This window comes from Magnolia sinica, chromosome 3, assembly GCF_029962835.1.
Source record: "Magnolia sinica isolate HGM2019 chromosome 3, MsV1, whole genome shotgun sequence".
NCBI classification, from domain to species: Eukaryota; Viridiplantae; Streptophyta; class Magnoliopsida; order Magnoliales; family Magnoliaceae; genus Magnolia; species Magnolia sinica.
The window spans coordinates 16623460-16695548 of record NC_080575.1 but is presented as its reverse complement, the minus strand read 5'-3'; the positions used below and the strand labels follow the sequence as shown (position 1 = coordinate 16695548).

Sequence of the window (72089 nt, the reverse complement as noted above, 5' to 3'; positions counted from 1 at the left end):
TCTACTTCATATTTTGACCCATGGGCTTATACTTTATTAAGAAAATAATGAGCGGAGTAGATCTTCGAAAATACCATCAGAAGTGGGCTTCACCTATTTTTTGCAAACTTTCCAAATATAGCCATGCGAAACGTCCAGTGACGGACGTGCCATCCATTGGGTTTTTACAGTGGGCCCTGCCCATCAGTATGATCACTAATCCAGACCGTCCATGTGACTCACGTGGTTTATCTTCACCAAGAACTAGGTGACGGAATTTCAAAAGGGAGCGAGTATGGGTTCTCGGCTGTTCAAACGCAGGTTGGATGGTGGCGTAAAATATCCCACGGGCCACGTGAATGCAAGTCCAAACCGACCATTTCAAGGAGAATCTGGTGAACGGAGTGAATCTCCTGTCTGAATTCAAGAATGGGCCCCACCGGAAAAACAGCGTAAGAAATCTATTCCTGCTACGATTCAGACTGTGAAGAAAGGACGGTTCCAACTCTAGCAACGTGCGTAAGGAGCTTCCGCTCTCTCCGAGCCGACATCCTTTTGGCTTATAAAAGAAAGACGTGAGAGAGGGAAAGGAGAGCTGGGAGCTTGGGCGTGAAGCACAGGACATAGTTTGTTTTTTTTTGTTTTTGTTTTTTTCCTTTTCTTTTCTTTTGAGATTTAGTTAATCAAAATTATGCTGGGCTAAACCTCTTAGCTAGGGCTAAGAGGTGAAGCTTGTAGCGTGATGGGAGAACTATTTGCTTGTGCCTTTTGTTTAGATTGAATGAATTTTTGATTTAATTTTATTATGAGAATATTTTCAGTTTTTAATGGCCTGTTGTGACTGAAATTACAATGGGTTTGCAATGGCCTTGAGTGTTTCTTTTTCCTTATTTTGATTATGACGTCAGGAAGCCCTGTTGTTCGCCATCGTCTCCTGGGCATGGTCGGATGTCGGTATCCTTCCTAACCTTCATAATCATCTGATTGGTTGGTAATTAGTTTAATTCTGTTGTTGACTTTGTCTCCTGGGCATGGTTTGGTGATGGAATCCACTCTAATTCATATACCTTTCATCTCCTTAAAATTATATCAGAGGAAGTTCAGTTTAATTTTCATGATTTTTAAAGCAGGCATAAGATCTCCCTGATCTTTACAAGTGGATCCTCTGAATCCCTAGTTTCTTATCTTCGATTTCTCTTAAGTTTTAGATTAATCTCTCACCATTATTCATCACTTTATATTAGATTTAGATTTCATCTTAGGCTAGTTCTATTTCTACCTAGTTTCAGGAAACGTACAAGTATCAGTCCCTTGGGATTCGACCTCGGTCTCACCGAGTTTATTACTACATCACAACCCTATACTTGGGGAGTGAACATAGAGTGATCCCAATCCAGGTATAAACCAACACTATGATGTTTATATTTGAAATTCCTCTCAACTTAGTTACAAGTTGACTCACCCAAAACCCCTAACTAGGTAGAAACTAAAACCCTCTTTGAATTGGTGTTAAAGATCATCACAGGCAGCTTGGAAAACCTCATCAAAACCAGGGAATCAGACTCTTGAATCCATCTTGGGAGAACGTCTGGGTTAGAAACAACATTCAACTAAGGTGAGGGATATCCCACATGGCTTCCTCATTTCGTTGAATTCTAAGATAGTGGTATAAAGATATTTTAATTGTGCAAATAGTAGTTGTGTTCCTTTAATTTTTAATTGGCACGAATAATCATGTGGAAATATCCTAAAATTGTGTTACTTTAATCCACCTCATGAGAGTTATAATACATACATGATGCCACATTTGAAATTACTTACTAGTTGCATTAAATTTAAGAATTCTTGCTTCCATTCCAATGTTAAGTTTGCTCCATAGATTAGAATTGTTAGTAAGTAGCCCTCGAGTTTCCCATATGGATGAGATGAACATGAGTTAGTATATTAAATTCCATTACTCAAGCCCCATAGTTGATAACTATGTAGTTGAAATTTAACATTACATTCTCCATGATATTTTAGTAATGGCTTGATTTTTGGGCACTGTCCTACTGGTAATGACAAGGGTCACGATATTCCATTTCATCCTATTTTACAAACTAAAGTTATGTATGGAATGCTAGCTTTCATGAGAAATGTTGAATAGACTTGTAAACAAATTAATATACTTGAAATGTAATAATTGTGGGCCTTCCTTTGGACCTTGGGAAAGTGAATGAATTTATATTGAGCTCATATTTGAATGCTAGATATTCTATTAAAGGACTACAAGTCTTGATCATGCTTATGAGAGTAATCTTGTTAATCCTATGGAATGTGCATGAGCATCATGGTACATGACATTCACGCATGATATATGAGCTTTTTCGAGTGCTCGATGCTCTGATTGAATTCCTGAAGGCTCTAGCACTTCAGTTAAACTCATAGAGTATGTGCATTTGTGTCACTTTGGGTGCTTTTTCTTTGCATGAGGTTTTTCCACGATTAGACACTCCTTGGGCGTACCCCGTGTATTTTTCTAGGAGATATCCTTGGGCGCACTCACTTACATGGCCTTTTCCAAATAGATAATCTATCGTGAGCGGTCTGCATGGTCTTTTCCGGGTGGCTAGTTCGCCTTGGGGCGACTCTTTATTTTGACAGTTGGATATACATCCCTAGATCTGTGACTTGAGCATACATTTATACATCCATACATTTACATTTAAATTCACATTATCCTCATTATGATTGAATATGTTTAGTTTAAACTGTTTTGGAATGATATGGTATACATGAATCCTTGCGGGAAATTTCCATTTAGTGTTCACTCACCCAATAGTGCGGTTGCACCAAATAGATGCAGGAATGAGGACATGTGGAGACCTCTACGAGGGGTTGCCAGGGATGGCTGAGGTGGAGTTAGGTAAGGAGGGCCTCTATGCTGTTGCAGTTGAGCCGTTGGAGCTCGACTGATAATTCAGAATTTACTTACTTTCATATTTCAGATTTTGTGTTTTGTTTGAATTGTAATAAAATATTTTTCCTGTTGTGGGATTTCATTTTGCTCCCATTTACATGTATTAAACTTCCTTGTAATTACTCTTGATATCTCTAGTTTGTATGGTAGTTGTCTTGTTATTACTATTAATATTCTTGGTTTATGCAATAGTTATCATACTTAATGATTTTGAGAATTACTGTTAATTAGATGCATGCTAGTCCATTTTATAACGTAATACTCGGGTTCTCAATAAGGAGCGACTATCCGCGGGTTTTGAGAACTAGGGTGTTACAGCCCACCATTGAAACCTTCCTAGGGCCAACAGTAGTGTCTATTTTCCTTCCAACCTATTCAAAAGGTCACACATACTTGGATGAAGGAAAAACGCAAATATCAACTTCATCCAAAACTTTTGTGGCCCCCAGGATGTTTTCAGTTGTAGGCGTTCAATTCTCATTGCTTTTTCTGGTGTAGTCCACTTGAGCTTTGGATCGGCCTATTTTTGAGTTAATACCATAAAATAATCTCAAAAAATAAATGGATAGTGTTGATATGACCTATACATCATGGTGGGACCCACAGAACTAGTTATTGTCAAAAATCCATTCGAATCTAGCAAAACCCAGGATGTAGATGGAGACAGTGCGCCTCGAATCCCATACAGCATAGGAAGATTTCTTGTGGGAGTCTCTGATACCGTGGTCTAAGAGTAGTTTTACAAAGCATGCTAAGCTAATAGCCAACGAAGGAACCAAACAATATATCATGCTAAGTCGGTGGTATTTTTAATTCAATTTCACCTAACATAGGAAGATTTCTTGTGGGAGTCTCTGATACCGTGGCCTAAGAGTACTTTTACAAAGCATGCTAAGCTAATAGCCAACGAAGGAACCAAACAAGATATCATGCTACGTCGGTGGTATTTTCCATTCAATTTCACCTAACACCAGCTAATACAGGGAACCAAACAGGCTGTGCATATATCATGTGGGAATTGTTTGACAGGTAACATCCATTGGTTGAGAGAAATAAGTAGAAAAGTTAAAAAGTTAAAAAGTTAAAAATAAAAAATTATGACGATATTTGTAACTTTTATTGCACAGGTTACTTTTGTAGCATGCTTTTGCCAAACAAACTCATGAAAAAAAATTTAAAAAAAATTGTTACCATATGTGAGTTAAAGAAAATAAAAAAATAAAAAATAAAATAAAAAAAGTTACTCAGTCTTATCCAAACGGGCCCTAGATAACTGATTACGAAGTCTTAATAACACAACACTCATGTGGACACAATTTTCAGACGCCTACCACGATAAGGCCGCTCGAATGATGGTACACGCATCAAATGAGTGGACGGGGGTGCCCGGCGCAATAACTTCCTACGAAAGGCTTTCACAGCAAATCCACATACGCAAGACTTAGCTACTGAAGCGAGGTCACCAAGTTTCGTAGGCCTCACCATGTTGTATGTTTTATATGTACGCTGCCTGTATATTTGGAGAGATCATTTTAGGGCAAGATCCAAAGAATGAGTTAAATCCAAAGCTCTGGTAGACCCTGCATAGAAAACAGTAGGACAGTGTCGCCCACCATTAAAAACTTCCAAAGTTTTAGATCAAGCTAGTATTTGTGTTTTCTCTTCTTTCATATATTAAAAATAAAAAAATAAAAAAATAATAAAAAAAAAACTTTTGAACAGGTTGAATTTCAAATAAACATCAGGGTGGGCCTTAGGATGGTTTCAATAGTGGGAATCACTCCCACCATTTTCTGTGGTGGGGTCCACTATAGCTTTTTATCTGCTTCATTCTTTGGATCATGTCCTAAAATGATATCTCAGAGTAGATGGACAGTGCAGATACACTACATACATTATATTGTGGCCCACCGAACTTGGTGACGTCACTTTAGTAGCCTGGCTGGGAAGCGGTTTGGCTGGTGTACATAACACCAACTGTATAGATGCTATATTGACGACAGCAAGTTTGGGTCTAATCATAAAGTATGTGTTATATCCAAACGGTCCATCCATTTGGCGAGCTTATCTTAAGGCTTGAGATAAAAAATAAGATAAATCTAACTATCAAGTTGACCACACTGCAAGATGCAGTGAGGGATTAAGCGTCTATCATTGAAATCCTCTTTGGGGATGCGGAAGTTTTGGACCAATATGAAATTTGTTTTCCCTCTTCATAGAGCTATTTGTGACCTTATAAATAAATTGGATGAAAAAAAAAAACATTATGGTGAGCCTGCCAATTGTTTAATGGTAAAAATCAAATCATTATCTTCCCTGCTATTTGTGGGGGTGGTTCATATGATCTCTGGATATGATTAAATTTTTTAGATAATGCTTTAAAATTGGATGAACTTACATCAATGTGGGGCATGTAACTTTGATCTCCTTTGTAACAATCATACAACTCGAAGCTCGAGGAGCACTCGGGCTCGTCTTGGCATGACACGTACATGCAACAGCTAACACCAGCCAATCCGCTTCCGTCTCATCCACGTTCCAGGGACGCGGATTTCCGCCGGGAACCCAGGTGGGGCCATTGTGATGTTTATGAGAAATCAACCCGGTCCATCCATTTTTTGAGTTCATTTTAGCATGTTATGGCAAAAATGAACCCGATCCAATGCTCAAGTGAGCCGAAAAAATGATAATTTAACATCTACAGTTGAAATATTCGTGGGGCTACAAAAGTTTTGAATCATTCTAATATTTTTGTTTTAAGTTAATCTCAGTAGGAACGACGTTATGAACAATATGAATTAAATGTAAACATCACTGTTGATCCTAGGGAGGTTTCAACGGTGGGAATATCTCCACGCACCTTTTCCTTTAGCACGGCTTACTTGAGTCTTGGATCCTACTCACATTTGGTCTCATATTATAATATAAGTTCAAAACACGGATGGACGGAGTGGATTCCACACAAATATCACTGTGGGCCCCACTTTGGTTTACAGCGCAGGAACTTCCGCGAAAGGCTGGAACCCAGGTGGGCGCCATTGTGATGTTTATGAGAAATCCACCCCGTCTATCTGTTTTTTGAGTTCATTTTAGTATATCCTGGCAAAAATGAACTGGATCCAATGCTCAAGTGGGTCGAAAAAATAATAATTTAACATCTACAGTTGAAATATTCGTGGTGCTACAAAAGTTTTGAATCATTCTAATATTTTTGTTTTAAGTTAATCCCAGTAGGAATGACGTTATGAACGGTATGGATTAAATGTAAACATCACTGTTGATCCCAGGGAGGTTTTAACAGTGGGAATATCTCCAAGCACCTTTTCCTTTAGCACGGCTTACTTGAGTCTTGGATCCTACTCACATTTGGTCTCATATTATAATATGAGATCACAAAATGGATGGACGGAGTGGATTCCACACAAACATCACTGTGGGCCCCACTTTGGTTTACAGCCCAGGAACTTCACGGGAAAGGCTTTGGCAAGAAATCTGCATCCAAGTCTGGCTGGTATACCACGCACTACCGACTTCAGTAATACGTTGGTGCCACCAAGTTCTGAGAGCCCATCGTAAGGTATGTGTTACATCCAAACTGTCCGTACATTTGGCAAGATAGTTTTAATGCTTTAGCCCGAAAATAGGACGGAAATATCAAGTAGACCACACTGCAAATGGCAGGGAGATTGAACGTATACCATTAGAGCGTTCGTGACGTCATGGAAGCATTGGATCAATCTGACATTGAACTTTTTTCCTTCATCTCTATCTACATCTGCATGACCTTACGAACAAATTAGATGGATGTTAAACAGCGTGTTGGGCCACATGAAGTGTGAATTGACAGTGGGGTGTACCAACAAGCTAACGAAAAAAATAAGAGAGATTTATGACTGTACGACCCTTTTATGGCCCATTTAGGGGACTAAGCCCACCTCATTTTCCCTTGCGAGAATACGCCCGAGCTGTACGGATGACTTGCCAAAGGTCGAAAATGCCCCTGCTTGTTCCGTCAAGCGGATCGGTGGTGCTCGAAGACGAGCGCTGACACTCCTCGAACTCCGAGTTGTACGAACGGTTCAAAAGATATCAAAGTTACATGGGCCCCACAGTCACGTATTTATTATATCCACAACGTTCATCCATATTTCGAGATCATTTGGGAGCATTATCAAAAAAAAAAAAAAAATCATATCCAAAGATCAACTGGGCCACACCACAAAGAGCAATGGGAAAATTGATTTTCACCGTTAAAAATTTTGTAGGCCCACCATAACATTTATTTTCCATCCAATCTATTCATAAGGCCACAAAAGCCTGGATGAAGAGGGAAAAAAAAAATTCATAATGATCCAAAACTTCCGTGACCCCTAAAAGGTTTTCAATGGTAGACGTTTAATCCTCCACGGCCTTTTATAGTGTGGTCCACTTGATAGCTAGATCTTTCTCATTTTCGTCTCAAGCCTTAATACGAGTTCGTCCAATATATGGGCGGTTTGGATATAACACATACCTCATCATAGGACCCACAAAAAGCAGTGGTGATTACAAAAGTAAAAAATAAAATAATAATAAATAAATAGGCCAGGAACTTATGGCTACAGTGTTTTCTATAGTTACGGATTATAACCGTAGCCGTAGCCATAGCCGTAGCCCTTGCAGCTTCGATATGTCCTTTTATATGTATCGAAGGTCTTTCGATTAATCGAAAAAGGTCCAGAACTGTCCAGCGAGTTTGCCTCAAAAATCCTGGAATTTTCGATACATATCGAAGAGTATTTGATATGTATCGAAGATGATACGACCAATAGCTACGGATTATAACCGTAGCCATAACTGTAGTATGTGCCGGTTTATGAATTTTTTTTTATTTTTTTACATAGATAAATTTATTCAACCTACAATTTTCTCTAATACGTATTTATATAAATATGTATATATAAGCATATAAAAAAAAATTCTCTCTTTTTTTCATTTATTTCTTTATTCATTTAACAAGAATATCTCCTAAACCAAAATTAGTTACTTGACGTACCCTATATGATTTTGGGGTAGGAGAAGCTACTTTAGCCAACCAACTTGGTTATTTTTCAAGATTCCATTAGATCTATGGTCGAAAATCCATTTCATTCACTTCGCGGTCAATTTCAATCAGTTCGCGGTCAATTTCATTTACTTCGCGATCAATTCCATGCATTTCACGGTCAATCCCAGCATTCCGTTTTGATTCACGGTCACTTCCATGCATTTCACAGTCAATTCCCTTCACTTCACGGTCATTTGCATGCATTTCGCGGTCAAATCGCTTCAAACCATAATCATTCCCATGCATTTCACGGTCAATTCCCTTCACTTCACGGTCATTTACATGCATTTCGCGGTCAAATCGCTTCAAACCATAATCATTCCCATGCATTTCACGGTCATCCCAAACAATTCCGTGTTGATTCATGGTCGTTTCGAGGCATTTTGCGGTCAATTCCCTTCACTTCACGGTCATTTGCATGTATTTCCCGGTCAAATCGCTTCAAACCATGATCATTCCCATGCATTTCGCGGTTATCCAAAACAATTTCGTGTTGATTCACGGTCGTTTCAAGGCATTTCGCGATCAATTCCCTTCACTTCACGGTCATTTGCATGCATTTCGCGGTCAAATCGCTTCAAACCATGATCATTCCCATGCATTTCGCGGTCATCCAAAACAATTCCGTGTTGATTCACGGTCGTTTCAAGGCATTTCACGGTCAATTCCCTTCACTTCACGGTCATTTGCATGCATTTCGCGGTCAAATCGCTTCAAACCATGATCATTCCCATGCATTTCACGGTCATCCCAAACAATTTCGTGTTGATTCACGGTCGTTTCGAGGCATGTCGCGGTCAATTCCCCTCACTTCACGGTCATTTGCATGCATTTCTCGGTCAAATCGCTTCAAACCATGATCATTCCCATGCATTTTGGGGTCATCCAAAACAATTCCGTGTTGATTCACGGTCGTTTCGAGGCATTTCGCAGTCAATTTCCTTCACTTCACGGTCATTTGCATGCATTTCGCGGTCAAATCGCTTCAAACCATGATCATTCCCATGCATTTCACGGTCATCCCAAACAATTCCATGTTGATTCATGGTCGTTTCGAAGCATTTCGCGGTCAATTCCCCTCACTTCACGGTCATTTGCATGCATTTCGCGGTCAAATCGCTTCAAACCATGATCATTCCCATGCATTTCACGGTCATCCCAAACAATTCTGTGTTGATTCACGGTCGTTTTGAGGCATTTCGCGGTCAATTCCCTGCACTTCACGGTCATTTGTATGCATTTCGCGGTCATCCCAAACAATTCCGTATTGATTCACGGTCGTTTTGAGGCATTTCGCGGTTAATTTCCTTCACTTCACAATCATTTGCATGCATTTTGCGGTCAAATCGCTTCAAACCATGATCATTCCCATGCATTTCATGGTCATCCCAAACAATTCCGTGTTGATTTACGGTCGTTTCAAGGCATTTTGCGGTCAATTCCCCTCACTTCACGGTCATTTGCATGCATTTCGCGGTCAAATCGCTTCAAACCATGATCATTCTAATGCATTTCGTGGTCATCCCAAACAATTTCATGTTGATTCACGGTCGTTTCGAGGCATTTCGCGGTCAATTCCCCTCACTTCACGGTCATTTGCATGCATTTCGCGATCAATTCCCTTTATTTTTGGAGGATTGATCACCTGCAACCGAGATACATATGCACATACAAATTTCTGAAGGCAGAAACTAGTATGTGGCGTACCACTGGTTGTAGGTGGTGATCGTTCCCCCTATTCTCTTAAGATTATAGAATAATTGTATAGATATCGATATTGGTTTCAACGACATCACCCTAGCAAACGCTTAGTCTGACCTGAGAGAATATATACTGGACACTTCTCTTTCAAGTATTTCAATCAATTATTATATCATTTCACGCTCATTTCCATGCAATGTATGGTCAATTCTGACGATTCCACTTCACTTCATGGTCATTTCTATATATTTCACGGTCAATTCCCTTCACTTCACGGTCATTTCCATGCATTTCACCATCAATTCCCTTCACTTCACGATCATTTCCATGCATTTCACCGTCAATTCCCTCCACTTCATGGACAATTCCATGCATTTCACGGTCAATTCCGATAATTTCGTGCATTCGAGTGTCCAACCTTCCCATACTTGAAAGAAATTGAAATTGTCTATGATCGACTACCTCCTGTCATCCAATGCCTTTGTTGGTCAGATTGGGAACATTTCCTTGGCTGTGCTACCACACCGTTTGTGGTTGCTAAATGTGACCCAAGTTCTTCGATCTGCTGATGATGGCCCACCTTGTCAACTTCACTTCCTGTACTAGGCAACGGTTGGGATCCTTTCCCATTTGAAGTATTGAATGATACACTCTCTCGCCCATTGACATCTCATGTACCCCCATTTGTATGTAAACCGGGTTCCTTGCTAGGCAGATGGTAGGGAACCTCCACCACTTGGAATCCTTCACCAGAAGATGATGGCGGCCCTTTATCTATGAATCCATGGAGTAACATACCCTTCAGTGCATTACCATTTCCTTCTGGCCCTTCATGCAAATCAAGACTCTTGATTGGTGGATGGTGGCTTCCCTCCGCTTCAAATACTTTTTGAGATGATGATAGTGGTTCGTTCTCTATCGACCCATGGAATAACACACCCTCTAAATCACTACAATCTCCTTCTCCCCCTTCATGCAAATAGATATTCTCAATTTTAAGATGGTGGCCCACCTCCTTCACTTCAGATCCTCCACCAGATGATGAAACTGGCCCTCTCTCTATTGACTCATCAAATGATATATCCTCGCATTTGTCATCATCTCATACCCTTTGTTCATGCAAATTAATCCTTTCGATCGGTGGATGGTGGTCCACTTCCACTTCAAATCCTTCACCTTATGATTTCTCTATTGACCGATACAATATCACATCCTCCAATCCATTATCATATCCTTCTTTGAGCACTTCGATCAATAGAGATTCTTTACTAGATGATGATGGACAATCATTCTCAATTGACCCATACAACAACATACCCTCGATTCCATCACCATCTCCTCCCCCTTCTTCATTTAAATCGAGCTTCTCGATCAGTGAATGGTGGCCCACCTCCTCCACTTGAAACCCTTCCCCAGTCAATAACATTCTAATTGCTGGACCATTGAGGTACATTTTCGATATATCGATATTTACTCGATATATACTTACTTCGATATATCGAAATATTGGAGATATAATCGATAATTGGACATTTTCTGACAATTTTCGATATATCGAAATCTAGTCGATATATCGATACCCCGATATATCGACATCTACTCGATTATATCGATAATACAATTTAAAAAGCATTTTGTCGCTGGACAGTGTTTGACCATTTTCGATCAATCAAATAATAGTCGATATATCGGTCGGTTGTAAGGATGACTTACTACTATTATATCGACTAGATTTCGATATAATTGACAACTTACTCTACCATTAATCGATTAGGTTTCGATTATATCGAAGAGTTTCGATATATCGTGTTCTATTCGATATATCGAAGTGTAATTTTTTCATTTTTTTTTCTAATGTGTTTTTTTTTAAATTTTTTTTTATATATTTTTTTGTTTTGCTTTTTTAGGTTAGCTTGTTAGTACACACCCATGTTGGTACACACTCCATGTTATCCAAGTTGTGTTCATAGTGTGCTTCTTCTAGTCTCTTAAGTTGTACGGTCATTTGCATGCATTTTGCGGTCAAATCGCTTCAAACCATGATCATTCCCATGCATTTCACGGTCATCCCAAACAATTCTGTGTTGATTCACGGTCGTTTCGAGACATTTCGCGGTCAATTCTCTTCACTTCACAGTCATTTGCATGCATTTCGCGGTTAAATCGCTTCAAACCATGATCATTCCCATGCATTTCGCGGTCATCCCAAACAATTCCGTGTTGATTCACGATCGTTTCGAGGCATTTCGCGGTCAATTCCCTTCACTTCACGGTCATTTGCATGCATTTCGCGGTCAAATCGCTTCAAACCATGATCATTCCCATGCATTTCCCAGTCATCCCAAACAATTCCGTGTTGATTCACGGTCGTTTCGAGGCATTTCGAGGTCAATTCCCTTCACTTCACGATCATTTGCATGCTTTTCGCGGTCAAATCGCTTCAAACCATGATCATTCCCATGCATTTCATGGTCATCCCAAACAATTCCGTGTTGATTCACGGTCGTTTCGAGACATTTCGCGATCAATTCGCTTCACTTCACGGTCAGTTGCATGCATTTCGTGGTCAATTCGCTTCAAACCATGATCATTCCCATGCACTTCACGGTCGTCCCAAGCAATTCCGTGTTGATTCACAGTCGTTTCGAGGCATTTCGCGGTCAATTCGCTTCACTTCACGGTCATTTGCATGCATTTCGCGGTCAATTCGCTTCAAACCATGATCATTCCCATGCACTTCACGGTCGTCCCAAACAATTTCGTGTTGATTCACGGTCGTTTCGAGGCATTTTGCGGTCAATTCCCTTCACTTCATGGTCAGTTGCATGCATTTTGCGGTCAATTCGCTTCAAACCATGATCATTCCCATGCATTTCACGGTCGTCCCAAACAATTCCGTGTTGATTCACGGTCGTTTCGAGGCATTTCGCGGTCAATTCCCTTCACTTCACGGTCATTTGCATGCATTTCGCGGTCAATTCGCTTCAAACCATGATCATTCCCATGCATTTCACGGTCGTCCCAAACAATTCCGTGTTGATTCACGGTCATTTCGAGGCATTTCACGGTCAATTCCCTTCACTTCACGGTCATTTGCTTGCATTTCGCGGTCAATTCGCTTCAAACCATGATTATTCCCATGCATTTCACGGTCGTCCCAAACAATTCCGTGTTGATTTACGGTCGTTTCGAGGCATTTCGCGGTCAGTTCCCCTCACTTCACAGTCATTTGCATGCATTTCGCGGTCAAATCGCTTCAAACCATGATCATTCCCATGCATTTCACGGTCGTCCCAAACAATTCTGTGTTGATTCACGGTCATTTCGAGGCATTTCGCGGTCAATTCCCTTCACTTCATGGTCTGTTGCATGCATTTCGCGGTCAATTCGCTTCAAACCATGATCATTACCATGCACTTCACGGTCGTCCCAAACAATTCCGTGTTGATTCACGGTCGTTTTGAGGCATTTCGCGGTCAATTCCCTTCACTTCACGGTCATTTGCATGCATTTCACGGTCAATTCGCATCAATTCATGATCATTCCCATGCACTTGATGGTCATCCCAAACAATTCCGTGTTGATTCACGGTCGTTTCGAGGCATTTCGCTGTCAATTCCCTTTACTTCACGGTCAGTCACGAAATGCCTCGAAACGACCGTGAATCAACACGGAATTGTTTGGGATGACCGTGAAGTGCATGAGAATGATCATGATTGATGCGAATTGACCGTGAAATGCATGCAAATGACCGTGAAGTGAAGGGAATTGACCGCGAAATGCCTCAAAACGACCGTGAATCAACTCGGAATAGTTTGGGATGACCATGAAATGCATGGAATTGTCCGTGAAGTGGAGGGAATTGTAAGCCCCGTATCCTAGACCGTACCGTTCCATAGGCTTCCGCGGTCTTTCCGGTCTAATTTCGACAACCTTCGACCCTTAACCGGTATTTGCGCGCGACCTGAATTCTCATGCCGTCAACTCGAGTCGACTCAACCCAGGACTTATACCTTAGTGACCGCGTCGTCGCCGCGGTTCCGATGCCGTGACTTGCGCGCCGAGGCGATACCGTGGTTGGGAGATGTGGGCTAGCGTTCGGTGCGAGGAAAACGTCGCGCGTGCGAATTCTGAGGGAATCTCTATAAGGTGTCACATCAATCAATCAATCCCATCAATCCCATCATGTCAAGTACACATCACCTTTCACCCTTTCCCAAGCAAACCCCCAAAGTCAAAAAGTTCTTACACCACCCATACCCTCTCTTACAATTTTTGCCAAAAAAGTCAAAAAGCCTCTTACACTCCCATCCCTCTCTCCCATCCATCACTCCATTACCCATCTCTCTCTCTCTCTCTCTCTCTCTCTCTCTCTCCCTTACAAGTCTCTCTCATTTGCAAACTCTCCCTTAAGCAAGAAATCCCATACGTATGAGCCCTCCCATGGTGAAAAAAATGCAAGTGTGGCCCACCTTTCCATCCCTAGATCTCCCATCTTAACCATCCATTTCTCATCTTCCTCCATCAAAGAGAAGCACAAGGAGCTAAGGAAGCCAAGGGAGCAAGAAGATCAAGCGGTAGGTGCTTTGATAGGATAGTTTTTAATGTTTTTAAGATGGGCCAAGTGAGGCCAACCGATCAATGGTTTGGATCTCACTTTGGACCCTAAGATGTGGCCGATGGCCCACTTGGATCATCATGATCATTCCATGATGGGGCCATTCTCCATGGACCCCATCATGATGTTTATTTCTTTGCATGCTTAGGGTCATCTAGACCGTCTATTTTAGTGGAGAAGGGATCTCCACCGTTGGATTTCGATTTCATGGACCCACATGTAATGGGACCCACTTGATGTATGATTTAGTGCAAGGGAGGGCCCATAGTGCCGGGGTCCCTCCATCACGCGTGTCCCACTCTCTATCTCTCTCTCTCCCTATCTTTTTCTTTTCCTTATTTTCTTTATCTTGATATGATTGTGTGACCCACTTGAATGAACCCCACCATGAAGTATGTATTTTGTTTAAGTCATTTATAAGTGGGGCCCACCTTATATGTGTAGTACCATGCCATCCATCACTTGGTGGCACACCTAAGCAGGGCCCACCTCCAACAAATATGGTAAGTCCAGCGTCCAGGGACGCTGGACGCTTGCTGGAAAGAAACACAAATATCAGCTTCTTCCCAAGCTTTGGGGTGACCCACTTATGTAGGCCCCACGTTGATGTATGTCTTCAATCCACGCCGTCCATTCCCCTCTCACCCTCATTTCAGACGTTGAACCAAAGAATGGTGTCAACCCGAGGTCCTGGTGGGCCATACCATATCAAATGGTGGTTTGCACCACAAAAACCTCCCCTGATTGTTTATACACTGAAATATTCTCAATATTGGGCTTGTTGTGTTTGTCTGGAACCATGGAGGGCCATTGGATGGAGTGGATTGTTTAGATGTGGACCCCACTGGTGAAAACCACGGAAAAGCTGGAAAAAAAACCAACCCAGCAGCTGCTGCTGCTGTGTCAGACGGCAGCAGGCGCTGCCTGCGCACAGCGTCCAGCGGACGGACGGTTGGGCAGCCACTCACGGCTGTAGTCGTGGGCCCCACCTTGATGTTTATCTACCATCTAAACCGTTCATAGGGTGGGTTACTACCTGACGTGAGCCCACCCCAAAAATCAGCCTGATCCAAGACTCAGGTGGCCCACACCGTAGGAAACAGTGGGATTAAACCTCTACCTTTGAAATACTTTTGGGGTCCACAGAAGTTTTGGATCAGGGTGAAATTTATTTTCACCCTTCATCTAGGCCCGCGTGGCCTTACCAACGGGTTGGATGGAAAGCAAACATTACAGTGGGCCCCACAAGGAGCCCACAGTGATGTATGTGTTTTACGACCACCGTCCAGGCGGACGGTGGGGCCAGCAGTGATGTAAGTATTTTATCCCCACCGTCCTTAGACGGTGGGCCTGTTGAGTGCGTGCGTGCGTGGTGTGTGCATGTGTGTATATATATATATATAATATTATATTATATATAATATTATATGTACTGTATATATATTATATATTATATCATATATAATATAATGGTGGTGGGAGGCTCATCTTAGTACTTGTGGCCCATGGTTGAGGCCCACTTTGATTTATATGTAAGGCCCATGGGTCGAGGCCCATTTGATGTATTATGGGCCCATGGGTCGAGGCCCATTTGATGTGTTAGGGGCCCATGGGTTAAGGCCCATTAAGATGTATTAGGACCAATGGGTTGAGGCCCATTTGATGTACATATGAGGCCCAATTGGTGTGGCCCATTTGATACTCATAAGGCCCATGAGATTAGGCCCATTTGATGCATTTTAAGGCCCACGGGTTATGGCCCATTGCAATGCACATAAGGCCCATTGGTGTGGCCCATTGATGTGGCTCACTTGATGAACATGAGGCCCATATGATATGGCCCATTTAATGTATTGAAGGCCCAATGGGATATACCTAAGGTTCATTGCAATGTGCAGTCCCAACATGATTTATGTAATGATGTTTACATCGGGCTATGCCTTGGGAGCAATGGTGGTTTGACGTCCACATTGCAAGTATAATGTGGTTAAATGTCCGCATTATAACTTTCCCTAGGGCCCATTGTTAGGCTCGTACGTCTAATGTGTAGGCCGTCTAGGCCCATCTTTGTTATGATTATCATCCATCCTATATAACATGTTTAGTTTCATGATTCATGACCATATGCATCATACATATACTTGATATGAGAAATGACTGATCATCGCTTATGCCTTCGGGCAGATTGTTTAGGGGCTCCCGTACAGGGGGTGTTACCTTACATGAGCGCACGATACGCGCAGGATTACTGTATGACTGGATAGTGTGATTCATGCATTCGCATTGTGTGATATGGTTACTGTACGCCCTAGCGACATCAGGGCCGTAGCCTCCACAGACGTATCGTGGTTGGCATGATTGGATACCGAAAATACTGTTCTACATGGGGTGCGATAGATATCCCTGGGTGAAAGTCCCTAAACCCTTATGGTACCAAGAGGTTGCTCCAACGTCTAGACCGAGTGGGTGCATGAGCACTGAGTGCCGATTACTAGACGGTTGTGCTTTCCACTGTGTCGTGGTCGGTTGGAAGGAGGTGCGGCCTTACCCGCCCAAGAGTAGGGGGCAATGCTAGGCTGAGTCTGACCAGCTCGAGGAATGGGTCCGCTATTGACGAGCCGAGCCCGATATTGGCAGGCGGATAGTGAGGTCTTTTCCACTCACCTTATTGCGCGTAATGGGGCGGCAATCTGGCTGTGAGTGTACTAGACCCCGGTGATATTTCAGATTTTGAGTTGTATTGATATGTGGACTTAGATGAGGATTTGTATGCTTGAGTTGCATTTCGCATTGCATGGCCTTCGTATGGCCGACATCATTCTTTGCACCGCATGGCCTTGGTACGGCTAATGGTATCCTTGGCATTCATCAGCATGTTCCGCATTACTCTGATACTGCATAACTGCATTACCACCTTGAGCATACACTTTCACCACCCTCTAAGCTTTCTATAAGCTTATGCACGACCGTTGCGTGCAGGTGACGTTGGATCGCAGCAGCGCTGAGGCTTGGACGCGTGGCAGATCATTTTGGAGTTTTTGTTCATCATCCTTGTATTTCCCTTTATGCTCATTGTACTTGTAAAGTTTTTGATCATAGTGGAAATGTGATGGAGTTTTTGGGTTGTTGTTTGTGGGTTATGCCTTTGGTTATGCTTATTACGAATCAAACTGATGTTGGAAATCCTCCTTATAGCATCCCAGGATCGGAATCTGGCGAATGGGCGCTGGGTGCCGAGCATGGGGTTCTACGGAATTGTCGGAATTGACCGTGAAATGCATGGAATTGTCCGTGAAGTGGAGGGAATTGACGGTGAAATGCATGGAAATGACCACGAACTGATTGAAATTGACCGCAAAGTGAATGAAATGGATTTTCGACCATCGACCTGATGGAATCTTGGAAAATAACTAGGTTAGTTGGCTAAAGTATCTTCTCCTACCCCAAAATCATATAGGGTACATCCAGTAACTAATTTTGGTTTAGAAGATATTCTTGTTAAATGAATAGAGAAATAAATGAAAAAAGGAGAGAATTTTTTTTATATGCTTATATATACATATTTATATAAATATGTATTAGAGAAAATTGTAGGTAGAATAAAGTTCTCCATGTAAAAAATAAAAAATAAAAAATAAAAAAATTTGCATAGACTTTTACGGACTGCAGTTATGGCTACGACTATAATCTGTAGCTATATCTTCGATACATATCTAATACACTTCGATTAATCGAAAATTGTAGGATTTTTTATGCAAAGTTGCTGGACAGTTTTGGACCTTTTTCGATTAATCGAAAGACATTTGATATATCGAAGTACATATCGAAAGACCTTCGATGCATAGTAGAGGACATATTGAAAAAGCATTGGCTGCGGTTATCTCTATGGTTATAATCCGTAGCCATAGATACCAGGCTTTTTTTTTTCCTGTTGTAATCCCCACTGCCTTTGTGGGTCCTTTTATGAGGTATGTGTTATATCCAAACCGTCCATCTATTTGGCAAACTCGTACTAACACTTGGGAAGAAAAATAAGATAGATTTAGCTATCAAGTGGCTGTACGGATGGCTCGCCAAAGGTCAAAAATGCCCCTGCTTGTTCCTTCAAGCGGATAGGTGGTGCTCGAAGACGAGCGCTGACACTCCTCGAACTCCGAGTTGTACGAACGGTTCAAAAGATATCAAAGTTACATGGGCCCCACAGTTACGTATTTATTATATCCACAACGTTCATCCATATTTCGAGATCATTTCAGAGCATTATCCAAGCAAAAAAAATCATATCCAAAGAGCAACTGGACCACACCACAAAGAGCAGCAGAAAATTGATTTTCACCGTGGAAACTTTTGTAGGGCCCACCATAACATTTATTTTCCATCCAATCTATTCATAATGTCACAAAGACCTGGATGAAGAGGAAAAACAAATTTTGTAATGATCCAAAACTTCTGGGACCCCTGAAAGGGTTTCAATGGTAGACGTTCAACCTCCCACTGCCTTTTACAGTGTGGCGTATTCTCGCATGGGAAAATAAGGTGGGCTTGGTCTCGTAAATAGGGCCATAAATGGGTCGTACAGTCACAAATTTCCCAAAAAATAAAATTGTTGGGCCCTTTGAATACCTTAACGGTGGGAATCACTACTTTTGGTGTGGTCCACTTGAGCTTTGGATATGGATTATTTTTGGGCTTATAATCTAAAATGATTTCACCGAATGGATGAACGAGAGTGGATATAATGAATACATAGTTGTGGGCCAAGTAACTTTGATCCCTTTTCCATTGGGTGTAGGGCTGTACACAAACAGAGTTAGCTCAGATGCTCGACGCGACTCGGATCGAAGCTGAGTTCCAACTGAGTTGAGCTGATTTTTGGATTTCAAAATGAGTTTGAACTGAGTTCGATCTTGCCCCAGCTCGACTTGACTCGACTCAAATACTACTGGAACTCAGCTCAACTTGGTACAGGGTATATATACCCTTCAAAAAAAAAAACCCTATCTGTTTTCAAAAACCATCCCAGCCAGCACGAACCCTAGACTCTTCTCCCTAACCCTCTCTTCCTCCCTCTCTCTCAGTCGGCTAAGCTAACCTCTCTCTCTCTCTCATCCTCCTTTACTCGCACAGTCGTACCAACACACAGCCGTCTGATCTCCTTACTCTCTCCCTCCTCCCTTACCTGCATGTCCCTCTCTACTCATCTCTCCCCCTCCTCCTCCCTTATCCGCACCACCGTACGGCTGCCGTTCGATCTCTCTATCCTCTCCCTCCTCAGAACTCGACTCGAAAACTCAAATTCGAACTCGAACTCGGCTGAGCCAAGCACAAGCTATTGTTCCGAGCTCGAAGGCCAAGCCAAGCCGAGTGCGAGCCGAGACTCGAATAGTCCGAGTTAAGCACGAGTTGGGCAAAGATCGGCTCAGCTCGACTCATGTACACCTCTAATTGGGGGGATGGAGGACCTTGGGCAGGAAGCAGATTGGCTGGTGTACCACACACTAGCTATATAACTGGTGTATTAAAGTCAGCAAGTTTTGTGGGTCCCATCATGAGGTATGCGTTATATCCAAACCGTCCATCCATCTCCAAATTGTCCATCCATTTGGCGATCTCGTCTTAAGGCTTAAGTTGAAAAATAAGACAGATCTAAAGATCAAGTGGACCACACTGCAAAAAGAAGTGGGGGATTGAACGCCTAACATTGAAACCCTTTTGAGGGTTACATAAGTTTTGGATCAATATGAAATTTGTTTTTCCTCTTCATCTATGTATTTTTGACCTTATTAACAGATTGGATGGAAAATAAATGTCATGGTGAGCCTATGAATTTTTTAACAGTGAAAATCACTATTCTTGCTGCTATTTTTAGTGTTGTCCATTTCAGATTTGGATACGATTCATTTTTGTTTAATGCTCTAACATAATCTTGAAAAATAGATGAACGGTGTGAATATAATAAAAACATAACTATGGGGGCCCATTTAACTTTGATATCCTTTGAACTGTTCGTACAACTCAAAGCTCGAGGAGCGTCGATGCTCGTCTTCGCACGACACGCATCTACACCAGCTATATGTATATAGCTGGTGTACCACACACTACACCAAAATCTTTGAATTGGAATGGCTGGCATTTTGGTTCAGAAATGGTTTTAAGTCGTTCCTTATTTGAAACGGTTATAATCCGTACTAAAATCAGTTGCTATTTTAACGGTTTAAGTTGTTATTTCTATTGTTTTGTTGGTGTGGCCCAATTCAGTTCTGAATCTTGTTGGTATTTATTATTTTGATCTATTGTTTTATTTTAAAACAGATGGACAAAATGGATTTGATTATAACCCTCTTAGTGGACCCCACAAGGCCCCAAGAGGCACATTACTCTATTTATACTAGATCCTACCGTATGATTTTCAACATTATCTATCCCAAAACAGAAGCGGATTGGCTGGTGTACTTCACACCAGCTATATAACTGATGTATTGACGTCAGTAAGTTTTGTGGGTCTGATCATGAGGTATGTGTTATATCCAAACCGTCCATCCATTTGGCAAGCTCGTCTTAAGGCTTGAGACGAAAAATAAGATAGATCTATCTATCAAGTGGACCACACTGCAAAAAAACAGTGGGGGGATTGAACATCTACCATTGAAACCCTTTTTGGGGTCATAGAAGTTTTGGATCAATATAATATTTTTTTCTTATTAATCAAGATATTTGTGACCTTCTAAACAAATTGGATGGAAAATAAATATTATTGTGGGCCCTACGAATATTTTAACGGTGAAAATCATTATCCCCGCTACTATTTGTGGTGTGGTTCAGTTGAGCTTTGTATATAATTCTTTTTTTTTTTTGGCTTGTGCTCTAAAATGATTTCTAAAAATAGATGAACGGTGTGGATATAATAAATACATCATTTCGAGGGTCATGTAACTTTGATCTACTTAGAACCGTTCGTACAACTCGAAGCTTGAGGAGCGTCAGTGCTCATATAAGCATGACATGCACTTACACCAACCAATCCGCTTTCAATAATTACCATTAGAGGCGGGCAGGGTCCGACTCGACCGAACCGAAAGCTAGGGTTGGGTCGGATCAAGTAGACCCACTCGAATCCGACGTCAAACCGAGTCGAGTTCGGGTCATGTAGCAACTCGATCCAATCCGATCTGGTCCGATCCGGACCGGAATCGGGTAGTATAAAGTCAAATTTTACTTCTTCTTTTTTAACCTTAACCCTTCTTCTACCCAAATCCTAATCCTACCCGAGCCGGCGTCGCCAGATAAACTTTTGTGGCGTGTTATAGCTGCAACCATATGTGAGAGGAGAGTTTGAGTTGCTAACTCGGGTTTGACGGACGGCCTAACGTGGTGCGGCACCGCAGCCCGAGCCAACTTCCTCTCATTCCCTCCTTTCTCTCCCTCTCTCTCCCAATTTCCCTCCTCTCCTTCTTTCTCTCCTCCTTTCTCTCCCGATTTTCCTTATGTTTCCTTCCTAGCACTAGAGTCTCCGGCTCGGCTTGACTCAGCCCAGTCCGAATCGACCGGACAGACTCAACCCAGTCCAACTCGGTTTCCTTCTTTCTCTCCCATTTTCCCTCCTCTCCTTCTCTCTCCTCCTTTCTCTCCCGATTTTCCTTATGTTTCCTTCCTAGCACTAGAGTCTCCGGCTCGGCTTGACTCAGCCCAGTCCAAATCGACCGGACAGACTCAACTCAATCCAACTCGGTTTCCCTGACCAAGTCGAACTCGGTTCGGGTTAGGCCAGCAAGGAATCAATTCGGATCGAGTTGGCCCTGTTAGACTTGGTCCCGAATCAGATCGAGTTCGGGTCAAGTACTTACAAAAATCGGATCGAGTCAAGTTGGACCTAATACGATCCGACTTGACTTGATGCCCACCTCTAATTACCATACATCCCACCCGTGATGGAATATATGCATATCACATGTGTTCGTATAATAGGAAATTACCACTTATGAGGGCTCACCAAAATTTTCGAAATGGTCAAGTTTTTGTGTCTCTTAATCATGGTCAAATGTCTCCTATAGTTTCTTTTGGCTACTTAGCTGAGTTACAAATTAGCTTAACACTATCTAATGAACGGATTATATGTAGCTTTTTTTACACACACCACAATGAGCACTTGAACCCTAGCCCTCATCGTTGAAACTCAATCTTAGTTGTCCATCTCTTTGTAAAAAATTATGAAAAGCATTATTTTTTTACTTTCTATTTTTATTTAAAAATAAATAATTTTATTTTCTTACCTCATAGAAAGAAAATAAGTTTCCTAAGGGTTAAAGCCCAATTAAGGCAATATTCATGTTCAATTACTTTGCATATGCCACCATTTATTTTCTCAATCACCTCACATGTGTATGGAACTCTACATATCCTAATGTGCTACATGTAATCATCTATTTTCTCTTATGTCCCACATGTGCTATTGTGCTACATGTAGCACTATTTATTTTACTTGTGTCCCACATGTGCAGAGTTCCTACATTTGCTAATGTGGCACACCATGTAATTGTCCATCCACAATCCTCCAAATATGCTGCATGTAAATGATGCCAATGTACACAAGTGCTTACATGTAGCTTTATTGCCTACATGTCACTGTACTAATATGTATCTTATGCCACATGTGCCACCTTACAACTTCAAGCACCTTAAATATACCATGCATGTCATAATTTAGCTTTAAGAATCCATATATTCCATTCATGCCATATGTGCTACTGTTTATCTTTAAATATCTCACATATGCCATGTGTGTGAATTTGGCATCTGTTAGTGACTACTTGGAATTTTTTAAAGAAACTTTTTATCTTTGCCAAACAAAAAGCTTAAAAATAAATCTTAAATTTTATTAAAAAGTAAATAAGGAAAACATTGTTTTCTTTTCCCCAATTTTCTAGAAATAAGGGGTTGTTCGGCACCATGGATTTGGGGGGTTGAGGCGATTTCAAATCCCCTATGTTAGGCACAATAAAGTAATTGGAGGTTTCAAACATAAGAGGTTTCAAATCTCCTCAGAGAGGGTTTTAAATACAATGTGAAAGCTTGGATAACATCTAAAATCTTTACAAGAGTTACATGTGTAACATGTGCATGATTAAGCTATTAATCTATTGGGCACATGGCCCATTGGTGATATTCCAAAACAATCGGGTTAACAAATGCATTAATATAATTAAAAATATTGTCCATGTAAATCAACAATTAAAAATCGTTGGTTAGTAAGTAGGATATGATCTTATGCTTGTGGCCCATTCAAGACTTGGAATTTTTTTATTTTTTTGGCAAAGTATATATTTCAACAGGCTTATTAGAACTATTATATTACATAAGTGTGCTAATTAGAAATACTGAAGATGATTTAGTAATTAAATTTAAACCCATGTAAATATATTGTGTTGATGGAGAAATCTGATTCACCCGCACTGAGCTTCGAGCTCGGACTCCGACCTCTGGATACCTGCACAAAGGAAGGACAAAGGAGACCCTGGCTAGAGCAGGGGACCCTCCAATGCCAAAGTCAGTCTAGGAATCTGAGTCTAAGCGGTGTAGTAAGGGTTTGGGTGAGAGATTTTGCATACCTGTTCCCTTGCATTTGACAACTATTTATACCTTAGGGTCGTAGTGAACGTGTCCGACATTCTCGGCACGGTCATAGCCATCACGCAAGGATTATGCAGGGATCGTAGTTGGCAGTTACCCGGAGATCGTGTGCTAGGCATAACTCTAGTCGTGCATTACTGTCGCTAATCAGGCTCCCATTCGACCCGACCTCCTGGCTCAAACCCTGCTCAGCGACCCGAGCCAAGCCCATGGGTAAGTGGATTGATGACACGTTTAAGAAGAGAGGATCGGGTCGGTTGGAGGTGAATGACGGATCGGCTCAGATGTATTGCAACATCTCCGAGGTCCTCACAAGATTGTGAGAAGATCGATTCTACCATAGCCCTCGAGTTGGACATTATCCTCAGCTCAGACGTTACCCGTCCGAGGCTTTATTCATTGATGTCGAAGTTAACCTGATGCAACTCGGTTCGGATTTACCCATAACAAAAGCCCCTTACTCTCTAAGTCTGAGCTCGGACTCAGAGAGTAATACTCTTGGGGAGACGAACTGAGACTTGGGGAAGCCGACCGGGGCCTGGGGATGCAGATTTAGGCTTGGGGAAGCGAACTTTGCTCTCCTTACAATGATAGGCTTCGAGCACAACGTAGCCACGATGACCTTCGAGACCCGTGCCCTACACGGAGATGGCAGCCTTTCCGCTCTGGCCATTAGGAGTCGTACATGTAGCCAGAGACATCGAGGCATTTCGACCGACCGGACGGGGTGGTGCCGCGTGGATTTTGAAAGGTGAAGAGGCGTCGGCGCATTTAATGTGGACTGCGCATGAGTCGGAGCGATGTTTGGTTGTGTATATCGTGAGTCGCCACGTGTATGGTTGGGCTCGGATCCAAGCCGATTCAGCTTCAGAGATAGCTGCGTCATGATTACAGGCAGCAGGCTCAGGCTATAAAAATCCCAAGGCTCTTTTCATTTTTGCTCTCTTGCATTCGAACTCCTTAGCCTTCCCCTTCCTTGCAGTCCTTTGCTCGAGATCTTTTACTACCGAAAAAGAGCTTCACTAGTCGGAAAGAGGAATTTCTTGGTCGGAAAAGGTAATTTAGTGGTCGGAAGAGGGAATTATACTCGAAAAAACTCACCAGAAAGGAAAATCTCCGCTGGAGTAAATCGCCTTGACCGCTGTGAGCTCTCCATCATTTATCTTTTTCCTTCACAATGTCAAGCAGTTTAGACAAAGTCTGCGAGATCCAGAACGGGTCGGAGCCTGAGAGTACAAGCTCCGAGCGGAGGGTACTCTCGAGGCCGTCCCCCTATACCCACCTCCCAAAAAGAGCACTAGGGCCAAATCCAAGGGTCGGGTGAAGGGAAAGAAGAATGTACCCCAGCATCTTGCTGGAAGGTTAATGGCTAGACCATCGGGAGGCCAACCCGAGGCTAGAGTCCCAAGCAGTTCAGTATTAGTTGAGTCGTAGATGGCTCAACTCCGCACCGAGTTCTAAATCCCAGACTCGGTGCAGATTAGGGCCCCCTCTGCCCTCGAAGGACCTGAAGCCCCTGCTGACAGAGAGGTATCAATCTTCGTCTGGAGTCTTCAATGCGGACTTCAGTTTTCGCTCCATCCTTTCCTGCATGCGCTACTGGCTCAACTGAGGCTCGCCCCTGGGTCAGCTCGTCCCTAATGCATGGCGGATCCTGACATCGACTTTCATCGTCTGACATAGGCTGAGGAGCCAAGAGCTGATGTCATAGGAGTTCTTGGCAATGTACCAGTCGAAGCATGACAAGGTCGAGCCCTACTAGTACTACTTCTCACTCAGGAACCAGTACACTCCAAGCCTTGTCATCAAACTTCCCTCTTCCAACAAAGATTGGAAGGGGAAGTGGTTCTAGACCTCGGGAGAGTGGGAGGCTCCTGCGTCCGAACTCGGGCGCATCTTGGTCCGAGTACCCACTAGGTTCACCCTTCCAGGTAGATTCGCGTAGGCTCGAGCTTCTCCTTCTTTTTCTTTACTAGCTTTTTATTCTAACTTCTGCTCCTTGGCTTCTTTATAGATTATCTGAGGCGCTCGGCCAAACTGTCCTCTCCCCTCCGAGCTCAGATAGTTAGGGCTCGACTGCAGAAAGATGAGGATTGCATTTGGCACAGCCTGATCACCCCGGACAACCTCGCGTTGCCCGGTTTCTGCAGAGTTGCTCCTTTCCCTGAAGCCTTAGGTGTAACACCCCGTACTTTTCAGTACTCAGGTGTTACCGTATAACCAAGCTTAGCATAAATACAAGCTAGACCTAAGTAAGTACTTACGTTCATCCTGGTTAAATCTGACCGTTGAAAAACAGTCCACACCTATATATTTAATGTATATAAAGTATTATGAAAATAATATTATATTAACTAAGCATGATGGATAATAATTTTATGGAGTATAATTGAATTATAAATATCAACGTAATATTAAATATTTTACACAAAAATATGAGATATTTTAATAAGATGATATATTATTTAACAATGAGATTTTAAAAGAGATATTGTACAATTTTCAATCCATACATATGTAATAGGATATTGTTTATTGGGAATTATATATTAATAAATACGTGATTAATAGCATGTTAATATTAGAAATTATATGTATACATGTATATGAGATTTTAGTTATTTTAGTTATAAGTAATATATAAAAGTAATGAAGTTTATATTAACATTAGTATTGGTTAGTAATATGTGATGAAAGCTTTACAAATGGACCATTAGGACATTTTAACTGTTGACGTCCAATTTCGGAATCATTCGACTACTAGATTGATGGGAAACCACCATTAGGACTACAAATCAAGTTGTGGCCCACCTGGACATTTATCGGACTGATCTTTAATCCCGGGCCCTGCATGGGGACTCCCGAATGGAATGGACGGAGTAGATTTTTCACAATCATTACGGTGGACCCCACTTAATGGGTCGTGTGTGCACCAAGGCCGTGCACCCGCTGTACACTGAGCTAAGGGGCTCGGTCAGACCCGTCTGACCCGTGTTTCACCAAAAAAGGGAAGTTTTCCCTCTCTCTTTCTGTTTGAAAACAGCGGACGGACGTACGTCCGTGTTTGTGATCAACGGCCCACCTACACCGATCCTATGAGCAATCCAAACCGTCCATAGTGTTTGGCGGATCATTCTACCCAAAAACATGGCTTTTATACACATTCATACAACCGCACGTGCACACAATCCTGGGTGCAAACAGGTCCCGCAAGCACACCATATTTCCAAAAACGGAAACCGTCTCTCCTTGCCACGCTGGTGATCCGCGCGAGCTCTCTTCCCCTCAATCCTATCCGTCCGTCCTAAAGCATTCTCAGCCCTCCACATGAGGCAGGCGGTTTAGGGTTGCTTCCCAAACAGAAAACAGCCGGTCTCGGTTCCTACCCACGGTATTGGAAGGTGGTTTCTACCAGATCAGATCTGGATCGTTTGTTATTCATCCGACGGTCTCAGGAAGCTTAGGGCATCAGGAGAAGGGAATATAAACAGTGAGGGCTCCGTTCCTTGCAGCCAAGCTCAAGAAAGAAAGAAAAATGGTCGTTTCTACCAACGTCCGAACCCACCGGGAAAACCCTTGCAAAGCTTCTATCCATCCATCCTGCAAGCTCTATTGGACCCCTAAGAATCCTCCCATGTCATCGGATTGAAGGGAGGAGCAATGGGGAGAGATCTGCCATTGGAGCTGTCTCCTTCTTCCTCGTTTGAGCCGCACCAAACCGAGTCGATTTGGGTCGAATCCGGGGTCCTGTGATTACGCTGGACCTGCAGCAGGTGAAAGAAAAGAAGAAAAGAAAGGAAGAAAAGAGAAAGAAGATGGCGGGGGCGTGCAGCCGTTGTGCCGAACCACCATGCCGCACTTCCGAACCGAGCCACATCCGAGCTGAACCTGTCCCAACCAGGTTGAGCCTAGTTCGGGTCTTATTCATCCAGACCCGCTGCTGAGCGTTGCAAAGAAGAAGATGAAGAAATAGAGAGAGAGGAGAGTGAATTAGTCAGGTGGTGGCACCCTCCGGGTTGACCCGACTCGCTGCTGACTCGAACAGAGTCGAGCTGCGTTGGGTAAGGTCGGGCCTGGTTTAGTCCAGTAAGCTTGCTGGTGTAGGTTTGAGTGGGGAAGAAGAGAAAGAGAAAAAAAAGAGAGAAAGAAAATAAGAAGGGAAAGAAAAGGGAAACAGAGAGTAGAGGAGGAAAGAGAGAGTTGGGTCCGAGTTATGGGCTGACTCGCTGAGTCAGCTCAGACGAGTTGACCTTGGGACTGGCCTGGGTCTAGCTAGTTCTAGTAGGGAGAGAAGAAGAAAGTAAAGGAGGGAATGAGGAGGAGAAAAGAAGAAGAAAGGGAGAAGGAGGATCGACTCGATCGGCTCTAGCCGAGTCGACCCACCGAGTCAAATCACCGAGTCGACTGGGTGAGTCCATGTCTTCCTCCATTTTGAAATTCTCTTGATTTTCATTAGCATTGTTATCATTGATATCATTGTTAGGATTATTAGTAGTAGATATGAATAGTCATTAGTAAATTTTTCACACTAATAATAGTTATTGTAGATGGATAATAATAATAATACCACTATTAAATCCTGGTGCTTTGTTTTTCCACTCTTGAACGTTATCGTTAATAGTAGGTCATAATATTAGATAACATCATAGTGATTATTGTTATGTTAGCTAACATGAATAATAACACTAATGCTAATAATTATTTTGTAATTATTAAATTAGCATCATAGTTAATGGTACCCTAACTAGAGTTCAAAATCCTAAATCTAAGCCTAGAACTGAACCCAAGGACGAAACCCTAAGACCTAGGGAATCTAAATTCTAGGTTAAGACCTTAACCCTAAATAGTGTATTAGGTTTGGGCTAATTGTAGAAGTTCATAACTTATGGTAGGTCATGATATCTATTATCATGACCAGATTCATTATTAATAATTAGGATTAGTATCATTAAGAAACACTATCAACTTTCTTAGGGATCAGTAAAATTCTTGTAATATGGTTATTATCATTTTACTGTTAGTAAATATTCCATTTCTATTACCTCTATTATTTAATAGATTATTAGTCAATATAAGAACATTAGATATTACATATATGATTGAATATAAACTTGTGAATTACCATTTGATGGATTAATACTCCTATTGTGAGTATTATTTGGTCCATTGCACGATAATAATATTAATAATAATTTCGGATCCAAATCCTAAAATCTATGCACCAAACTAAACGATAAAACCCTAACCCTACATTAAAACCCTAGGCCATGATCTTAAACCTAGGTAGTACGTAGAACTTGGATCTAATTGTACAAGTTCATGATTTGTGATAGGATACGATTCTAAGGGTGCAATTACTTAGCGACACTAGAAGGCGATTCAAAATATAAGGTGATGATTCTTCCCCTTGAGCTTTCCATCTTCTCATTAGCTTAAGTTATAGTTTTTATTAAAAATTATAATTGATATCTCTCTCTTATAATCACATGTGTTAGCTGGTGGAAATTGAATTGCTATATTACCTGCTTAACGTTCATCCTGTATATTTGTTCATGCTTGTGGATTATTTATGTATTGCTTATAGACTTTAAACTAGTACATTAGTGGGAAACCCCCACCTATAAATGTACACCTATACTTGGGATGTAACCCGACTGGTTGTGATTAAAATGGACTTTTGACTTAGTGGTTATTGAGTGGTGATTTAAATGGATCATTAATGTGGGCCTACCATCCAAGGTTGTTGTGTCCAATAGTTTTCAAAGATGGTCTTTTATCGCATGGTTTTGATACTCGCCCTATGAGGCCTATTTTGATAATTGCCTTATGTGGCTTGTTTGATATCGCCCTATGCGGCTTTGTTCTGGTATTTTTCCTATATGGGTTTGATGTTTTATACCGTGCAACCATGCGATGGTTAGCCCCATATACTGTAATATGATTGGCCACTAGTCGATGGGTTTCCATTAAACATCCTAAGATGGGTAGCCTTATGAGTCGGGGATGGTAGTAATGGGACACTATGCCCGAGCTGTCGGCCGACGCTGGGCCCTGCGCTCCCCGTAGTGATCGTGAGCTTATTAAAAAATGGCTAATTGTAATTGGACTAATAACGGGCTGGCAAATCATGCACGCATAGCATACTACGACGGTTTGGATCATTATGCCCATACGATTACGCCGCGTGTTGCGCTAATGACCAGCCGATCGATTTATGATGATGACTTGGTTCTTCATGCCCATACGATTACGCCGCGTGTTGCGCTAATGACCAGTCACATCCTTGGGTGACAACCCCATTACCTATCTGGATGTTTTTCCTGCGGCACAGACCGTCCGGATGTTTTTCCTAAGTCTATGATTGCATTCATGCATCCATGCATCTAATAAGACTGTATTTACTCTGTTTTGGTTGTCTGGATATTTTATACTATTTCTTACCTAATGCGGCGGTGTGTAATCTTAAGGAGAATTCACACTAAGTTGGTCAGTCATCCATCAAATATACAACCGTACAGGTAGTACAGGTGGCTTTAGTGATATGTATATTTATATTGACGATGAGCAAGCTATATTTGACAGGGATGCATGGCTGTATTTGCTTGGAGGAGCTGCGTGATCTCGCAGCTTATGTTTATATCCCTTCTGTTATTCTTCATGTATTAAATCATGTAAATCTTATACTTGTTTAAATTCAGAGACATTGGTTTGTATAAGTCATTATGGGCAACTTCTTGTAAATTTGAATGATAATGAAATTTTCCTTTATGTCAATTTGTCAACACTACGCTCATTTGCTTACTCTGATGAAGGAAAAAAAATGTACACTCGAATTTGACCATCCTTTAAAGCTAACACTCGAGTTTTTGGGACACGGGTCATATACTCGGGTCCTGAAAATTCAGAGTGTTACATTAGGTAATCTTCGTGACCTTTTCTTTTTACTTATTTTCTTATCCCGAGCAGGTAGAACTGACCCTTCTTGTTGATCAGGTATGGCCGAGGCGGCGTGGTCGAAGAGGAAGAGGGGGGGAGCAGTCGGCCCCTCATTCAACGCCATCCTGGCCGCGGCTCCAGAGACCCGGGTCAAGATAACGGCTCGGAGGAAGAAGGCTCCAGCGGCCAAGCCCATTGAGTCAAGCCGTTGGTTGATGAGGCGGCTGCAGCGCAAGCACCAACACCAGCGCCAACACCAGCACCAGATCCGGCGCCAGCTGCGACCTCTGAGGCCTTCCTTTCCTCGCCTCCTGGGATTCGAAGGGAGGCAGTGGGAGAATTCGCAGTGCCGGGTTTCTCTCATGACTTGGTTAGCAACGCCGAGAACCCAAACCTGGTGTTCACCCCAGCAGAGGTGAACACCATTCTGACCCAAGGGATCGGTGCCTTGATTGGCGGTCCCTCTACCCCCGAGCCCGAGGCTCAGGCCTCAACTGCTACCGGGGTTAGTCGCGCTCTGAGCCCATTCCCTTCTGCAAGACAGGAGCTTGTGATCAGCCATCAGATGTCACTGCTGAACAACTAGGCGTCCAAGCACGCACCAGAGGTGACAGTGGTCAGAACTATGACTCGACTGCCCGAGTCGGTCATAAACGACTTCGCATCGTGTTGTTATACGGTAAGTTTTTTCACCTCGGGTTGTTTTTCTTGGTAGTTTTTTGTTGCTGATCTGACCTCCCGAGCCTTCGTGTTTTCTCGGGTGTTGCCAACCCTCGTCCTGATCCGAGAGAGACTGAGGACGATGACTCAGTTAGAGAAGGAGAAGGCCGAGCTGGAGGAGAGCTTGAAGGCCTTGACTGAAGAAGTTGAGAAGCTGAAGTTCTGGCTTGGAGAGGGCCAGCTGAGAGAGGTGGGGCTTCAAGGGGAGGTCAATGAGCTACAAGCTCGTGCCGACTTGGCGGAATCTAACCTTGGAAATTAGAGGGCGGACAATGCTCGGTTGGTCAACGAGCTCAAAGCTGTTAAGCGCAAGGCTGCTGAGGGTCTTGCCAAGCAGCGCTCCGAGCTCGAGGCATTGGCTGCTGATAGTCTCGCCAAGCAGCGGTCCGAGCTCGAGGCTCTGGCCACTTTTCAGGCTACAATGGCTGTGGAGGAGTTCAAATCCTCCAAGGAGTGACATGACGAGCTGGAGAAGATCTACAACTTCGCCTATAACGCCGGCTACAAGGCGTGCTTGGACGAGGTCCGAGATGCTTATCCCGAGCTGGACTTCGATGTCTTAGCGATGGATGCTGAGGATTCTCTAGAGGAAGAGGCAGAGGTACCAGCAACTGCCGAGGCCGAGAAAGCCCCAAAGCCGAGGCCCCAATTGACCCGACTTCAAGCTAATCTCTCCAACTTTCCAACTTTCCCTTATCCTTTTTGGTAATGGCACACTATAATCGAACATGTTAATCAATGAAAAAACTCATTTTTTTGCTTAGCGTGTGAATATTTCCATATTTCCCTTTTTCATGTCATTGTTTGTTGAACGTCGAATGACGAGCTGACCCCTTCTTTAAGGGGTTGGTTCATTGAAGGGTTTTATCTCTGCACATGAGAGATGACCCTTCGTAGCGTACTTGGTTTTGCAGACCCTTGTTGAATGACGAGCCGACCTTTTCTTTAAGGGATCGGTTCGTTGAAGGATTTTGTCTCTGCACATCAGAGATGACCCTTCATAGTTAAGCAACCGCATAGTAGACTGAGTAGAAAAGAAGAGCAAGCGATCTTTTATTAAGAGTCAAAACGGCCAGTAGATCCGATCCGTACAAGAGATAAAGTTTTTCCCTAAGGATAATAGATCTTTAGATGCTCGGCATGTCTTGGTGCGTCCATGCGAAGACATCCTGGTGTTGTCGAAGAAAAGTCAGCATGTGGGATCGCTACTCGGAATGCAACGACGACTCGAGCTGAATTGTTCTGCTCTGGTCGGCTTCCTCAAGCAAGATGGTCACTAGTTCTTTGGTGAAGGAGTCCTCTGCAGGACCTCTAGGGTCGAGCACGTTTACGGTGAGGGCCTACTTTGCCGAGCCCTTTCTCATTGCTACCGAATAGCACTTGCACACCTCGTGTTGGTCTCCTCAGACATAATCGACCCCTCTGTTGGTAGGGAACTTCATCATTAGATGATATGTAGATACGACCTCCCTCTTTGCATTGACGGACGGCCGTCCCAGGATGACATTATGTACTGATGGTACATTCACCACCAGAAAATCTACCAACAGAGTCACTTGATTCTGCCCTTCTCCCGCTGTAACTGGGAGGGAAATAGCACCCTCGGAGATGACCTTATCTCTGGGAAATCCATGCAGCGGAGTCTTCACGGGTCAGAGTCGCGACCTGTCTATCCCCATCTTATCAAACGCTTCGGAGTAAAGTATATCGGTCGAGCTTCCAGTGTCGACCAAAACACGGTAGACCTTGCGATTAGCTATCATCATCACAACTACCAAGGCATCGTCATGAGGATGTTGAATGTCTCGCGCATCGTCTTCTGTAAACGTAAGACTGCAAGGGCTTACTCGGAGCTCTTTCCTTAGCCTTTTGGTCAAGTGGATGTAATGCTCAGAGTCGGTGCTCCTGGAGTGGGCTTTACGAGCCCTGTTTGAATCCCCGTCCCCGGATGGATCACCATAGATTGTTCGGATCTCCATGGCCTCGTCCTCGGCTTTGCGTGACTAGTCATCCTTCCAGGTTTGCCTCTCTTCCTTCATATATTGACGCAGATAACCCTTGCGGATGAAGTTCTCGATTTCATCTTTCAGGTCGACGCAGTCGTTGGTATTGTGACCGTGGTCGTAATAAAAGCGGCAGTACTTGCGTTTATCCCATCGCCAACATCTGTTTTCATGCAACTTGGCCAATGTAGTAGCCTCTGATCTTGGATGTCTATCAGGATCTGTTACGGAGATGTGTTAAGAGGAGTATACGAGCTAAACTTCCTCTCAGGCTTCCGGCTCAGCCTCCTGTCTTGAGAGGCACTGTCATCTAACCTCCTCTTGTCTGCATGCTGTGGTACTTCGTCCCTCCACCACTTACCCTTATACGAGGACTTGAAGGTCTGGTTACTCTTGCAGGAGCTAAAGAACTCCTCAGTGTTAGTGTACTTCTACGCGCGGCTGATAAGCCCGCTAAAAGTTGAAGGTGAGTTCTTTCCGATTAAGAACAGGAATCTGCCCTCCTTGAGCTCGCTGATCATTGCGAACAATGTCATCTTGTCTAAGTAGTCGTCCATCTGCAGAGTCTCCTCATTGAAGTGAGAGATGTAGTCTTTCGACGACTCTCCGCTCTTTTGCTTGAGGGCCAGGAAGTGGGTAGACGGCTTTCGACTCTTCTTGCCGACGATAAACTGAGTTAAGAATGACCTGCTGAGCTCGCGCGAAGGTGCTGATCGACCTCGGCTTGAGTTGTCGATACTAGTTCCTCGCGGCCCCAGTAAGGGTTATCGAGAACGCTCGGCACATCATTGTGTCCGAGGCGGATTGAATCTGCATCCATGAATGGTAAGATTCTACGTGCTCTGTTGGGTCGCCCGACCCGGAATACTGAGCGATGGGGGGCATCTTGAACTTATGAGGCATTTCTACACTCATTACGTCGTTGGTGAAGGGAGGCTCAGTTTCTTCCATCATCGCTTCCACCGCGGTCGAAGCAGTGGTTTGCTGGTTCCTCTACAGGGTCTTAATCTAATTCCAAAGCTCATCAAGTTGAGCTTCCCACGGGTTCCGATTCTCAGGCATTTTCCCCCTTCTCCTCCTCTCCAGCTCGTGTCGGAGGTCAGTTGGAGCTAATGTCGAGGTCGCAGAGATGTAGGTTGGCTCGGCATGCCACATATGATCCAAGGCCTGAGCAGACTGGTTCTGAGATGCTCTGGCTCGAGAAATTACAAGGAGTGGCTCTTCGGCCACTGGGGCCACCTCCTCTTAATTGAGAGGCGCCTATTGTTCCTTCATTTGATTTATCTCGTCCCTCAGCATCTGTACTTCGTTCTGCAAGGCCCTATATTTACCTCCTTGGCTTCGGGTCCGTTGAGACTACACGGTCGGAGCTGACTCGGTATGCAGTACTGAGGACAAGTGATGTTGCCCACTCGGTTCGGACTCTGCAGTCGCTATTAGGAGTGTTTTCTTCTTTCCTCTAACCATTTACGGTGGAGTTATAAAAGATTTTTTGTCCAATATTCCCATAGACGGCGCCAAAATGTTGATGCAGAAATCTGCTTTACCTGCACTAAGCTCCGAGCTTGGACTCCGACCTCGGATACCTAACCAAAGGAAGGACAAAGGAGACCTTGGCTAGAGCAGGGGACCCTCCGATGCCAAAGTCAGGCTAGGAATCCGGGTCTAAGCAGTATAGTAGGGGGTTGGGTGAGAGATTTTGCATACCTGTTCCCTTACATTTGATAACTATTTATACCTTAGGGTCACAATGAACGTGTCCGACATTCTCGGCACGGTCATAGCCATCACGTGAGGATTACGCGGGCGCCGTAGTTGGCAGTTACCCGGATATCGTGCGCTGGGCATAACTCCAGTTGTGCGTTACTATCGCTGATCAGGCTCCCATCCGACCCGACCTTCTGGCTCGGACCCTGCTTAGCGACCCGAGTCGAGCCCATGGGTAAGTGGATTGATGACACGTTTAAGTAGAGAGGAACGGGTCGATTGGAGGTGAAGGACGGATCGGCTCGGACGTATTGCAACTGCTCCGAGGTCCTCACAAGATTGTGAGAAGATCGATTCTACCATAACCCTTGGGTCGGACATTTTCCTTGGCTCGGACGTTACCCTTCCGATACTTTATTCATTGATACTGAAATAAACCTGATGGGGCTAAGTTCCAATTTACCCATAACATCATGCATAACTAGTTTTAAATTACTGCGATTCCAGACACAATTGGAAAATTTTAAATCCAGCGGTTCCAAATCTATGCTCCGAAACAGCCCTAGGGTTTACAGAGAAATACCATCTTCAATTTTTCAGGTATCCAAAGCTGCCCTTACAAGTACGTTGGCAGAACGGATAGCTGGCATGGATGCACAGAGCATACATTGAGGTGGGCTCGACGGTCAGGTCGTGCGCGCTCACCTTCATTCACGCCTGCATTCCATCGTCACCGTACACCATCCCCTTCATCTCTTCCACAAAACCCTTGAAATAGTTCTCGTGCACGTCGGCATCACGCAGAAAATCCCTCCACTTTCTATGATTCTCTCTCATCGTCTTCCAAGGCTCCTCCTCAACCCACTCGGTCACAGCCTTCACAGCCGTACACAAATCCTCTTTACCAAAATAGCCCGTCTCTTCGTCCCTTTTTACCTCTACGGCTGCCTTCATATCCCCACTCACCAGCTTCGAGTTCAAGAACTGGTCAGCCTTCTGCGGCAAAAGCACGAGCGGGCAGTCACTAACGAGCGCCTCGGCGAGAGAACTCATCCCTGCGTGGGACACGAAGCAGCCCACGCTAACGTGCGCTAGTATGTGCTGTTGCGGCACCCACCCCGTATGCACCACCGCCCTATCCTTCACCCTTTCTTCGAACCCTTCCGGCAACGCTGCCTTCAAGCGGGCTACCTTATCTTCCCCGTTTGGAAAATTCAGTACCACCAGAAATGGTAGTCCCACCATCTCTAACCCAAGAACCACCTCTCGGATCTGATCGTCTTCCAGGAAGGATTCACTCCCAAAGGCGCAGTAGATGACTGATTTTTCCGGAAACTGGTCGAGCCAGTCGGCCCACCGTTGATCGAGGGCTCCGGTAGGTGGCTGCGGGACCACCGGACCAGCCAGTAAGACCGGTTTACCGTACTGGGCCTTGAAGAATTCGATGTAGGGAGCTTCCATTTCCATGCAAGTCTTGAGTAGTATGGCGGAGCTGTTCTTCATGGTGGACACTATGCGCTCGTAGCCACTCGGGCCACCGAAATTCTTGAAATTGTAGAGTAAATCTCGGGCTTCGTAGGCCGAGAGCGCTGCAACGCAGGTGTTCGGGAATCCTGGAGGTGGGTTCTTCAAGTCTTCAAGGGTGGGGATATTTTGGGGAAAAACGAGCCTCGAAGGGACAGCGGCGTAAGCAAGGAGCGTGGCGTTGAGGACGGAGAAGAAGAAGGTCTTGATGCTGAGTGGGGTTGCGATGGACGGTAGCCATTGGTGGCAGAAATCGTGGAAGATGATGTGGGGATGGAGGTGGGTCAGGAGAGTCTCGATTTGGGGCTTCATGTTGTCGACGGCCTTCTTGAGGAGCTCGGCCTGTTGTAGGGTCATCTCAGATGTGTTCTCTACGCCAGGTGGGAGGCCATCGACGTGTGAGAGTTTGATTGGGATGATTTGGACGGTGGATGAGAGAGTGGAGGAGATGCGAGTGATGTTGGCTGGGGTTGAGATGAAGGAGATCTTGATGGTTTTGTCCTTGGAGAGATTGTTGGACAGCTGGATGAAGGGGTTGAAGTGGCCGAATGCCAACCATGGGAACATGACAATGTGAATTGGGTTTGTTTTTTGCTCCATCTCTCTCGTTTCTCTTCGTTTAAAGAGGACGCGCGCTCTTCTGATTTTATAGGGTGAGTTGTCTGTGAATCTGTCCGATTTTGTTGGTTGATACCTACAGGGAGCCGCGGATTACCTACTGATAGGCTGAGTAGCGAAACTCACTGATCCCTGCTTCAGTGACGTCACCAAGTTACGTGGGCTCCACCATGTGTTGTATCCACACCGTCCAACCCACCATAGAAAATAGCAGCGGAGACAGTGACGCCGGCCGTTGAAAACTTTGTGAGGTCCATCGTGATGTTTATTTGAGATCCAACCTTTTCATGAGTTCATACAGACATAAAAGAAAGGTCAGCTTGCGTTTTGTCCGGACACCGCCCATCCCTTTGGAGAGATCATTTTTTTGGGCACAAGAATGAGTCAAATTCAAAGTTTGAGTGAATTGCACCGAGAAAACAGTGAGAGAGAGTGATGCCCAACGTTAGAAGCTTACAAAGATCACGAAAGATTATCATCAGAATCTCAAGTAATCATTACAATGGACCTTAGGAAGGTTTCAATGGTGGGTGTCCTTGATCTCTCCAGATGAAGCGTACCACACCCAAACCTGCTGCTGGTATCGTGTCGTGCGAAGACGATAGCTGAGACAGAAACGGATGGGCTACTCCCCCTGCCACCAGGCGATGGCTGATGGTGGGTGCTCCGTAGGCCTATCATAATTTATGTGTTTCATCCGTGCCGTCCATCTATTTTTCTAAAGTATTTTATAATATGAGATAAAAATGAGTTATATTCAAATCTCAAATGGATCACATTAAAAGAAATAGAGTTGAATGAATTTTAACCACCAAAAACTTTATGGGAGCCATAAAAGTTTGGGATCAAGCTAATCTTTGTTTTTTCCCTTCATCTGATTCTGTATGATCTAACCAACCGATTATATGCCAAATAAATAGTACAGTAAGACTCAGGAGGATTTAAATGGTGGATACCCAATCAATATCGTTTTCCGGTGGTGTGTTCTACCTGAGATTTATATCCCTCTCATTTTTGGTATACATCCCTAAAATGATACGTAGAAATGGATGAAACACGTGCATTATGATAGGGCCCACGTAGCACCGACCACCAACCACGGGGCTGGTGGCGGGGGGAGTAGCCAATCCGTTTCTGCTGAGACTACTGAGCTCGAGCTGTATGAACGATTCAAAGTAGATCAGAGTTACATAGGATCCAAGATTATATATTTATCATATTTACACCGTTCAGCCATTTGGAGATATCATTTTAGTCTTGATCCCAAAAATGAGTGATTTCCAAGGCTAAAGTCGACCACACCAAAAAGAACAGTAGGGGCAATGATTCTCTAAGGTTGAAAAAATCATAGAACCCACTAACGTATTCTTTCCATCCAATCCGTTCATAAGGTCACACAGATTTAGATGAAGAGAAAAAACAAATATCATATTAATCCAAAATTTATGTGATCCTTGAAAGGGTTTTAATGGCGGGCATTTAATCGCCTGTTCTTTTTACAGTGTCGTCAACTTGATTTTTGGATCTTTCTTATTTTTCCGATAAAGACTTATGATGATCTCACCAAGTGGATGGACGGTTCGGATATAACTCATACCTCATGATAGGACCCACAGAATTTGGTGATGTGTTGACGGTGGTGTCTGGTACACCAACCAATCCGCTTCCACTCGGAATCAGGAGCGACCCCTCCCATACAGACGTCTCGGTACTAGTCAGTGTTGCGGCGGCAGGCGGACCACTACTAAAAAGTTCTTAGGCCCACCGTAACGTTGATATGCCATCTACCCTGTTGAAGAGGTCACATGGGCTTTAAACCTTTTGTGCCCACCGGAAGTTATTATTGGTGAGCATCAATTGCCATGGTTTACTATAGTGTGGTCCAGCAAGAGTTTGATTTGCCTCACATTTGGATTAGTACTTTAAAATGAGCTAATAAAATAGATAGACAGTATAGATGAAACACATATATCATGGTGGGTCATATAGCATGTGCCTTGTACTAACCTCAGAATTGGAGTAGTAACTACCGAAATCCAATCTTGTACGTGAGCATCTTGGATGCTGAAAGTCAATCCAGGTTTGATGTTTTGGATCAAGCTGATGTTTATTTATTCCCTACCTCTCCTCTTGGTTTTCATGACCTAATCAACAGATTAGATGTCAAGTAAACAGTACAGTGGGCATTAGGATTTAGGAAGATTTTAATAGTGGATATCCAATTATAATTATTTTACTGTGGTGTGGTCCACCTAAGATTTATATCCCTATATCTATTTATCAATTCCTAAAATGATACGTAAAATTGGATGAAATACATACATCATGATGGGCTCACAGAGCACCGGCCGCCAGCAACGGGGGGCTGGTGTTAGGAGGAGTAGCCAATCCATCTCCAGGAGCATTTATACGAAATATATAAATAGCAAGTGGACCACACTGCAAAAGGCAGTGAGAGATTGAACGTCTACCATTGAAATCCTTTTGAAGGTCACAGAAGTTTTGGATCAATATGATATTTGTTTTTCCTATTCATCCAGGTATTTGTGACCTTATGAACAGATTGGATGGAAAATAAACATTATTGTCGGCCCTACTAATGTTTTAACGGTGAAAATCACTATCCCCACTGCTATTTGTGGTGTAGTCTGGGCCTTGTATATGATTCTTTTTTTGGCTCATGCTCTAAAATGATCTTGAAAAATAGGTAAATGGTGTGGATATAATAAATAAATCATTTTGTGGACCATGTAACTTTGATTTCCTTTAAACCGTTCATACAACTCGGAGCTCGAGAGGCGTCAGTAGAGCTAGGCATCGGACCGAGTCGAATTGGATTCAACCCAACTCGACCAGGTCTGAGTTCTGCATGGCCTGACCCGAACTTGGTCAGAACCGGGACCGAGTCTGGGTCCTCTGACCCAATCCGATCCTAAACCCTGTTGACCTGGACCAATCCAAGTCAGACTCGGTCAGGAAAACCGAGTCGGATCGGATTGGCCCAGGTTCGGATCAGGTTTCCCACAGAGAAGAAAAGGAAAAACAAGATCTAGATGTTTTCTTATGCCTAGCAAAAATGAAACATTAAATTTACTCACTAACCTAGATAACAGTCTAATCTTCATTGTTGACGACAAAGTTATCAACAAATGCACGAGGACCAACATGGAGAATTTCATTAACAAGCAGTTCATTCTCAGTGACTAAATTCTCACTCGTAGAATAACTCGGCCGAGCATCTGAAGTTCTGGGAGCAGCTGAAGCGACATTGGATGAGGATGGGGCATCCTTAAACAAAGAGCGAACTACACGGTGTGAGCTCTGAATGCCTTCAACAGGACTCCTTTGCTCTAAGATTGGAACAGAAGGCTCAGCTGAAGAACTGGGTGTTGAAGATGAAATATGAGCAATTGGTGGCACTGTCGGGTTACCATTCTCCTTTGCGTCAAAGTATTTGGACCACATATCTGAGAAAGCACATTCCATCCGTTCAATGCCAGCACTACCACTCAGATGTTGCACTTTCTCCCGCGGAAGTTCCTGATCTTCCAAAACCTAAGCATCATGAAACATAAGAAACCATCTAAGCATTGATCATATATTGATCAACAAGTAGCCATCTCATATGATTTTAGCCCAAGCTGACCCAAGTTTATATGCACCAGTTATATCCACAACAAAAACATAGCATTCCCTTTGTTAAACAATCCATCCATCCATCTTAAATATAAACCGTTGATTTAGTTCTTTCAAAATCTCCCTCTGTTCATGTGTAGTCTCATCAACGGAGACATGAAGGACATTCAAGTGGGAAATAGATATTTTATCAATTTCAAGCTAGGCCATGGGGGTTGAGTTGGGCCTTAGCCCAACCATTTTTTCAGGTTTGGGTTAGACTTGAGCCTCTATTTTAAGTGTAGGGCTAGCCTGGCCTGGCCCAAACGCAACTCATTGCCACTCTTAGGAAGAAATTATATATGAAACTAAAGGATAGCTCTGGTAGAGTGTAGTGCAGTATTGTGGAAGCAAATTGGGTGGTGACCCCAACACCAACCAGTGAGGTGGTGTTGGGTGTTGTGGGGCCCACCCACTGTGATGTATGTGTTTTATTCACACCGTTCATCTATCTTGCTAGCTCATTTTGAGTTTAAATGAAGCAGATCTGAAGCTTAAGTGGACCACAATGCAGGAAACAGTGGAGATAAAACACTCACCATGAAAAGCTTCTCAGGGCCACAAAATTACACTGTTTCTTATGGTGTGGTCCACTTGTGTTTTAGATCTGACTCATTTTTAGGCCCATGTTGTGACATGATCTAACAAAATGGAAGTACAGGGAGGATTTCTCACAAACATCAAGTGGGCCCCACCCACCTACAAGTTTTTTTTGCACTGGGCCATTTACAATTGGTTTTGCCAGATGGATGGTACAGATTGACCAACCGTACAACGAATGAACTGTGATGTAGCAAGGATTATTGCAAGATGGTTGGAAACCCTACAGCGATCGTCCGTCGTTCGGGTTGGGTTAGGCCGTTAGGGTGAGAAAAGAGGGTAAAGGGAGAGTCGCTGTAAAAACGGATAGGGTAAGAAAAGAGGGGAAAGGGAAAGTTAGGATTTAAAAAAAATAATAATAATAATTTATACTGCCCGCTCACCCGCTCGGGTCGGGTTTGTTCTGTTCGAGTCAGGTCCCTTCGGTTTGGGTATCCGAGTCGAGTCGGTCTAGACAGAGGTCTATCTGGACCCGACCCGAAAAACAAACGGATCTGAACATTCAAACCTGATCAGGCCTGATCTTGGCCGTCAGTTCTGTTCGGAACGGGCCGGATCGGGTCTGATCAGTTCGGATCTGGCGGATCGGGTAAGAAATGCCCACCTCTAGGCGTCAGCGCTCATCTTTGCGGGCACGGATTGGCTACTGACAAGTTGAGTAGAGAGACTGTGACTGAAGTGACGTCACCAAGTTCCATAAGCCCTACCATGATATATGTTCTGCATTCACGCAGTCCACCCATATGAAGAGATCATTTTAGGATAAGATTCAAAGAATGAGTCACATTCATAGCACCAATAAACCTCACCAGAGAAAACAGAGGGGAGAGTGACCACCTTTAAAAACTTCTAAAGTCCATAAAAAGTTTTATATCAAGCTGATATTTGTGTTTTCTTTCTTTAATGTCTTTGTTAACTTTCGAACAGGTCATTTCGAGAAAACATCAAAGTGAGACTTAGGAATGTTTGAACGGTAGGCATCAATCTTCCCACTATTTTCTACGGTGGGGGTCCACCAAAGCTTTGGATCTGCATTGTTCCCTAGTTCATACTTTAAAATAATATATCCAATTGAATGGACGTTGCGGATACAACACATATATCACAGTGGGGTCCACAGAACTTGATGACATCACTTAAGTAGTAAGTCTCACTACTCAACTGGTCGGTATCTAATCCGCATCCAGTCTTCGCACGACACGTTCCAACATCAGCTATACAGCTGGTGTGTGTGGTACACCAGCCAATCCGCTTCCAAAGCAATGCAGGGTTTTCACATTGCTGGACTACTACTCCCCTGCCACTAGCTGTCGGTGCTCGGGGGGCCTCACCATGATCATTTTATGGCTAGATCCCAAAAATGAGAGGTATATAAATCTAATTTGGACCACACCATAGGAAAACATTAGTGATTGGATATCCACCGTTAAAATCCTCCTAAGGTTCACTGTATTGTTTATTTGACATTCAATCTATTGATCATTAGGTCATGCAGACCTAAGTAAAGGGAAAAGGCAAAGATCATATTGATCCAAAAATTTTATGGCTCCCAAAAGTTTTGAATAGTTGACGTGCAATTAACATTTTTTCCTGTGATGTGATCCGCTAGATAATGGGATATAACTCATTTTTGGGCTCATTCCATTATCTAGAAAAATAGATGGAGGGAATGGATGAAACACATACATCATGGTGGGGCCCACCACTAGCCCTTGGCTGGTGGCGGGGGAGTAGCCAATCCGATCCCAGGAATGGTTAGATGTATTTACATGAATTATTAGATAATTCCCCTCAAATAAGCGTTAAATGTGGGGTAGCATAATTACAGCAACTGTTTGATAGTGGGGAGGAGCTACCCCTCCTGAGCTAACATGTCATTGAAATTGAAAATTGTGGAGGCCCACTATGAAATACGCATTATATCCACACCATCCATTCATTGTTAGGGATCATTTTAGGGTATGGGCCAAAAAATAAGGCAGATTCAAAGCTCAAGTGGACCACACTAAAGAAAATTATGGAGATTAAATGCTAACCATTTAAATTTTCTTCTTATGATGTGGTCCACTTGAGCGTTATATCTGGTGTGGATAAAACACATACATCATGGTGGGACCCACAAAGTCTCATCTCAATTTTCATGTCTAAAAGTTGTTGCGGTAACCTCCAAATAGCATCCCTTCCCTTAGATAATGGTAGGGTTAGCAATTAATGCTTAAAAAGATAAAATACACTCCAAACCATCTGAATTACATATTTAAAAACGGACCCTTGAGCACAGCATTAAAATCCAAGGACTTGTATGGTTGTCATTTGAAACTGAATTCATCAATTATTATTAATTGAGGGTACGGCAAATAGAGAAGGAGAAGGACACCGGAATGATTTCAAAGTGACTGATGCTCGGTATTTCAGCTGTCGCCTATTCATGTTTTAGATATGTGTTATTCTGTGATTACCTCATAACATGAGGTATTGTAACATACGGCTCCCATTACTGCTTCCAGTTGCAGGCAGAGAGAAGTCCGTGAGAACAAGTCACTTGCATACTTGCGTGAAAGAATGGGGAAAAGAAATTTTCCTCGAAGTTAAATGTAAACTCTATGTGGAATTACAAAGGATCATGCTATACATTGAGTATGAAGATGGAGGGCTAGATGGCTTATTTTCTTGGGACGCTATTATTGTATGTCGAATGCTAGAGTTTTCCTCTCCTTAAACCCTTTAGAAGCTTTGATGGGGTTATAATTTTTGTAGGTGGTGTTGGATTGGGGACCCAACCTTGATTTATAACGTGGAGGGTAGAGGAGTTTGAAACCCATCAAAGCTCCTCTACCCACATGAATTAGTAATCCCAATTCCATTAAGACACTATGTTCATATCACAGTAGTATCACACCACCCCTTACACGAATTCGAATTCTGGATGTATCACAACTTAGTGGAGCCCATTGGTGCACCCAATCACACTATCCAACCTTTAAACTAATCTATACCTTTGATCAATAAGGCCCACCTTATAGGATTCTTACATTAAAAAGATAAGATAGTCATTTTCCAAGAACTTATTTTACTCCCATGGCTAATTTAACAGGTGAAATTGGCCAAATGCTTCTTGGATTATACATATGAGAGATAATGTAGTATTTACCACATATGTAACTGTACTGGACCTGTCAACTGTGTGTTAGATCCACCTAGTCCATTAGATGCGCCCTACGATGATAAGCCCCTGGGCCAAAAATCGGTCCAAATGGACCCTCAGGTGGGCCACACCACAAGCGACAGTTGGGAGGAGACACAATAACACTACAAGAAAGTAGGCCTTTAGCCTCAATTTTTTAGCCTCGGTTCAAAAAAAGGAGGCTAAATGCGGTTTTTAGCCTCGGTTGTAAAGGAACTGAGGTTAAAAATTCATTTTTTTGCCTCGATTGGTGAGAAACTGAGTCCAAAAGTCTCCCCTTTTGCCTCGGTTGGTGAGTAATTGAGGTTAAAAGTTTGCCCTTTTGCCTCGGTTGTTGAGAACTGAGGCCAAAAGTCTACACTTTTACCTCGGTTAGTGAGAAACTGAGGCCAAAAGTCTGCCCTTTTGCCTCGGTTGTTGAGAACTGAGGCCAAAAGTCTACCCTTTTGCCTCAGTTATTGAGAACTGAGGCCAAAAGTCTACCTTTTTACCTCGGTTATTGAGAACTGAGGCCAACAGTCTGCCCTTTTGCCTCAATTGGTGAGAAACTAAGGCCAAAAGTCTGCTCTTTTGCCTCGATTGGTGAGAAACTGAGGCCAAAAGTCTGCCCTTTTGCCTCAATTGGCAAACAACTGAGCCTAAAAGTTTGCCATTTTTGCCTCGGTTGGTAAGAAACTGAGGCCAAAAGTCTGCCCTTTTGCCTCGGTTGTTGAGAACTGAGGCCAAAAGTCTACCCTTTTGCCTCGATTGGTGAGCAATTGAGGCCAAAAGTCTACCCTTTTGCCTCAGTTGTTGAAAACTGGGGCCAAAAGTCTGCCCTTTTGCCTTGGTTGCTGAGCAATTGAGGTCAGAAGTCTGCCCTTTTGCCTTGGTTGTTGAAAACTGAGGCCAAAAGTCTGCCCTTTTACCTCGGTTGTTGAGAATTGAGGCCAAAAGTCTGCCCTTTTGCCTCGGTTAGTGAGCAACTGAGGCCAAAAGTCTGCCCTTTTGCCTCGGTTGTTGAAAACTGAGGCTAAAAGTCTGCCATTTTGCCTTGGTTGGTGAGCAACTGAGGCTAAAAGTTTGCCCTTTTGCCTCGGTTGGTGAGCAACTGAGGCCAAAAGTCTGTCATTTTGCCTCGGTTAGTGAGCAATTGAGGCTAAAAGTCTGCCTTTCTGCCTCGATTGGTGAGTAACTGAGGCCAAAAGTCTGCCCTTTTGCCTCGGTTGGTGAGCAACCGAGGCTGAAAGTCTACCATCTAAACCATAGTTATCAATCACACCATCTTAGATTTTTTGGGAAGTAGTCACTCCACCGTCGCATGCACTGGACCAACGGTTTGGATTTTATTAAAGTGGGCCCCACTTGTAAGATATGAAAATGCGAGTACAATCTATAGATCGAGGATCGGATAGTGTTTTCAACCCTCATCTAATGGCAACTATAAATACCAATTCCTCCACAAAGCCCACCCCATTCCCATTAGCTGCTGTGAATTCACTTTCCTTTCTCGAAAGAGAGAGAGAAAAAACGGGGGAAAATCCACGCTAGGGATACCCTCCAGAAACCCTAACCCTAGCTCTCCATCTAGGGCTTGAAATCTTTATTAGCCGCGCTGAAATCTCTCCTTCAAGAGGATTTTCGTATTCGATTGGGTGCCTGGATTTACGAGAAATCCTTCCTCATCTCAGATCGTTTCAAAGCTCTCTGATCGTTCGATACATCGGATTTCGTCCCGGAGAAATCCAATCTGCAAGCTTGGTCCGTATCGGTTCGCTAAGCACTCTACCGATGCTTGATGTCATATAGGATTTGATTTCTCATCTAGTGGCCTTGTCTTCATCGGGTTGTGGAATTCGGATCCTGAAAGGCTGTGATTTTCTCATCGGAAGCTTTATCTTCATCAAATCGTGGCAGATTCCTCCTTTTTGAAGGCTTTCGATCAAATCGGTTTGAGAAGCAGACATTCAAAGCACTAATCTTGTTTGATCTCTTATCAATTTGGAGTGATTGTGTACTGGATGTTCGACGAAATGGGATTTGAGGCTTTTGAATTGTGATGCGTACCAGATGTTCAATGAAATGCCAAAGGGAGACATGCATGGGATGTGTACTGGATGTTCAACGAAATGGGATTTGAGGCTTTTGAATTGTGATGCGTATTAGATGCTCAATGAAATGTCAAAGGGAGACATGTATGGGATGTGTACTGGATGTTCAACGAAATGGGATTTGAGGCTTTTGAATTTTGATGCGTACCCGATGTTCAATGAAATGCCAAAGGGAGACATTCATGCCAAATGTTTGATATGATAACTCATAGAAACTTTGTATTTTCTTGTTGTTTGTACTCCATGTGATTCTAACTCCATACCAAGGAAAGAACAATTAGCATGTTATTTTTTAGTGGTATTGGACATTTTAATTGTGACCTTGCTTTGCATCATCTAATGTTTTTATTTACTGTTCAATGCAGTGATATGTGTGCTCAACATGGCAAAGTAGGCATTTTCAATAACGATGGGAAAAACTAATGCAGGCTAATGCAGGGGGTTCTGGCATAGTTGATGTAAGCTGAAGCAGGGGGTTCTGGCATAGGATGAGAATTGGATGGTAGGTAATTCGCTTCTATTTGTTTTCTTAAAAATCTATGTGAATTTTCTACTCATGAGATTTTTTCTACCTGAAAGAAAGGGAGTTTGTAATGCAGGGACAAGTGGTTAATTGTCCTGCATCAGTTTGGAATTTAGTTCTGTCAATCAGTTTGTTGTTCTCTGGTCAGATAGGTGATGGATTTTAATTGAGCAAAAGATAGAGTTCTAGATGAAGGTCTTAAGTCGAACTAGAAGATGGAGTGAAATAAAATTATATGATAAACACTTTAGATGAAGCAGAGCAGCTTGCTGAACGTTCAATCTGGAAAGAATTGGTCTGAACTATTAAGTTGTCAAAATTCAAAATTGGCTAAAACTTAATTTGTAGTCTAACATCGATGTTCTGAACACATCTTAATGGTTCAGATTGTGATTTTGATCAAAGAATCATAAAGATTTGATCACCCCTCCTCCTCCAAACAGAAAGACGAGGACAAAAAATCATCAACCCAGTAGCTGTATCTGTTTGTGTCAGTTGTGGCTCACAATAAAACCCTTATTTAGAAGCTTACTGGTTTTGCATTGATTGCCTACCAAAATGTATAAGCTGAAAAAAAAGTTCTCAAATATTCTTTTGCATGGAAGGCATTGTCATGGAGAGCTGGAGAATCTACACCAGGCTATGTCATGGTAAAAGCATACATATTCTTCCCATGTTTATCTTAGATTGAAATTAATTACTTTGCTATTAACACACGTAGATTGGAGTAATACCTTGGTTAGTATTGACGGCACAAGTGAGCAAGTTCCTTTAACCAGCCTGGAGTTGAATAAGGCTCCTTTAACCTCCTTGAAGAGATTTTGTTTATTTCTTCATTTTGGTGGGTATGGTGGCTTTATTATTATTATTTATTAAATCAACTTGGTGAACTTTCACCAATTCAACAGTAGCCTTGATAATTTCATACGGCTTCTAGAATTTTTATATTTGTAACATCAACAAAAAAAATTCCTCTACTAGAAAGTATTTAATTCAAGCATATTGTAGGAATCTTGCCATTGCAAACATATTGGTTGGATCTTCTTGTAATGTTCCAAAATTTATTCCTTTGATGAATAAGAACAGGCATTAGCGGAACTCATCATCTATTTTTCTGTCCATTGGTTTTTTCTATCTCATAATAAGCAGGTCTTAACTGGGTCGAAGATCCAAATTCTGAGGCATGCAAGTTGCACCTGCCAAGGATTTTTGACTATTTGTGGCTTGCAGATGATGGCATGAAAATATAGGTCAGGAAATAAAATAAACCACCTTTACTTTTATGTAGTGGCATTTTGTCTTTGTTTTTATCCAGTGTCAATTGAATCTGGGTTTCCCACAGGTGTTCAAAATCTAAAACCATTTATAGTTCAGTGCATAAGTGGTCATCGGCATAAATTTTTTTTTTTTTTCTGGAGGACATTTGATTCAAAACTCACTTATTGATTGTGGTTAACTGCAGGGTTATAATGGCAGTCAATTACGGGACACTGCTTTCACTGTTCAGGCAATAATCTCAACTAGCCTTCTTGAGGAATTTGGTCCAACTCTTAAGAAAGCGCATGAGTACATAAAGAATTCGCAGGTTTCATTATATTACTTTGGGAGCAGTAGTTTTCTACTCTCTCTCTCTCTCTCAGTAAATTTTTTAAAATCAAGTTGTTTTCGGATATCTTGACCGTGGTCCTCCCCCTACTTTTTCCTATGACCTGTTCCACTTTGTTTTAGAAGGTTTTGGAAGACTGCCCTGGTGATCTTAGTTTCTGGTGTTGTCACGTTTCTAAAGGTGCATGGCCTTTCTCAACTAGAGATCATGGATGGTCCATATCAGATTGCACTGCAGAAGGTTTAAAGGTAATTATACACACTCTTGTGTATCTGATTGATTAGGTGCAGGCTTCACTCTTGTGCAGGCTTCACATTTCTAAAGGTGCATGGCCTTTCTGCTTGTGCAGGCTTCACTCTTGTTGTCGCAGATTCCATCAAAAACTGTTGGTGAACCAATCGATGCAAACAGATTGTATGACGCGGTGAATGTCATTCTTTGACTACATGTCTCTCTCTCTCTCTCTCTCTCTCTCTCTCTCTCTCTCTCACACACACACACACACACACACACACACACACCCACAGAAGCAAACTAATCCGTTAGGATTGTCCCATTGGGGTGATTTTTGGGTGTGGCCCATCCAGCATTGGAATCATCAGATCAACAGTGTGGATCACCAAATGTCAGGACCCATCCTCAGGTCGTGTATCATGTAGTTCCCTTGCCAAGATGTTTTACTGATGAAAGCTAGTTAATTCCATGGATTGTTTAAATATTTTAAGTTTTTCAATTGCCTCCTTACTTTCAAAGCTATTTTAATTCTACACAGGTTTAAATGTTTAATTCCATGCATTGTTTAAATATTTTAAGTTTATTTCATTGTCTCCTTACTTTCAAAGCTATTTTAATTCCACACAGGTTTAAATGTTTTAAGTCTTAGTTTCAGCATGGAGATCTGTATAGGAAGAAATGAGAGCGATTTTCAGTTGTTTGATGAGTACGAATCAATTTTCCAATTGCTAAGAGCTCAATTCTTCTGTATTTTTTTTTAAAAATGTGGGTTCTAAATGGGTTGTAGGAATTCAGATGCCAAGAAGACATGATGTTCTGTGGTGTGTTTGATGGCCATGGCCCTTGGGGACACTATGTAGCAAAAAAGGTCAGAGAATCATTGCCATCGTCTCTGCTTTGCAATTGGCAGGAGACTCTTGCTATGAGCTCAATTACATCAGAATTCCTTTTGGAATCTAATAAAATGTTTAATCGATTTGACATTTGGAAGGAATCCTATTTGAGAACTTATTGAAATGAGTGATTCACTTGGGCAAATGAATCATAACCTTGAAGGTTTGAAGAGTGATCTGAATGAAGTTACTAAGGGTAGGGATTGCCTTGATTCTAAGGTACTTGTCTTGAAAGAGCAGCTAGAAATGGCACAAGCTGTTGCTGAAGAAAATGAAGCAATTGCTACAGAAGCTCGACAGGTGCTTGCTGATTCTTATTATCATTACCTTATTTCTGATTTTTTTCCCCTACTTGTGTCATGTTTGATTCTCAATGTTTTCCCTTTCGATCTCAGATGGCTGAGGCAAGGAAGAACTATGCCGAAGAGGAGGAGGAGGTGAAGCTGTTAGAGAAGTCTGTGGAAGAGCTAGAATATACCATAAATGTATTGGAAAATATGGTCAGCTCATCAATGGTTACTGGGATATATTTGGAACGTTTCTTGCATTAGCTTTAATTCACTTAATAGTTTTCTTAAGTAGCTTTTACTTTCCATTTCTTTTAGGGGGAGCTTGTCAAAGGGGAGGCTGAAAGGCAACGGTTGCAGAGAGAGGAGCTAAAAGGGGACCCTTCTGAAACAGTTCATGTGGAAGGCTATGTGGTAGTTCATGTGCAATTGTATTTTGTTTTGAAAACTTTAAATAGACCATTAATTGTTTTGTTGATATTGTGTTGTTTGTTGTCTTAATGAATGTTAAATGGGTGAAATATGCATAGGTTCAATCATTTATTGATTATGATATTTTTAGCTTTGGATGATAGAGAAATGAGGTCAAAAACCGAATTTAGCCTCGGTTGATGCCAAAAGAGGCTAAATCCATCTTTAGTCTCGATTTTGCCTCGGTTACATAAACTGAGACTACAACTCCCGTGGCTAAAGGCTTTAGCCTCGGTTATTGAGAACTGAGGTTAAAAATAGTTTTAGCTTCGGTTAGAGGCAACTAAGGCTAAATTTGGATTTAGTCTCAATTGGAAACAATGGAGGCTAAAATTTTGATTTAGCCTCATTTCAAGAAAACTGAAGCTAAAAAGATTCTTTTAGCCTCACTTGAAGAACCGAGGCTATAAAAGTCATTTTAGCCTCGGTTGCTAAAACTGAGGCTAAAGCCTTTAGCCACGGGGGTTTCAACCTCGGTTTGAATAAATGAGGCAAAATTGAGGCTAAAGGTTTTAGCCTCAGTTTTTAACCTTTTTAGCCACGGTTTTGAACCGAGGCTAAAGCTCCCTTTTCTTGTAGTGTAACCAACAAACCTACTTCATTGCTTAAGGACCCCACAATGTTGTGTCTATAACATCTAATCCAATCATGAAGTGCTCTGCCTACTAAGATGAAGGCTCGCAAAAAGTCCGGTTATTTTAAACCTGCTGCTCACAACATCATTTGATTTGGAGGTCATAGGCATGATTTTTAGTTGTTACCTGTGTTGTAGCCCACCCAAGTTAGGATTAGCCCCATTTTTTTGTTTCTATGGTGGGCATCAAGGTGGGAACACAACAATAAGGGTGGATCGGAAGTAAAGCTGAAATGGGTCCACAACAACTTGATACCACGACAAGTTGTCATGCCATATGAATGCACCTACACCTATACCTGCAGTCATTGCATGCTATCCAACCACATGTTAAATATCACGCTTCAAAATTTGGAACCGGAGTATAGTGATCCTAATCTTGAGTTCCAGGGTGTAAGCTAATATTTCATGGTTTTATTCATTACAGTGACATTTAAATCATCATTCTTCCAAAACAAATCATAATTAAATTATCCAAATCATAATAATTGTAATTTAAATTTTAAATTAAGTTTGATAAATCCTCACATCACTCTCTATTTTAATTTTGTACAATTTATCGAGTAAAAATAACCATCTAAGAAATCTTCATTTCGGGTTCTCTTTCATCCTACAAACTTACATTTGTTATTAATTTGGTGAGTTAGAAGCCCAATAAGATCATATCCACCACAAGTTTAAAATGGACATAATGAAGGCAAGTAAAACACAACTTAGTACAAATTAATGAAAAACACATGCATTTAAAATAGACCCGATAGAGACTAGTAATATATATGGTAAGATGCAATGCCACGATTTAAGATTCTCTGAATAAGTATGATATCATGATGCATGAGTCATGCATGCAATGTAAGTCATCCTGTAGATAATCGTCTACGGAACCCCTGCTTGATAATCCCACCACAAATTATCATTCCCATATAGGTAAAGAGAACCCTTACTCGATAATCCTACGACACTCATCGTTGCCATATAGGTCAAGGGAACCCCCTCTCAATAATCCCACCAAAATCATTATTGTCATATAGGTCCAAGGAACCTCTGCTAGATAATCCCACCATAATCATCCTTGCTATATAGGTTAAGGGAACTCCCACTTGATAATCCTGGTGCAATTTAAAGTATAATAAATTCAATATGTTCCACGATGAGGCATCAAATTCAATCATCAAGCACTTTATAAATTTCTTATAAGTCAAGCAAATCTATGCATATATACAGGTTCAAGCACTCACAATCATGATGCATGAAGATATAAGAATCAATAACAACATAAGGTACACATGTTAGAATATATCTATAATTCAAGAATTTCATAAGGAGAAAATACAATATTAATTGAAGAAAATAATACATCGTAAATCAAGATTCAAAGGAGAATGATAATAAGCCTATTGTAGCGCCCCAAAACTCAGGAACCGAGTAGCAACTCAGCTCCCGAATTCCCAAGTGCCACATGTGCAATGATAAGTCATTAATGCATACAATCAACAGGTATTAATAAACAATGATGAATTAATCTAAGCATATTCGATTTCTAATCAGATAGTTTAGAATTCAAGTGCCACTAACCAACAGAGTACTATAAAAGGTTTGTATCCACCACATTTGACAAGATAAAATTAGTTTAACAGTTATCCATAGTTTTACTCTCGACACAAATCAATCCCCAAAATGACCTGGGCTCTGGGCTAGTCCCGCTGATATCTATCTCACTAATATGCCCCGCCAAGCTCCTGATAATATGTCTGCTCCTCGTCACCGTCGACACCGACATTGTCTAATGTGTGCTGCTCTAGGGTACCTGCATCTATATCGGGTTCTAGTTGGTGTTTTAGAACACCATCCCAGAGTAGGAGTGAGTAATCAACTCAGTAGTACCATTAGTAATAGGCATACGAATTATCATGCATAGGATACATTTAATGAACAACAAACAACAAAGAATCCTAAACACTGTTGTTAATGCAAATGCATGGTTATGATATGATGCATGCTTCTCATTAAAAAAAAATAACACTGCCTCAAGCGATGACATCTAACGTTCGCAATGAAACAACTCCCTTAAAAGCGACCTCGACTGCATAATCGTCACAAATATAATGCAATGTCATGGAATATGTTGGCCTGGTTGATTAGTTAAGTTCATTCATCCAGCAGGTTGGGAAAACCAGAATACCGTTAGTGGAGTTATTGCCTTAATCGATCGCGCGGCTCAAGGGCCGTGGCCATGTGGCTCTCGCGACCCTTAGCCTATCTTGGGGTCGTCAATCCTGAAAAGTAGTATAAGCATAGATGAAACATATTAGGACTCAAAGGTCCTACTCGCGGTCACTATAGGGAGGTCGTCAACCCAACACAGGCTAACAGCACGGGTACAGTGTCCCATACCACCGTTTCTAACTCACGAGTCCAAGTGCTCAATGGACACTACGGGGAGGCTCGTCGCCTTAGTGTAGGCCGACAGCACGGGTACAGTGTCCCATATCACCATCCCCGGCTCATGAAACTTTGTGGGCCGTAAACCATAATTAACAATGGGCGTAACGGTCTTAGGGTACTTTGGGTTCATACAGGCATGATTAAACAAGGTTAACATACAAGGATGGTCGACTATTAGTCAATGTGCCCCGACGGGCTGAACCATAACTAATCAGCATGAGAACGTAGTCTCACGTAGTCCAACTATGGCCAACAACCTATAGTTCAACTATTCGGGCCAGATTACTCGCAGGCAGATCCAATAAAAGGGGTCGCCCGAGCAATTCCAGGTAATCAACCTATCCATAAGGGTTTATGCAATAATACACTACATGTATTGTCAAACTCAGAGATACTTCACTCAAGGCAGGCATAAATTAGCAATTTAAGTACATGGACAATAATATATCGAGTTCCGCTAATCCATATGAGTCATGTTCACCATGTTCCAACATATACAACTATAAGGGCAGCCATGCATCAATATATAACAACTAGCCTTCTACGAGTTAACATAATTCACATAATTCAGCTATAAATCGAGGAAATCAAGCAAGTAGTTCAGCAAATCAGCAATGTGACAACATTCCATGCCTTTACTCCTAACACAATTAACATGTAGCAACATTTCAACCGACAATCAGCAATTTACAGTAATACATATCATTGTTAAAGCATAGTTAGCACCAAATCTGAAAATTAACAACCAACTAGCATAGATTTGGGGAAAATTAGATATTTGTTCCCTATATGAGCATGTAAATGCATAAGTCACAGATTTAGGGGTATTAGGTTCTAATCCCCTTCATAAATTTCAGCAATTTCTAGTCCATTAATCTAATTTTGCAGCCCAAATGAAAATTCAGCAACATGCACTAACAATGCACCACACACATTCACTAAACATATACTAGGCGCGATAATCAACTACCTAAAGGTAATGGTCCTCACCTAAACTTAGCTGAAGATTTCTAAGATGATTCTGGCGATGCCGAGTCCGCAAGCTCGAGGTGTCGGGGCCATACATTGCATCGGATGGACATGAATTACATGCATGTTGGAGAAATTATAAAAATAGTGTGAGAATCCCTATATTACCTTAGATGGGTTGAAATTTCTCTTCCAACGACGGAGAACAACGAAGTTTTCCGGTAGAGGAGAGGTGAGGGTGCAGGGATCTTCAAAATCCAAGCACCAAGCTCACATGCACATCAAGGTGGGGCTTCCTCTCTCCTCTCACTCTCTTTCTCCCTCTCTCTCTCTCTCAGCTAAGAAATGGGGTTTTGAGAGAGAGGAGGCTGGACTTTTATATGTTTAGATTTATTTTAATTGACCCTCAGGTTTAAGGAAAATTCGCAAATAGTCATATGGGGCCCATTTCAAGTTATTAGAGCTGCTCTAATGGACCCCTAGCCCATTTGACATGTGAGATAGATGCCCCATGGCCCGATGATGGGTTGGGCAAAGTTTAATCGCAAACGGATGCGGGGTTTTGCTATAGTGGCCCAATTCGTTATCAACGGTCACTGTTCCACAATCAATGGCCAGATTTTGTAGGCGCGGGTCAGGAATTATCTCTAACCTTTTGTGTGAATTTAGAAGAGGTTCGACGGCTGGAACGCCCTAATTTGAATACTCAAGCAGCGGGGTTATAAAGGTAAATTTCAGAATTTTATTTCTTTAAGTCAGGCAACTCGCGGCTTGCAAGTGCCAGTAGGGCAGCGCTGACAGATAGTTTCAGGGTAATTCCGGGGTCTGGCGTCCGCATGGGACCACAAGCCTAGCGAACCCAAAGGTTTGACAAAGTTTCAGAATTTTTAAATATTCCTCGGGCGATACAAGACCTGTACGGACAGTCGCCGAATATAAACGGGCTACCTGGCTCTATAGCTCGTACTCGACCCGAGGACGATTTGATTTGATCTCATTAGTGGTTAAGCTCGACATTAATTAGTTTATAGCAGGCCCATACATGCAACTGAATTATCCGATCTTGCGTCGTTTCGCACGTGCGCCTCAGGACATGGTTCCCTTTTTGGACGGGGCGTTACAATCTACCCCCCTTATTAAAAAAATTCATCCTTGAAGTTTGTACCTGCTCGTATTGCCTAAGAAGGTTGGGGTAGTGTTTGTGAACTTCGGCTTCCGTTTCTCAAGTAGCTTCTTCTTCTCCGTGGTGCGTCCATAATACATTCACTAGCGGAATCACTTTGTTTCGCAAAACTTGTTCCTTCTTGTCCAAAATCCTAGTGGGCTTAAGGACATACGTGGCATTGTCCTTGAGTTCTACATGTTCCCACCAAATAATATCTGAAGGATCCGAAACGTACTTCTTGAGCATAGAGACGTGAAATACATTATGCACGTCGGCGAAGGGAGTAGGCAAAGGCAGACGATACGCGATCGGTCCTATCCGATCCAAGATTTGAAAAGGGCCAATATATCGTGGGGTAAGTTTCCCTTTTTTACCAAAACGTAGAACTCCTTTAATTGGCGAGATCTTAAGAAATACAGGGTATCCTGCTTCGAATTCCAAATCCCTTCTCTTTGTATCCGCATAACTTTTTTGCATGCTTTGGGCTGTTAATAATCGTCATCTGATCATTTCAATCATTTCAGTAGTCGCCTGTACTATTTCAAATCCCAACAAACTTTTCTCGCCAACTTCAACCCAACATAATGGAGCTCGGCACGGGAGCCCATATAAGGCTTCGTAGGGTGCCATGCCGATGCTAGCTTGGAAACTATTGTTGTAGGTGAACTCGGTATAAGGGAGACACTCATCCCAACTGTCCAAGAAATCTAATGTACATGCTCTCAACATATCTTTTAGTATTCGATTCACTGGTTCTGTCTGTCCATCAGTCTGAAGGTGGAAAGTGGTGCTGAACTTCAACTTGACTCCCATGGCGTCTCACATTCGGGTCCAGAGCATTAAAGTAAATCATGTGTCTCAGTTTGACACAATTTCCAAAGGAACACCATGAAGTCAAACTATCTCTTTAATATATAATATGGCTAAGTCGTCTGCAGAGCATGAAGTTCGAATAGGGAGGAAGTGAGCCGATTTAGTCAACCGGTCCACAATCACCCAAATTAAATCATGCCCTTTCTTCGTTCTGGGCAAGCCTGAAATGAAATCCATGGAAATGTAGTCCCATTTCCATTCAGCAAGTGGCATGGGCTATAGGAGACGTGGCGGTCGATGATGTTCTGCCTTGACTTGTTGACATGTAAGGCACCGAGATACAAAGCCAGCTATCTCTCTCTCCATGTTGTCCCACCAGTAATTCCGCTTGAGGTCCTAGTACATCTTGGTGCTTCCAGGGTGCATGACTAGTTTGGAGTTATGGGCCTCAGCTAGCAGTATTTCCTTCAGCTTAAAATGATCTAGGACACAAAGATGGCCTTGAAAGCGTAATCCTCCATCAGTGCCGATTCTCCATTCAGAATCGCTTCGAACGGCCGTAAGTTCTCTCATTTTTAATAACAGTTCATCGCCCCTTTGGGCCTCAATGATCTAACTGTCGATCATAGGTTGAGCGTGAACATGTGCAATGACTTCATACGGTTCTTCTATTCTTAATTTCAGCTCGAAGTCTCGCACGAACTCTACCATATTCCACTCTTCTACCATTAGTGGAATCGTAAATTCAACAGTGTTCTTTCGGCTCAAGGTGTCTGCCACTAGATTGGCTTTACCAGGATGGTAGGAAATTTCGAATTTAAAGTCTTTCAAGGTCTCTATCCATCAACGTTACCTCATATTTAAATCTCTCTAGGTGAAGATGTACCTGAGGCTCTTGTGGTCACAAAAGAGTTCAAATTCTTCCTCATACAAATAGTGTCTCCATATCTTCAGGGCAAATATGACCGCGGCTAGTTCGAGGTCATGAGTGGGGTAATTTTTTTCATGCTTCCTCAATTACTAAGAAGCATAACCAATAACTCTATCCTTTTGCATAAGTACGCAACCTAGACCCATGTGAGATGCATCAGTAAAAATGGTGTACTTAACCCCTTGTTCAGGTAGGACGAAAACTGGGGCTGAAGTTAACATTTCCTTCAACTCCTTGAAGGCCGCTTCCGCCTTTTCATTCTAAGCAAACATGAGGTCCTTTTGGGTAAGCTAGGATATTGGTCCGGCGATTTTTGAAAAATCATTGATGAATCAGCGGTAGTATCCCGCCAATCCCAAGAAGCTTCTAACTTCTGTAACTGAGATCGGTCGCTTCCAGTCCTGTATTGCTGTCACCTTGGCTAAATCCACAAAGATGGCTTCTTTAGACACCACGTGGCCTAAAAATTTTACTTCTTCTTTCCAGAAGTCGCATTTTCAAAACTGGGCGTACAGCTTGTTCCGCTTGAGCGTTTCCAGGACCGCTCGCAGATGTTCTTCGTGTTCCTTGCAACTCTTGGAATAAATTAAAATGTCATCTATGAACACGATGACAAGCCGATACAAGAATGGCCTGAAGACTCTGTTCATTAGGTCCATGAACACAGCCGGCATATTTGTGAGTCTAAAAGGCATAACCAAGTACTCATAGTACCCAAAGTTGGTCCTGAACGCTGTCTTTGGCACATCTTCAGGTCTAATCCACAATTGATGGTATCCGAATTGCAGGTCGATCTTTGAGAAGTATTGAGCACCTCTCAGTTGGTCGAATAGATCATCAATTCGAGGCAGGGGGTATTTGTTCTTTATGGTGACCTAATTCAACCTTCGGTAGTCAATACACAAACGCAAGGAGTCATCTTTCTTTCTCACGAATACAACCGGGGCTCCCCATAGAGACACGCTGGGTCGGATAAAACCTACTTCCAATAACCCATCAATTTGAAGTCGGAGCTCCTCCATTTCATACGGAGGCATTCGATAGGTTGGGAGAGAAATGGGTGCAGTGCCCGGCATCAAATCAATGGTGAAATCGATCTCCCGCCGGGGAGGAAGTCCCGAAATGTTCTTGAATACATCAACGAACTCGTTCACTATGGGGGTGCAAGTTAATGAAATATCTTCCTGACCTTTTTCTAGCGACGTATAAAAGAGGACTCGTTGTGGGTAACTAACCTGTACTATGAACGTGAAGAGAGAGCTACTGTCTTCATATATGGTCACCGTTAGGTCCTCGCAATCAATCTCGGCTCTCATTGTGGAGAGCCAATTCATTCCAAGGATTATGTCATAGTGGAAAACCTTCGTGACTATGAGTTCCACATTATCCTTTTTCTCCCAAAGTTGACTGGACAACCTCGGCAGACAGATATAGCTTCGGTGAATGTTCCGGCTACCGCTATAATTCTCGCCTCCGATATGGGAGTAGTTGGTAGTCCTAGACTCTTGACAGTTGTGAATGATATAAGTGAAGTTGTGGACCCAGTGTCCACAAGAAGAAATAAGGGAGTACCTTGAACATGTGTCATGACCTCAAATGTTGTAGGAGTAGTTGTAGCTACATCAATGCCCTTTGTTGTCAAAGCGTGAACTCGTGCTTGCTGAGGTCGGTTGGGTTGATATGTAAGTCAAGACGGCGGCCTAATCTGAGGGGCTGGCTGCCTACGTGGTTACTGAGACAGGCCCGCGGCATGTTGAGGAGGTGCAAGTGATGCTAGCTGTGGCAGATAGCTCACTTGTTGAGGGGGTACATACCCGTGATCTCTCATTCTTGAAAAATAGTAGACCTCTGAATGGCCCACCTTCCGACAATACCTGCATACCCGGTCGGGACAAGCATGCGCAGGTGGTAAAGACATGTGCTGGGGAGGCGGATTGGGCAGTTTGTATACGTGCCCGAGAAATCCTTTCGTCATCCTGCTCTGACTACAGGGACATGTCCACCAATTCTACATAAGTCTAAATATTTGGCAGCACATTTTCTTGCTAATCCCGGCTCTCAAACCCTCAGCAAAACGCCTCATGCGCGTCTCTTTGTCGGCCACAATCTTCAGTGCATAACGAGATAATTCGGTGAACCAATTTTCATATTCAGCCATTGACATACCTCCTTGCTGGAGGTGAAAGAATTCATTCTCCTTTTCTATACGGTAGGTTCACAGGAAGTATTTTTAGAAGAACCGCGTCTCAAAGTGCTCCTATGTCCACATAAAATTTTCAGGGACCATTCTCAACACACTGTCCCACAAAACATCAGCTTCCTTCTCGAACAGGTAGGATATCAACTCCACCTGCTCAGCTTCTGAGCAATGAAGAGGCCGGATCACCTTTATAACACGGTTTAGCCAACTTTCGGCCTCCTCGGGTCTGTGAGTGCCGGCAAAAGTAGGTGGCCTTAACCTTTGAAAGCGCTTGAAAAGATTGTATGGCGCAGCTGACGTTCCGACTTGGCCTGGCGATGGTACATTCATATGATGGGTCATTGCTCCCACCAAGGTATGCAATGACTGTTGTTGTTGTTGCATTACGAGCAACATCTGCTTCATAGTGCCCCCAATTGGGGCGGTCCAGTGAATAGAGGTCTCACCTTGGCATAGTGGCGTGCTAGAAAGTTGGCTCGGCATCCCATCATCCATATCAAGTTGACTAGCTTCGTCCTAACTAAGAGGCAATTCATTTGGGGTGAGCCGCTCATGGTCGTCTCTCCCGCCCAAGGCCAGACGGACAAGACGGCTGTCGCCTTGGGGCCTCATTGTCCTGAAAGACAGTTTCTTAACGTTTAGGCACCAAACATCCACGGACATATTGTACAGTATTTATGGAGTTAGAGCAATATCATTTAGGCATCATTAGTTCTCCAAATATTCCACACATCACTTAACAAAAGTAGTTTCATGCATTTCATTAAGCAAAATTTGTCACCGTTACATATGTTATGACATTACTCGTACAATAACATAGGATGCATGGTTACTAACCAAACAGAAAGAAAAACTCCAACATTCACAACCCAAACAACCAAACTAAGCCTATTCAAGGCTATTACAAAAAGAAAAACAAATACATACTACACTCCTAATCCTTCGACTCCGGCGAAGGCGAAGGTGCTCCCTTATCTTACATGTAGCACACGAGGGCTTTTAAAGTACAAGACATCTTCTTGAATTTCTTCTTCAAATACTCCTCTCCACCATCTTGGCCAGGGTTTCCCGCTCGGTACAGGTGGCGGGAGGCTCCCAGTCGGAGTCTCGGGCTTCCACTTCCTCTTCTTGTTCTTCATCCTCACTTTCTTCTTCCTCTTTAATCTATTCCTTTATCTTGTCCCCCAGCTCCTCCAGTCGGGCCATACGCTGCTTGGGGCCCATCTTCATATTGTTGAGGGTGTTTTCGTTTATGGAGCGAATAGGGGCGAGATCATCCATGTGCAGTCTGAACCCGAAATTACGGGTAATTTTGCAAATCAGTCGGCCAAATGGGAGGGACTGATCCTCCCAAATAGATTACGCCACTTTCACGATTTGGGTCAAGACAAGAGTGGGCAGGCACACCTTATCTCCATGTCCTACCCAGTACAGGAAGTCCACCATAAATCTAGTGCACTCCGTACGGTTGCTTGACCTGGGATACATGTTATACGTGCATATATGGTGGAGCAGGCAATAATCAAGGGTCATGTGTGTCGTTTTGAGGTTGTTCTCTCGCCTCCATTCAGCGGGTCGGCCGCATAGGAAACGTGTGCGATGATCTCTCTCCCGCCTCTCATTGAGATTGGTTTCACTGGCATGAATAATGCCGCGTTCCACTCCCATGATGCGAGCAATGACATCTACATCAACCTTGGCTTCCTGTCTACCCAGAGGGATAATAAAATGGAGAGGTTCAAGGGTTAGGTCCTTCATGTGTGTGTAAAAGGTTTGCACAAAGCCCCCACTAGCGTGAAAGTTTCCCTCAAATACATGACCCCAACTATTTGCTAAAAGGTGGTCAATCACTAGATATTCTCCAAATAGCTTCTCATCCACATAAGCTTAGAAAACAAGCTTGCGTTGATGGAACTTACCGAGCTCAATGCCCGCTGGTAGAGACCTTACTATAGGGATTTGGGGATCAAGGTCCTGCTTTGACCTTCGCTCGGTGCTTGAACTCACACCGGCACTCATCTTCCTCTTGGATTTTCTCGGACGACTTGGCCCAGCTTCATCCGCAGTCGCTCACTTCTTTCCCATGAGGGAAAGGAGCATGGAGATAGAGAAAATGGAGGTCACCACCTCAAAGAAAGCCATAGAGGTGAGAACACTTTGAGGATGGAATGGATTTGAAGGAATGAGAGTTGTAAGACACAAAAAGGAAAGGTTTTGTGCCCAAATGAGTGAGAATAAGGGAGTGCAAGGGAGATTTAGGATGATTGGGGTTGAGAGTGGGTTAGGAATGTAGCATGTAAGGAAGAAAAGGATCCTAGGTGCTTGGAAATGGAGATTTAGGAGTGAGGACGAGTTTAGGAGAGGTTTGGAGGCATGAAAAGGGTTTGAAAAGGGAAAATGGGGTTAAAAAAGGAGAAAGGGACAAGCAAAGGGAACCCCCACACATGGGAGGGACCCTACACGGTTGGTCTGGCGGCGGTGAGCCATTGTACCCCTTTGGAATCGGTGGCGGCGCGCCACCGATTCGACTGTGTCGCTGCGCCTCTCTGGAGGTGTTGGCAGTGCCGCTGCCATTCAGCAGTGGTCATTCCCTAGGATTTGTGTTTTCGCTTCATGAGACCCCCCCGAGCCCCACTAAATGCATTAGTTTGATCCCCACATTGAATGTGGTCCACGTACTACGGTCTAGGAGTTGTTTTCTACCTAAACAGGTTCCTAGACCGAGTGCACTGACTCAGATGATTTCGATTTGTTACAGGCAAGTCCTAGATTCATTCTAGTTAAGGTTAAACTGATCCCGCACTCAGCAGGACCTGTTAGACTCATAAATCGGGCTAAGGGTGTCCCTCGAGCTACTTAGGTAGCTCGAATTTGTGTTGTTTGTTCTAGTCAGTTCAGGCCATCAAATCTCTAATTAGAAGTGATTTAGATCACTTTATCTATCTCAAAATTTTCTACTTAGTGCCTTAACTAGGTTACAAAAGTTGATTTTGTCATTTAGGCAAAATCCTGGGATCCTAATATTATTTCTAAATTCTCATCACTCCCTCCTAAATCAAAGTGTGTCATGATGAACCTGTTACCCTAGGCCCAACTTAATCTAAATCATGCTTTAATACTAAGTTGTAGTGCCCCGAAATTTAGGGACCAAGTAGCAACTCGGCTCCCGAATTCCCGAGTGCCACGTGTGCAATGATGAGTCATTAATGCATACAATTAACAAGTATTAATAAGCAATGATGAATTAATATAAGCATATTCGATTTCTAGTCAGATAGTTTAGAATTCAAGTGCCACTAACCAATAGAGTACCATAAAAGGTTCGTATCCACCACGTTTAACAAGATAAAATTAGTTTAACAGTTATCCATAGTTTTACTCTCAACACCTATTAATCTTCAAAATTGTCACACTCCAAACTCAGAAACCGGGCTCACAAAATTCTCGATTGCCGAATCCGGTGCCTGACAGCCTCCGTAGTGCCCCATTCTCGGATTCCGGCACTCATATGCCAGATTCCGATCCTGGGATCCTACAAGGAGGATTTTCCAACGTACTTTTTTTTGTAAGAAGTATAACCACAAGTTTACCCAAATCACAAAGGCAACATCATCATCACATATCCACTAATATAAACATTTGGATACAATGCTGAAAGGGAAATACGTATGACAAATCCAAGCTCCATAAGTCAGCTACATGCTCCAAGCTTCACGCTGCTGCAACCCAACATCACCTGCACGCATCTATCATACATAAGCTTATAGAAAGCTTAGAGGGTGGTGAAAGTGTGTGCACAAGATAAGTGGCAAGTATACCACAAAGTCCATAAATCATACATCATGAGAATAAACAAAAATACTGACAAGATCATGAATCATACGATATCAGAGTAAGCGAAACATACTGGTAAGTCCATGAGTGCTATCAGCCGTACCAAGGCTATGCGATGCAAAACATAATAAGACAATAACAGATGCTGAGAATGCAATGCAATATGCAAATCCTGACGAGCCACGAATACCATCAACCTCATCTAGGCCATATAAGTGCAAAAATATAGTAACCCAAAATGCTAAGTACTGCGGATGAAATGTAATATGCGGTGCGAATGAAATGATCATGCAGGAACGTGATGTCGGAATGATAATACATAGTATTGCAGGCTACGGGGTCCACCACAAGGGACTTCTATCCAAATCAGTGTCATACCTAAATTTGGATAGTCTGACTCAATGTGGTAAACTCCTGATCTCAGGTTAGTCGCACGCCCAACCGAAATCCTGGCCATGCGAAGGTACACGTAATAAATAGTTACGCACCACCAGCCCGAGTGGATAGTGAATGAATGAATGAATGGATATGTAATTCCTGCTCAATAAGTCCACATATCAGTATGGTTGCTCTCTGGAAAAAATCACCGGGGTTTATTACACTCGACACCGACTACCTCCTCCCTAGCTGCACAGCCCAGCAAGTAGAATAGACCTCACTATCTGCCTGATCAGTAGTCTGCCAATACCTACCAGGCTCGTCGATAGCGGACCCATTTACGAGTTAGTCATACTTAGCCTAGTTTATAGTCCCCTTACTCAGGCGGATAAGGCCACACCCCCTCCCAACCGACCACGACACAGTAGGAGACGTGGCCTACAGGTATTCAACACTCGGGCACTCATGTTCCACTTGGTCTCGATGTTGGGGCACCTCCTAGCCTCAGAGATTTTAGGACTTTCACCCAAGGACATCCTAAGTGCCCACAGTGCTAGAACCAAGTATTTCCAGTGTCCCATTTAGCCCTCCGCGATGTACCTGTGGAGGCCACAGCCCTGATGTCGTTAGGGCGTACAATGATCAAGTCGCATATATACGAGATGCATGAGTCATACTATCTAGTCATGCAGTGATCCTACGCATATAGCGCTATAATGTGGGCACTCCATCTCATAAGGAGTCCCGTAAATAGTCTGCCCAATGGCGTATGCTATGATCAAACATTCCTCATATCAGGCATACATATGATGCGTATAGGTATGAATCATGGAGTTATACTAAGCATTTTATATGGTAATGAACTGTCCTCACAACGAAGATGGGCCTTGATGGCCTACACACAACAAGCGTGGGCCTATCAATGGGCCCTAGAGAGGGTTATAATGCGGACATTTAACCAACATTATTCTTACAATGTGGACGTCAAACCAACATTGTGCCCAAGGCATGGCCTGCCATAAATATCATTACACAAACCATGGTGGAATCACATTCAATGGGCCTCATGTACATCATATTGGGCCTCGACCCATGGGCCTCCAATACATCAAATGGGCCTCATAAATATCAAGGTGGGCCTCAACAACAGGCCACAAATACATCAAGGTGGGCCTCCTCAAATGGGCCTTATGTATATACTAAGGTGGGCCTCAACATCGGGCCACAAATACATCAAGGTGGGCCTCCTCAAATGGGCCTTAACCCATGGGCTCCAAATACATCACAATGGGTTTCAACCCATGGGCCTCATACTCATCAAGGTGGGCCCGATAGGTGGATGGTGTGAATAAAGCACATACATCAATGGTGAGTCCCACGTCCCACATGTGGAAAGTGAGGATATAACATATATATCACGTGTGCCCCACCGTCCCATACTGTCTGGACGGTGAGGATGTAACACGTTCATCAGGTGGATCCCACCATCCCATATATCTGGATGGTGGAGATCAAATACCTAAATCAGGGTGGGGTCCACTTGAACTTTGGATCTAACTTATTTTTTAGTCTCAAGCCTGTAAGACAGCTTGCCAAATGGTGGACGGTTGGGATGCAACACATGCATCATGGTGGGTCACATACCTCATGGTAGGGTCCACATGTGTGGCCCACCAGATAGAAGGATGGTTGGATATAACACAGACATGGTGGGGCCTACTGGCCGTCCAGCGACTGCCTGGACGGTATTGATAAAACACATACATGTGGTGTCCACCGTCCACTGCCGTGGACGGTGTGAATAAAACACATACATCATTGTGGGGCCCACCATAACATTTATTTTCCATCCAATCTATTGATAAGGTCGCATGGACCCTGATGAATAGGAAAAACAAATTTCATATGATCCAAGACTTCTGTAACCACAGAAAGAAGGTTTCAATGGCAGCCATTCAATCTCACTGTTTCCTATGATGTGGGCCACCTGAGCCATGTATATGGCTGATTTTTGGGAGGGGGGCCCACTGACCTAAGGGGCCATCAAATGCACGAGGTGGATGTTCAAGACACATCACAGTGGGGCCCACGGCTGGGACCGTGGTCCCTGCCTCCAGCGTCCACGGCAGCAGGACGCTGCCTCTGTCAGCAGCAGCAGACGCTGCTGCTGTTATATGATTTATTTATTTTTTTGAAAAAAATGAAATTTTGGGGATTTTCACACGTGGGGCCCGCATCAGGTGAATCCACTCCAGCCATTGCATTCCATGGCTCAAGACAAGCAAAACAAGTCTAATATTGAATATATTTCGGCGTGTAGCAAAATTAAAGTGAATTTAAATGGTGAGAATCACTATTTTGAAAGGTATGGCCCGCCCGATGAGCGGATTAGCTTCATTTTTTGGCTCAACGCCTAAAATGAGCTTGGGAAAGGAATGGACGGCGTGGATTAAACTTATACATCAAGGTGGGGCCTGCATGAGTGGCCCTCCCAAAGGTTTAAATCAAGCTGATATTTTTGTATTTCACGTGCAACGTCAGGACGTTGCAAATACCCCCACTGTCTATGGCTATGGACGCTGGACGGTTTGCATACAACACACATTCAAGGTGGGTCCCACATGGACGTGGCCCACTTAGATCAATATGATATTTGTATTTTCCCACCATCCAGGGGAGTAGGGCCCACATGGCTTGGATGGTTTGGATACGACATACATCAAGGTAGGGTCCATCCGAGTGGGCCACATGGCCACATCATCATACTCAAACAAATGAAAAAGGGAGGGAGAGAGAGATAGAGATAGAGAGATACGTGTGATGGAGGGACCCCGATACTATGGGCCCTCCCTTCCGTGATTTACAACATGCATCAAGTGGGTCCCAATACATGTGGGCCCACCAAATCAAATTAATGGTGAAGATTACTTTTTCACCAAAATGGAAGGTCTAGATGACCCTTATCAAACTAGAAAGTAAACATCATGATGGGGTCCATGGAGAATGGCCCCATCATGGAATGATCATGATAATTAAGGTGGGCCATCGGCCACATCTAGGGTCTAAAGTGAGATCCATACCATCAATCGGTAGGCCTCACTTGGCCCATCATAAAAACATGAAATCTAGGCTATAGAAGCACCCACCGTTCGATCTTCTTGGTCCGTTGGAATGCCAGTCTCCTTGTGTCTCACTTTGATGGTGGAAGATGAGAAATAAATGGTTAGGATGAAAGATTTTGGGAGAGGAAGTGGGCCACACAAACTCACTTTTCTCTCACTTGAAAAACCATGGACGTCCACACTCTTTCTCTCATTTGTTGCTTGAAAAATGGTGTAGAGAAAGAGAGAGAATGGGATCTAAGGAGAGAGAGTGATGGGTGATGGAGTGATGGATATGAGGTGAGTGATGGGCGAGGTGAGAGATTGGTTAACTTTGGGGTTTGCTTGACTTGGAAGAAAGAAAGCATGGGTTGCTCTTGTACTTGACATGAGGTGATTGATTGATTGATTTGAGTGATTGATTGATGGGACATGTTGTAGAGATTCTCTTGGGATTGCAAACATGCGGTGTTTTCTTCGAAATAAACGACGGCTCACATCTCTCAGCCAAGGTATCGGATCGGTGCACAAGACATGGCGTCAGCACCGCAGCGACGGTGCGATCGCAATGGTACAAGTCTTGGATTAAGCCGACTCAATTATACAGGATACGACTTAGGGTCGTGCGCAAACATCGATTATTGGTCGCAGGTTGCCGAAATTTGACAGGAAGGATCGCGGGATTCGACGAAACAGTACGGTCTAGGATACGGGTCTTACAAAAATGACCTAGGCTCTGGCTTAGTCCCGTCGACATCTATCTCACTAATATGCCCCGCCAAGCTCCTGATAGTATGCCTGCTCCTCGCCAACGTCGACACCGACATCGTCTAATACGTGCTTCTCCAGGGTACCTGCATCTATATCAGGATCTGGTTGGTATTTTAGAATACCGTCCCAGAGTGGGAGTGAGTGATTAACTCAGTGGTACCATTAGCAATAGGCATACGAATTATCATGCATAGGATACATTTAATGAACAGTAAACAACATAGAATTTTAAACATTGTTGTTAATGCAAATGCATAGTTATGATATGATGCATGCTCCTCACAAAAGAAAACAACACTCCCTCAAGCGACGACATCTAACATTCGCAATGAAACAACACTCCCTCAAAAGCGACCTCGACTACATAATCGCCACAAATATAATGCAATGTCATGGAATATATTAGCCTAGTTAATTAGTTAAGTTCATTCATCCAGGAGGTTGGGGAAACCAGAATACCCTTAGTGGAGTTATTGCCCTAACCCGATCGCATGACTCAAGGGCCGTGGCCATGTGGCTCTCGCGACCCTTAGCCCTATCTTGGGGTCATTAATTTCGAAAAGTAGCATAAGCATAGACGAAACAGATTAGGACTCAAAGGTCCTACACGCGGTCACTGTAGGGAGGTCGTCATCCCAACACAAGCCGATAGCACGGGTACAGTGTCCCATACCATCGTTCCCAGCTCACAAGTCCAGGTGCTCAATGGACACTATAGGGAGGCTCGTCACCCCAGCGTAGGCCAACAGCACGGGTATAGTATCTCATACCACCATCCCCGACTCATGAGACTTTGTGGGTTGTAAACTAAAGTTAGCAATGGGTGCAATGGTCTTAAGGTACTTCGAGTTCATACATGTGTAATCAAACAAGGTTAACGTACAAGGATGGTCGACTATTAGTCAATGTGCCCCGACGGGCTAAACCATAACTAACCAACATGAGAACATAGTCTCGCATAGTCCAACTATGGCCAATAACCTATAGTTCAACTATTCGAGCCAGATTACTCGAAGGCAGATCCAACAAAAGGGGTCGCCCGAGTAATTCCAGGTAATCGGCCCATCCATAACAGTTTATGCAATAATACACAACATGTATTGTCAAACTCAAAGATAATTCACTCAATGCAGGCATAAATCAGCAATTTAAATACATGGATAGTAATATATTAAGTTCCGCTAACCCATACGGGTCATGTTCACCATGTTCCAACATATACAACTATAAGGGCAGCCATGCATCAACATACAATAACTAGCCTTCCATGAGTTAACATAATTCACATAATTCAGTTATAAATCGAGAAAATCAAGCAAGTAGTTAAGCAAATCAGTAATGTGACAACATTCCATGCCTTTACTCCTAACACAATTAACATGTAGTAACATTTCAACCGACAATCAGCAATTTACAGCAATACATATCATTGTTAAGCATAGTTAGTACCAAATCTGAAAATTAACAACCAACTAGCATAGATTTGGGAAAAGTTAGATATTTGTTCCCTATATGAGCATGCAAATGCATAAGTCACAGATTTGGGGGTATTAGGTTCTAATCTCCTTCATTAATTTCAGCAATTTCTAGTCCATTAATCGAATTTTACAGCCCAAATGAAAATTTAGCAACATGCACTAACAATGCACTACACACATTCACTAAACCTATACTAAGCGTGATAATCGACTACCTAAAAGTAATGGTTCTCACCTAAACTTAGCTGGAGTTGCTGAGATTATTTTAGCGACGCCGGGTTCGCAAGCTCGAGGTGTCGGGGCCCTGACATGGATCACATGCATGTTGTAGAAATTATGAAAATAGTGTGAGAATCCCTATATTACCTTAGATGGATTGGAATTTCTCTTCCAACGGCGTAGAACAATGAAGTTTTCCAGTAGAGGAGAGGTGAGGGTGCTGGGATCTTCAAAATCTAAGTACGAAGCTCACATGCACATCAAGGTGGGGCTTTCTCTCTCCTCTCACTCTCCCTCTCTCTCTCTCTCCCTCTCTCTCTCTCTCAGTTGAGAAATGGGGTTTTGAGAGAGAGGAGGCGGGACTTTTATATGTCTAGATTTATTTTAATTGACCCTCAGGTTTAAGGAAAATCCCCAAATAGCCATATGGGGCCCATTTCAAGTTATTAGAGCTGCTCTAATAGACCCCTGGCCCATCTGACACATCGGATAGATGCCCCATGGCCCGATAAAGGGTTGGATAAAGTTTGATCGCAAACGGATACGGGGTTTTGCCGTAGCAGCCCGATTCGCGATCAACGGTCACCGCTCCACGATCAACGGCTAGATTTTGTAGGCACGAGCCGGGAATTATCTCCAACCTTTGGTGTGAATTTAGAAGAGATCCGACGGCAGGAACGCCCGGATTTGCATACTCAAGCAGCGGGGTTATAAGGGTAAATTTCAAAATTTTATTTCTTTAAGCCAGGCGACTCGTGGCTTAGAAGTGCCAGTAGGGTAGCGTTGACAGATAATTTCAGGGTAATTCTGGGGCCTGGTGTCCACGTGGGACCACAAGCCCAGCGAGCCCAATGCTCTGACAAAGTTTTGAGATTTTTGAATCTTCCTCGAGTGATACACGGCCCGTGCGGACAGTCGCCGAATATAAAGGGGCTACTTGGCTCTACGGCCCGTACTCGACCAGAGCACGATTTGATTTGATCTCATTAATGGTTAAGCTCGACATTAATTAGTTCATAACAGGCTCACACATGTGACTGAATTATCCGATCCTATGTCGGTTTGCACATGCGCCTCAGGACACTGTTCCCTTTTTGGATGGGGTGTTACACCTATCATTAATGAAATACAATAAAAAATATATATCAATACATAAGAATTTAAATATGCAAAATCGAGACAAACACCTTCGAATAAAAAAGAATAAAAGTGTTATTCCTAGGGTGAAACGAGTTGAATCAAAAGCAAAGATGGTTAAAACCGAATCAAGAGTGCAAAATTTATGAAAGATCATATACCAATGATCACTAAACGCACAATAAGGAGAGAACTCAATAAAGAAGGAAGATGTAAGAAATCTAAAAAAAGAAAATCAAACGAGTGGAGAATCACTCACCTTTCACAATGTTAATCAACATGTGTATGGCCTAAATTTTGCTCAACTCGATTTGACTCGATGTGGCTTGGTAACGTTCTATGTGCAACAAACTCTCACGATGGGTATTCTGATCTGTCACACCCCAAACTCAAAAATCGGGCTCATAGAATTTTCGATCGCCGAATCCGGCGCCAACAGCCTCCGTAGTACCCCATTCTCTGATCTAAGTGCCCATACGCGAGATTCCGATCCTAGGATTCTACAAGGAGGATTTTTAGTGTAATTTTTTTTATAAAGAAGTATAACCACAAGTGTACTCAAATCATGAGAACAACATCAACACCAAATATCCACTAATATAATCATTCAAGTATAACGCTGGAAGGGAAATTCATAAATGACAAAAACTTCAAAGTGATCTACCAAAAGCTCCTGCCTTAATGCTGTTGCGACCTAACGTCACCTGCACGCAACGGTCGTGCATAAGCTTATAAAAAGCTTAGAGGGTGGTGTAAGTGTGTGTGCAAGATAAGTGTCAAGCACACAAATATCAGAGTAAGCAAAAATTCCAGCAAATCCATAAATACCATCAACCTTATCCAGGTTATACGATGCAAGGACGTAAATCCAGACGAGTCCATGAATACCGTTAGCCATATCCAAGTCATGCAAAGCAGCAACATAGTAAACTAAATGTCATGTGCAGAGGATGTAATATAGTATGCAATGCAA

General features: G+C 43.0%; 2 protein-coding genes across 6 annotated transcripts; one reads left to right on the top strand and one right to left on the bottom strand.

Annotated features, from left to right (window-relative positions):
* Window positions 1-35807: 35807 nt before the first annotated feature.
* Window positions 35808-37549, bottom strand: LOC131239618 (anthocyanidin-3-O-glucoside rhamnosyltransferase-like). The gene has a single exon (XM_058237409.1). It carries the CDS (start codon window positions 37458-37460, stop codon window positions 36048-36050), a length of 1413 nt encoding a protein of 470 aa, XP_058093392.1. The 5' UTR covers window positions 37461-37549; the 3' UTR covers window positions 35808-36047.
* An 8814-nt stretch (window positions 37550-46363) lies between these two features.
* On the top strand, window positions 46364-51106 carry LOC131239617 (kinesin-like protein KIN-12F). 5 transcript variants are annotated; one of them, XR_009168295.1, is made up of 9 exons: window positions 46364-47246; window positions 47456-47529; window positions 48156-48200; window positions 49013-49135; window positions 49282-49404; window positions 49506-49604; window positions 50178-50583; window positions 50679-50783; window positions 50889-51106. XR_009168295.1 is itself a non-coding variant. In XM_058237406.1 (6 exons), the coding sequence occupies exons 4-6, from the start codon at window positions 50407-50409 to the stop codon at window positions 51069-51071; spliced, it is 465 nt and encodes a 154-aa protein (XP_058093389.1). In that variant the 5' UTR covers window positions 47330-47529; window positions 49282-49404; window positions 49506-49604; window positions 50178-50406; the 3' UTR covers window positions 51072-51106. The 5 variants fall into 5 exon arrangements, 2 of the variants coding, with proteins under 2 accessions (XP_058093389.1, XP_058093390.1); XR_009168294.1 differs by having other exon boundaries at window positions 47393-47529; XR_009168293.1 differs by lacking the exon at window positions 46364-47246 and having other exon boundaries at window positions 47312-47529.
* The last annotated feature ends 20983 nt before the right edge of the window (window positions 51107-72089 follow it).

Bases quoted from the DNA above. Each gene is read 5' to 3' on its own strand.
- LOC131239617 (XM_058237407.1), top strand. From the start codon at position 50,407: ATGAGTGATTCACTTGGGCAAATGAATCATAACCTTGAAGGTTTGAAG. The intron at 50,584-50,678 runs GTGCTTGCTGAT...TTTCGATCTCAG, and splicing joins TTGCTACAGAAGCTCGACAG to ATGGCTGAGGCAAGGAAGAA. The intron at 50,784-50,888 runs GTCAGCTCATCA...CATTTCTTTTAG, and splicing joins TAAATGTATTGGAAAATATG to GGGGAGCTTGTCAAAGGGGA.
- LOC131239618 (XM_058237409.1), bottom strand. From the start codon at position 37,460: ATGGAGCAAAAAACAAACCCAATTCACATTGTCATGTTCCCATGGTTG.